Below are 72,089 nucleotides of genomic sequence, written 5' to 3'. Positions count from 1 at the left end.
TACGGAGAGTTATTGACCAAAGCAGAAATGGCTGCTTTCAACATGCCCTTTACTCTAACTTTGAAAATGATACAAAAAGTGTAGAACCTGGACATCATTGTTGTACATACTGTCACTTTGTCTGTAAGTGTAACTCTGCAGGTTGTGCAGTGCCACTACGCAACTATGAAGATTTACAAGAGATTTCTTCACCTGTTCAATATAGAAAAGTTACCTCAGAGGACCAAGAGCTAATTAGAGATCTTTTGCACAAATACAGGGAAAGTCTGATAATAGAAATCGCACATTGGTACAATACTGCCACAGCTTGCGCAGGATTTAGCACTGAGCTTATTGATTCAGTTGAACATTGCAGTGCAAAATTTGATCATAAATACATCATGAATAATCTACCTGTATTCAAAAAACAACACGCGCAAGAAATTCTAAGGATAATTTATGAAGTATTTGGATATATGTTCAATCATAATGAAAAAAGTATCATAGGTTCCCTTTCGAATGGGAACTCTTGCTGCATCCCCTAGAGGGCACTATGGAGGAATTCCTCAGGCATGACTGTTGTCTGAAACATGAGTCTAGACATTGGCAGGTGGCAGCCTAGGACGTCAAAGCAGGCAAGTATAAAAGGGCACCTGAGAAAGACGTCATCCTCTTCTTGTCTTTAAGAGATTGTTTGTTTGTACACGAGTTAGGAGCACACAAGTTTAGCTTCGTTTGCACCATCTCTATTCTCAAGGGATGTGGAACGCACGTGTTTGGGTGGAATGCTGTCTTCTCTTCGGGCAAAGCTGGATGCGCTTGGTATGATGCATTCACGAGACTGACTACAAGAGACAAGTAAAGAACTGTTCCTTTCTTCTCTCTCCTGAGGGATAGTAGTTGGTGTTCGCATGAGTGCGTGCAGCTCTCGAAGGAGTTTAAGACACTCAAATAGCAATGCATTCGCGTCTGTTCTCGTATGATTCTTTCAAAGTGATAGAATCTGATGTTTGAATGGGCCTGAGGTTACAATGTACGTGAAAAAAGCACATCTTTTTGAGATGTGGTTGCAGTAATTCTTTCTACCCGCGCCTGACTCTTGAGGGATGAGAATTGAGTGCCTACACCCCTGCACCTCTAGAGACCGTGATTACGGTAAAGCATGATGAAGTGCGGAGTTTGTAGGCAGAGCAGTCAAACAGGAAGCTTTCCTTTTTTTGTTGACTCAAATAACACTATTCTTCATGTGCCTAATTCTGAGATATTACAGACTATCTATTTTGGATGCATGAGACAGGTTTTGTGTAAAACAATTTTGATCTACTTACTGCCTACTCCTGTTAGTCTTCTGTTTTCCTTTGATCTCCATGCTGAGGCATGAAGAACATAAGGGATTCCATAATTGGAAATGTGTCAATGCCTTTCTATTGTTTTTCAGTGGTTAAGGCTTCCTCATTGAAGGATCTGACCTGGCCATTTGGGTTTCATGTTCTGTTGAAAGGCAGGTTCAGTAAGGAGCTCCACTCTGATAGTGCCATCAAGTCGTTAGGCTTTTGGTAAGCCTCCTTGATAAGTCGTTCTGTGTTTAGGATGTAGTTAGGCTTTTTCGCTTAAGAGACTTGTCAATGTAAGGCCTCTGTCCTCAGAGCTTCATCACACAGTGGTGCTGAGTTGTTAGGCTCTCTGTGAGCCTCCTTGTCTACTGCAAGCGTTGCTAGGCCTCCTCTTGCTGGAGAGTTATCTTACTGAGGCCTGTGCTCCCTGGAGCTCCACTAGGATAGCATTGCGGTTAGTAGGCTCTCTGTGGGCCTTCTTGCATGGTTTCCTGAGTGTGGAGTATCGTGAGACTCCTCTCTTTTTTATAGAGTCGTTATTCTAGGCTTTTGCTCCTAGAGCTCGGTTATTATACGCTGAGTTGCTAGGTTCTTTGTGAATCTCCTTGGCTACTGCGAGCATCGTCAGGATTCCTTTTGCTACAGAAAGTCTCTTTATTGAGGCCTCCACCCACCAGAGCTCCCCTAGGACATCATTTTGCAGGTTGTAGGCTCTCTGTGAGCCTCCTGGCACTATGTATCCTATGCATGGGGTATAGTTAGGCCTCCTCTCGCTTTAGAGAGTTGTCATGATGAGGCCTCTGCTCCAAGAGCTTGGCCATCTACTGCGAGCACCTCAGGCCTTCTTCCACTGCACTGAAAAAAGTGATTTTGGAGAGTGGTAAATATAATCTGTGGAAACCATATAAAATGTACATGATTATTGCAGCCAGCCAACGAATTCTAAAGTAATGGGTAAATTCTACATATGCTACCCATTCGTCAACAGTAAGAACCATCACATAGAAAAATGCAGTAAAATATACCCCCAAACCGTGAGTTTTTTTGCTTTAAATTGCGCATGCGTCAGCCCGCGTTTTTGAGTGAGTGTGGGCGACGCTGGATCCTCTCTCTGGCTGCCATCGAACAGCAGAAGTGAAGGTAAGCTATTTACATAGGAGTGCTGTATATATATATATATTTAATTATGAGATATTACACTTCACTTGTATTCGGCTTTCGTTTGTTTAACATGCCATTACTTGAAATTAAAGTTTGAATCTGTCGCTGGCGTCACCATGGCCCGGGACACATCAAGCCACGTCGGACCGTCGGTCAGGCAACTTGGTTTATTGTGTTCCACGCGTCGGTTTGATGTGTTCAAATAAACAAATTGACCCCGACGAAAGCAGACGTGCCGTTGCTAGGATGAGAATGCGTTGACAAGCAACGGCACGTCTGCTTTCGTCGCTGCTAGTTCTTTGCCATCGGTTTGTTGTGTCCCGGGCTTTCACCGTCTGCACAACTGCCGGTAAGTTGAAATGCCGTCGTGGTGTGCTTTTTACAAGATTAGTCAGCATGCATGACTGTGTCTGAACGCTGGTTTTAAGGTTAGAAACTAGTCAAAGCCAGCTTTTTCTAATATATTGAATGGGCGCAGGATTAAAAATAAAAACATAGTAACGTTACCACTGTATCCCACGAGTGTGTGTGAAAACACCAACTGTTGCTGCACCTAAGTTTTTTAAGGAATTGTGGGATCACGTACAACATTTTAGAATTGATTTTATATTATATTTGTTATTGTTAGAACATCAGTGCTTAATAAATGTTTTCATAATTTTGTAATATGTTCTATGAAACACATTACATCTATGAAGCATGAATATTAATATATGTAATTGCAATGCCTTTATTTAAGTCAGTACACAGTCTGTTATTTCTGCATGACCGGCCCTTGTCAGACAGACAGACTGCCCAGATCAGAGGAGCACTGATAAACTACCATATTTCCCCAATTAATCACCAGTCTGCAAATAGCCGCCTGGTTCTTTTAAATGTCTGGGGTTATAATCCATTTTGCATATTAAACACCCACCCGAATAACCAAAGGGGGTGATTATTTGCATTATATTGAGGTAAACCCAAAATCATCTGTACAAAATCTAACCCAGGTGCATGTCTGATAATTTGTTTTGTGTAATTTTTGTTTTTATTTCTGTTGCAGGCAGTCTGTGTATGTGGACACTCACTATTTGCCCTCTCTTCAGTTCCTCTTGTCTGTCCTCCACAAGCAGAGACTCACTGATAGACCACTGTTACCAGTTCTAGTGTTGACACATCCACCCACATCCCCACCACAAGTGTATCCTTTACAGGTATGCAAGTTTTCCAAATAAAATAAATCACATTGTCCTTAAAGGTATAGTTACCTTAACTAAAGTCCTCAGTTATGGGAAAATGAACTGGAAATGTAAGTTGTGCAAATTCACAACATCAAAAAGATTGGACCTGCTGAAACACAGCAGACTAATACATGAGCATTTAGGTCGAGTCCACTCCATACCCTGCCTCTATGCAGATTGTCCTTGCACAGTCAAGACATGGGGTGCATTAAGGACACATTTGTCAAGGCATCATTCTCAGTCAACCCAGCCAGGAAACATTTCGTTTACATGCATTGTCTGTAATTCATGCTCTTTTGACAATGAGAGGCATTTTTTGAACATCTTGGTGGCCATCTAAAAAAATTTGAAACTGTGACATGTGTTTTTGAGGGTTGTGATTACAAGACCAACAAATATACAACATTCCACAGCCACAAGAGTAGAAAACACAACCCACATTTGTTGGAAGATTTCAAGACTAATGTTCTTTATCAACACCAAAACAACCCGGATGAAGAAAGTGATTTTGTTGAGGATGAAAACGACTGTGGCTTAGTCCTTGAGGAGGATGAGGACTTGAACAAAATTATTACTAAAAGAGTGGGGTTGCTCCTCCTGAAAATGGAGAACATTTTTAATGTCTCAAATTCATGCATTAATGAACTAGTAGAGGAATTTCATTTCCTTACAGCGTCTGCATCTGGCCCCGTCATTAAAGAGATCATTCTGAGTACTTTGAGAAAACATGGCTGTACATTTGAAGACTCAGTGATATCAGAACTGGTCAAAGACCTTTGCCAGCTAAGCCCTGTCTGTGCTGCTTTACGAGTGGATGGGCCTTTCAGCAGTAAGTTCAGGAGAGAGCAATTTAGTAAGGAGCATCTCTCATCGATTGAACCAGTTGAGTACATACTTGATAGTACAGAGAAAAAATCATTTCAGTATATACCAATCCTCCCATTATTATCTCAACTTGTGAACAACAGCCACATTCAAAACACAATATTACAAAACAAAAAGCCATCTGATGCCTCTTCTGGATACAAATCGTTTAATGATGGATCTTTACTAAGAGAAAACAGCTTTTTATGTGAGGATGAACTTAAACTCCCACTCATATTATATATAGATGACTTTGAGATATGCAACCCTCTGGGAACATCCCGCAAGAAGCATAAAGTCACAGCAGTGTACTGGGTGTTCGCAGACATACATGCCACATTGAGATCTACACTGACTTCCATTTACTTAACCATTTTGTGCAAGGCAAATGATGTCAACCAGTATGGCTATGCAAAGGTTTTGGACCCACTGCTCAGAGATTTGAAGTCCTTTGAAGATGAAGGTATTTTTGTTTCAAGTCTGGGCAAAGTGGTCAAGGGCACTGTACTTGCTGTAGTCGCTGACAATCTTGGTGCTCACTCAATAGGTGGCTTTGTTGAAAGCTTTTCAGCTTCACATTTCTGTCGCTTTTGCATTGGAGAACGGTCACAGATCCAGGAGCATGAAGTAGGAGAAGGACTATTTCCTCCACGGACTAAGTCCAACTATGCCATGCATGTCAAAGCAGCACTGTCTGATCCAGCAGAAGGTCACCACTGCGGAGTTAAAAGACAGTGTCCCATCTCAGACAGACTCAGTAAATTTCATGCTATATCAGGTTATCCCCCTGATGCTTTGCATGATTTGCTCGAAGGAATTGTACCTGTGGAAATATCACTCTGTCTTGATGTGTTAATCAGAAAGAAATACATCTCTCTTCAGGAGCTCAACCATTCCATACATTGCTTTCCTTACAAATGGAGTGACAAAAGAAACTGTCCACAACCCATTGCCCCGCATTTCAACTTACGAAAAAGCGTAGGAGGTAACGCACACGAAAACTGGTGTTTGTTGAGAATGATGCCACTCATGATTGGTGACAAAGTCCCAGAAGATGAGCCTGCTTGGGAGGTTTTGATGAACCTTAAAGATGTTGTGGAGCTTGTCATGGCTCCTCTCCACACAGATGAGACAATAGGATACATGCAAAGTAAGATCTCAGAACACCGTTACAGATATTTTGAAGTGTTCCCAGAGGAGAAAGTTCGACCAAAACACCACTTTCTCGAGCATTATCCATGGCTTACAACTGTTTATGGGCCACTGGTACATTTCTGGACTATGCGGTTTGAAGCCAAACATCGATTCTTTAAAAGGATTGTGAGGCAGACTGGGTGTTTTAGAAACATTCTCATGACAATGGCAAGAAAACACCAATCAATGATTGCGTATCATACCAACAATTGCAACAACCAAAAGCCAGCACTGTCAGTGTCCCAGAGGACTCTTGTGGCAGTTGATGTTCTTAAAGATGGCATTAAGGAGTCCTTTGCAAGGAAGTTCCCTGGGGAAGAGTTTGTGAACATGACAAATAAAGCAACCATTTTAGGCACAGACTATAATATTGGCATGGTGCTGCCGTTTGGCTCAACAGGAGGCCTACCTGACTTTGGAGAAATCCAGCAAATAATCATTGTGCGTGAAACTCCTGTCTTTGTTCTGAAATTGCTTAGTGGTTGGTATTGTGAACACCTGAGGAGTTTCAAAGTAGAGCCAACAGGAGAGACAGAAATCCTTAAACATTCTGAATTAAAAGAAACATACCCCTTGGCTGCATACAATGCAGCAGATGGCCGTATGGTGACCCTTAAACACTTCATTTGCACATAAGAGTAAGTGTAATGGGTTGATTTTATTTATGTTGTCATATCAAATATGTGTGCACTTTTCAAGTAGATATTGAAACAATTACTTAAAGGGATACTCCACCGTTTTTTCATATTAAACTATGTTATTCCCTTAACTAAGACGAGTTGATACATACCTCTCTCATCTCAGTGCGTGCACTAAATCGCTCTGTCTTGCGGCGAAACTTTGTTAGCACTTAGCTTAGCCCAGTTCATTCAATAGGGGCCAAGCAGAGAAGCTACCAAACACCTCCACGTTTTCCCTATTTAAATACAGTTACTCGAGTAGTGTAACTCGACCTAGGACGGTGACACAAAACAAAACGTTGCGCTTTTCTAAGCGTGTAAAATGGATAACTATATTGTATGGCGGAATACCATAGCAAGTGCTCGGGAGCACTTTGACTTGGCGCAGTAATATCTTCACTCGTGAAAAGTCCTCTCACCGGCCCCCACTCCCTCTCCTCCTCCCTCTCATTTCCGTCAATAGAACCAACGTGACTTTTGCAGGAGAGGGAGCGGGGGAAGTGAAGATATTACTGCGCCAAGTCAAAGTGCTCCCGAGCACTTGCTATGGTATTCCGCCATACAATATAGTTATCCATTTTACACGCTTAGAAAAGCGCAACGTTTTGTTTTGTGTCACCGTCCTAGGTCGAGTTACACTACTCGAGTAACTGTATTTAAATAGGGAAAACGTGGAGGTGTTTGGTAGCTTCTCTGCTTGGCCCCTATTGAATGAACTGGGCTAAGCTAAGTGCTAACAAAGTTTCGCCGCAAGACAGAGCGATTTAGTGCACGCACTGAGACGAGAGAGGTATGTATCAACTCGTCTTAGTTAAGGGAATAACATAGTTTAATATGAAAAAACGGTGGAGTATCCCTTTAACAGCTGTATGGCCAGGAATCCTGTCTTATTTATTTATTGTAATGTTTATTTAACGGGGACGATTGCCACAGAAAATGGGAAAATGTGATGCATACTTACTCTCCTTTTTTCTCCTCCTTTCCTCATCTACCTCTTCTTAAAATAATAATGACAATCAAAGATTATTTATTGAAATTTCCACTGAACTAAATATCTGTTTATTGCTTTGGCAGAAGAATATTGAAGCAAACCTATGCAAGTAAGCTCATCAACTATTAATAACCTGTCTCAATTTCGTTTCTTTCTCTGTCTCTACAGCTGAGGAAACACACACCAAACAACAATGGCGGTCCATTTAAGAGTTGTTTTAGAAGAACACAACATTCAAAAGCTGAAACTTCCAACAGGAATTCCAAATACAGTGGAAGATCTTGTTTCCATAGTTACTGAAACTTTTCAATTGCATGGGGAAATTGGACTACTATACCAAGACAAACACTTTGACAATGAGTTTTTCAGTGTCACCTCAACTGCTGACTTGTATGACAAGGCCACTGTTAAAGTGATCCTAAAAGAGCCGACGATAACCCTTGACCTACACCCAGTACTTGAATCATCTACATTGAGTTCAGTGAGCACCTATCCTGCAAGTACTACTGAAACGGACATCTGCCCTGCAGATCATGATGCATCCTCAGAGGTGTCAAACTACGCATCGTCAAGTTCCAGTGACACCATTATTCTCCCTGATTCATGTCGCTCTGCTGCATGGCCAGTGCCATTCCAAGTACCGGAGTTTTCCCGAGACCTAGAACTCATCCTCGCAGAGGCAAACAACTCATATGATGCCACTGGAAGACACTTCATGGATGCCAGTGTTAAATCAGCAATAATGCAAGAGCTTGCAAAAGTAATTTTTTCTTACACTGCTTACCCAACCAATCAGCAAATCCTCTCAGTGGCTGAAGCCTTGGTTTCTAAGTTTCCGTGTCTTAGGGAGCCGGGATCATTTGCAGGCTTATATGGCTGGCAGCAGCGCATAAAAAACAAGATGCACAATTACCGTGCCAAGCTAAGATCTCGAAAATATTCTTACCCGGAAATTGAAATCAACACCTTAAAAAGGAAGCATCCGGGTGATGCAGTGCCTTCGAAAAATATAAAAAAGCCCAAAAAAGCAGAGGTTAATTACCTCCCTCCGCACCCTACTGGTGAAAGCCAAGAGACTCTGGAGAAAGAGAGGCTTGAATTAATTTTTGAAATTACAAAGAAAAACAATGCAAAGATAATTGCAGATAAAATGAATAAAACCTTCTCTAGCCGAAGAGTTGAAGTGGTCAGCCTCAGCCCCTCTGTGGGTGTGTTTAAAGAAAGGTGGCCAGCATTATTCACTGAGGCTCAGGTGAGAATGTCTTGTAATTTTTTCTTCCCACTAGGATACATTCATGTGATTACTATGAGAGCTGGTCTTTAATTTAAAATGTAATTTTTGGTCCTTTTACTTCCTAGATCAAGGAGGAGTTTAGACGCATCACAACAGTTTCCTTGGAGGAGACATTCATGCGGAAGCTCGATGAGTACACACCGGGTCTTTTGCGGCTAATGCGTGCCAAAGGAGGAGCAGCTGGTTGCAAGATGCGTCCTCTGCTGGACACTTTAAATGACGTATGTTATTTTATTTTTTCACAAATATGTCATTATTGATATGACTGAATTAAAAGTAAAGTAATTTGTAAACAATTGCTTTGTTGTGCGCAAAGTTGAGCTCCTTACTAACTTAAACCTTTTAACATCAATGTGTGAATTCGGTCTTATCCATCCATTTTCTTTACTGCTTTGTCCGTTCGGGTCACAAGATTTTTTAGCCAACCCAGCATTTATCAGGCGAAGGGGCAGGGTTCACTCTGGACAGTTCGCCAGTCTGTTGCAGGGCCAGAATTCAGTCTTAGTATATGTAAATCACTCCCCACACCGCTAACAGTCTTATCACTAAATTGTATCTCCCTACAGACACAGAACATTGAGAAAAAAAGAGATGCTGTTGTCTGCTGCCTCATTAACTACCTCGGTGAAAGACAAGAAGATCTTTTCCATGACTGCCAGGTATGTCATATTGATAACAGATTTTTGATTAACTCAAGGGATCCTCCTCTCCTCTCCTCTCCTCTCCTCTCCTCTCCTCTCCTCTCCTCTCCTCTCCTCTCCTCTCCTCTCCTCTCCTCTCCTCCCCTCCCACATAGGGCTGGGCGATATGTCGCATGCGATTGTCATGCGCATTTCGTCAGTAAAGCCGGTTCCCTGATTACCGCTAAATCGCCATCACCTGCTTTCAAATGGAGCGGCATTTAATAGACAGAGCCGTAGATCACTGAAAAGCCACGCAATATCGCGTTCATTATCGCAGATGAATTGCCTTCAATAATGAACGCGATATTGCGTGGCTTTTCAGTGATCTACGGCTCTGTCTATTAAATGCCGCTCCATTTGAAAGCAGGTGATGGCGATTTAGCGGTAATCAGGGAACCGGCTTTACTGACGAAATGCACGTGACAATCTCATGTGATATATCGCCCAGCCCTACTCCCACATGGAAAGAACCTATATAAACATATATGTTTCAATATAGGTTTTGATATAGGTTTTTAATATATGTGACATATATAAAATTGGCCGTTTTCCTATATTATATGTACATATATGTACATATATGTGTATATATATATGTATATATACAGTACAGTCCAAAAGTTTGGAACCACTAAGATTTTTAATGTTTTTAAAAGAAGTTTCGTCTGCTCACCAAGGCTACATTTATTTAATTAAAAATACAGTAAAAAACAGTAATATTGTGAAATATTATTACAATTTAAAATAACTGTTTTCTATTTGAATATATTTCACAAAGTAATTTATTCCTGTGATGCAAAGCTGAATTTTCAGCATCGTTACTCCAGTCTTCAGTGTCACATGATCCTTCAGAAATCATTCTAATATGCTGATCTGCTGCTCAATAAACATTTATGATTATTTTCAATGTTGAAAACAGTTGTGTACTTTTTTTTTCAGGATTCCTTGATGAATAGAAAGTTCAAAAGAACAGCATTTATCTGAAATACTAAGCTTCTGTAGCATTATACACTACCGTTCAAAAGTTTGGGGTCAGTAAGAATTTTTATTTTTATTTTTTTGAAAAGAAATTAAAGAAATGAATACTTTTATTCAGCAAGGATGCATTAAATCAATCAAAAGTGGCAGTAAAGACATTTATAATGTTACAAAAGATTAGATTTCAGATAAACACTGTTCTTTTGAACTTTCTATTCATCAAATAATCCTGAAAAAAAATATTGTACACAAATATTTTGTACAATTGTACACATTAAATGTTTCTTGAGCAGCAGATCAGCATATTAGAATGATTTCTGAAGGATCATGTGACACTGAAGACTGGAGTAATGATGCTGAAAATTCAGCTTTGCCATCACAGGAATAAATTACTTTGTGAAATATATTCAAATAGAAAACAGTTATTTTAAATTGTAATAATATTTCACAATATTACTGTTTTTACTGTATTTTTAATTAAATAAATGTAGCCTTGGTGAGCAGACGAAACTTCTTTTAAAAACATTAAAAATCTTAGTGGTTCCAAACTTTTGGACTGTACTGTATATGCAGCATATATGCAGTATATATGCAGCATATATATTATCATATATGTGCATATATGCTGCATATATGTGCATATACACTGCATATAGGTTTCATATATGCGCATATATCCACATATAGGTTCTTTCCATGTGGGCTCTCCTCTCCTCTCCTTTCCTCTCCTCTCCTCTCCTCTCCTCTCCTCTCCACCTTCTCCTTTTGCCTTCCACTCCCCCTCTGCTCTCCTTTTAGATAAACTGAAATATATTGAAACAGCATCTTAAATAAAATAAAAATGTGTATGCTTTTTGTTTCTTTCTTTTTAACATGTAGGAATGTGAGGACTACACAGACAAAACGATGAAGGTGATTGTGAAGCACAATGTCATGGCTGAGGAGGATCCATCAGATTTGTCTATTGTGATCGAGGGAAACCAAGTGATGGAAGGATGTGGAAGCCGAACAAAGGCATGCATACTGCTGATGGGACTCATTTATGCAATCAACATCGAATATCCAAAGGAGCTGAAGAACACGTTTGAAGCTTTTCAAAAACTTTTTTTGGAAATTGACGGGGCAAAACTACTGAAAAAGGTCCACAGCCTCAAAAATAAGCTCATACAGTAGACACACATTTCCCCTGTTGTTCGAAGAGGATCTTTTGTCTGGACATACTTTTAATGGAGTTGTAATGGAGTGTAGTTTTATATTTTTCTTCTTTTCCCTTATTTGCTCCACACACAGACACAGATCCATCCACTCTCTCTCAGCCCACTCCATTGCTCTGTGATTTCCCCCAGATTGACAGAAAAGGAATACCAATAGAAAGTGGCCTGAAGAATTTTGATCTCTCCTTCTACCCTCTGTCCCTCCCCATTTGTTTGTTTCTTTTATTCTCATCCTATCTTTTGAGAGTGAGAGCAAGCTCAAAAACTAAAGAATGTTGGTGTTCTGTTTTATCTTTATCCAGATATTTGATACTGTACATGCACAGAAACAACCATGTGGAGTTTGTGTGTGTGCTTTTGATTTTTAAAATAGAATAAGTGGCATGTGTTGTTTGCAGTAGCCAATTATCCAGAAACAACATTTGAAACTGTTATCTTAGTGAGTTATAAAAAGTCAATTCGTTCATTGTTGTGTGAAGCTGTTGTACTTTATTTAGCACTTTATTCTGTGTTTTTTGATAATTTGGTGCATCATTGCTGCATATAAACAAGGCTGTTCGGTTATTTGTTATATGAATACCTGGACCACAGATTTGGTCAGTCACTGTTGTGTAAATCTGAAGAGACACAAAGAGTTTAGTCTAAGAGTTTAGATACAAGAAAATCTTAATGTGATTGGACATCCAGCACTGCTCTGATCTCCTCACTTCTCCTTTCATTTTCTCTTCTCCCTTCTCTCCTCACTTCTCTTTTCCGCTCTGATCTGGATGTCCTAAAACAGGGATATGTTTTATTATCCAACATTATTGAAACAACATTTGATAGATCAGTGAGTTATAAAACAGGTTCATTACTTGACATGTTGTGTAAAGCTGTTGTGCTGCACTATATTTTGAGTGTTTCATAGGATTTTTTGGATTAAAAACATTGATCTGATGAACCATCTGAATGTCTTTATTGTGGGGGGTACATTTTACCTTCTCTGAATAAGTAATTGTTATTAACTGATATTAATTAACTTTGATTTGAAGAGATAATTTTTACCTAATTTTAATGAGTAAGTAGCTGTTGAATATATACATAAATGTGAGGTATTGTTACCCAATTTATGCAAACATTTAATAGCTTTTTACTTCAGATAGTTTATACTCAATATATGGGATTAAATCTACCCCACCAAAGTCGATGCAAATTGTTACCTCACATTTATTGGGTAAATTCTATAGATTAGTTTTTACAGTGTACAGAGAGTTTCCTTCATTGAGGCCTGCGCTCACCAGAGCTACGCTAGGACAGCATCTGTGAGTTGTAGGCTCTCTGTGAGCCTCCTGGCACAGTATCCTAGGCATGGGGTATAGTTAAGCCTCCTCTCATTTTAGAGAGTCATCATGATGAGGCCTCTGCTCCAAGAGCTTGGCCATCTACTGCAAGTGCCGTCAGGCCTTCTCTCACTACAGAGAGTTTCCTTCATTGAGGCCTGCGCTCACCAGAGCTCCGCTAGGACAGCATCTGTGAGTTGTAGGCTCTCTGTGAGCCTCCTGGCATGGTATCCTATGCGTAGGGCAAGGTTAGGTCTCCTTTTATTTTAGAAAGTTGTCATGCTGAGGCCTCCGCTCCTAGAGCTCGACCATCTACTGTGAGCGTCGTCAGGCCTCCTCTCACTACGGAGAGTTATCCTCATAGAGGCCTCTGCTCGCAAGAGCTCCGCTAGGACAACATCAGTGGGTTGTAGGCACTCTGAGCCTCATTACTAGATGTCCTGAGTGTGGGGCATAGTTAGGCATTCATATTGAGGCCTCTACTCCCAGAGCTCGGCTAGGCACTGGGCTAGTATGCTAGGTTGATAAGCTCTCTGGAGTCTCCTTGGCTACTGACCTTAGTGTGGTCTGTTGCTAGGCCACCTCTCATTTTGAGAGTGTTGTATGAGGCCTCCACTCTACAAAGCTTTGTAGGCCAGTTAGCTCTGAGTGTTTGTCTCTCTGTGAGCCTCCTTGGACACTGGCCTGAATAAGAAGTTGTTAGGCTTCTTCTTGAAGGCATCCTGTTGAGGTCTCCGTTATTAAGAAGCTCCGGTCTACGACATTGCTGGTGTAGGTGTGAGGACTCCTTTGAGTCTTTGACTTAGCTCAGCCAATAAGGTACTCATCCGTTCTGCATGGCGGCGTGGGTATAGGGTTCCCCATTGCACCCTCTAGGGGACGCAGCACGAATTTCCATTCAAAAGGGAACATCTCAGGTTACTTATGTAAACATAGTTCCCTGAGAAGGGGAACAAGACACTGCGTGCCTTTACCATGCTTCAGGTAATCCTGCACGTCTCCTTCAGACAAGAAGTAGAAGGGCACTTCTCAGGTGCCCTTTTATACTCTCATCCACACCTGCTTTTGACGTCATAGCCACACATTCCCCCATAGTGCCCTCTAGGGGACACAACGTCTCGTTCCTTCTTAGGGAACCATGGTTACATGCGTAACCTGAGACGTTTGCCTACATAGTATGAGATGATATACAGAAAAAAAGCTCAATGGGAAGATTAAATGTCTTTGAATAATTCATCATAATGCATCAAAAATTGAGGGATGAAACAAAAGGAAATTTAAGCCACTTTTGCTTGTGGATGAAAAATTTTCCATTTAAAATGTGATTTTAACAGTTTCGGTTGTCGCTTTGAATGAATGTTCGAGAGCAGATTCATTCATTCATGGACATTCCCCGGTGAGATATTCAATTTTATACATAATACAGTTGGACTTTCACACTGATATACACTCTTTTTTATATTTTTCTGGTTGTATTGTGGTGTGGTGTGGTGAAAGATTTTTCTAAATTGTATAATACACCTGGGTGTTTAATTTTTTTTTCCTGTCACTTTCTTTTTTCTTCTTTGTGGAATGAGCGTTACCCTCATTTTGGTGTACTCTCCATTCAAAGTGTTATATGTTCATTGAGGAAACCATGAATCCCAACATGTACTGTGACATATTGAAGCAAAGCATGATCTCCTTCCTTCAGAGACTGGGCCGCAGGGCAGTATTCCAACATAATGACCCCAAACACACCTCCAAGAAGACTACTGCCTTGCTAAAGAATGTCTCCAGACCTAAACCCTATTGAGCATCTGTGGGGCATCCTCAAACGTAAGCTGGAGGAGCGCAAGGTCTCTAGCTCTGTGATGTCGTCATGGAGTGGAAGAGGACTCTTGTGAAGCTCTGGTGAATTCCATGCCCAAGAGGGTTAAGGCAGTGCTGGAAAATAATGGTGGCCACACAAAATATTGACACTTTGTCCAATTTGGACATTTCCACTTAGGTGTTGTCACATGAAAAGATATAATAAAATATTTACAAAAAATGTGAGGGGTGTAATCACTTCTGTGAGATACTGTATATAAATATTTATTACCTAATACTTCAACACTACAACCCTTACCTCAATGCTGCAACACTTCATGTATATTGTTCTGTGGTGTGTATTTTCATTGTAACAGCTTTAACCTTATTATTTATTATTCTCAGGTTAGGTAAAGTAAGTTGTGTCTGGCCTAAATTCTAAGCATTTAAAATTACTTACAATTTGGTCAGAAGACTCCTCTGTGATACGTTCTTGTTCAAAGTATTAAAACACTCCAAGCCAAGGTAGGCAGCTTTTGTAATCAATTAAATTTATTTTAATTGGTTACTTTTCTTTTTATAATAAACAAATTTAAAGGCAAATAAAACTTCATCATTAAGGTATAAAATACAGTAATCACTCTTTTGAGTCAAAGGTGTAGTCAGCTCTGGGCTTCCCATCTTCAGCTTGGGGTTTCTTGTCCTCAGCTCTGGGCTTCTAGGCGTTGGGGGTACTGACGTATCTGTATCCGAAGAGGCAATCAACTCATCAATCTTCTCGTGTTGTTTATCACAGACATTAGGTTATCTTCTTGATTGACGTACGTTGAAACTTTCCCAAAGTTTCCAGATCCTTCTCAAGGCCATGCAGGTGCAAGCTGTCTGGCTTCTGTGTCCTTGAACTACAGTAAACTCAGCCAAGATGGCTGATGTCCTTATAAGGTTCTAGGAGCATAACCGCAGTTTCCTGTGTCCTTGAGCAAACACATAGACCCGCCCACACTACTGTGTGCTAGCAGTCCAGTTCTGCTCCTCCTTCTCATAGACAGGCACACACACACACACACACACACACACACACACACACACATCTAACAATAACTGTACATCTCTGGCCATGTGTATCATACATTTCTTAGAAACAAACAAAAATAAATAATAATATTGTAAGCAATGAATAATATTTAATACATTTGCCAAATGTGTAGCAACAGACATCCAAATCTAAACAAGGAGGCAGGGTAATTGCATTTTCTTGATATAATACAACAATATACTGCCTTATGCATTTGTATTATTTAACTCCTCTCTGTATACTTATTGTCTATATTCACTGTTGTCTTTTCTTAGTCCTTGTGTGTCACCATTGTTCCCTGAAGGAACTATTTAGTTTTTTTTACTATTGCCATGTAATGTGCTAAAAATGACAAAGTTAACTTGACTTTTACACAGTTGCTAAAATATGTTACTTTGCACTCTTCATATCACAGTCCTGCAAAGAGGACAGAAAATGATCAAGCTAATGTGGACAGAGCGTTTTGAAATGAAAACGCCATTTTAAAATGTATCTGGATTAATGTAGATGTCGCCTCGGACAAGTGGTGACACTAGTGGGAAAACGTAGTGGGCGTGGCCATGCCGTCACGTCAATCGATAGTGACCAATAGAAAAAGGACTTTTATTCTGGTGGGTAGAGACCACCATCTGAGAGGCAGCTTTACTCCCAAAAGATTTTAAGATGTTGTGATAAAGTGTTTGAAGCGCACAAAGAAAAATTCAAAGATTTACACACAATGAAAATAATGTTGTCGTCAACTTTTAAGAAGAAATTTGCAATCTTTTTTTTTAAAACTACAAAATAATTAGATTTACTCTCAAATACAGTACGTTGGATATACAGTATGTTGACAAAAAAGACAAAGGAAACTCCATATGTCACCCCTGTCTGAATTAGACCATACTGGAGTATGGCCACACACATTCATATGTACAGGACAAAATAAAAAAAGTGCAGGACACAACTAAAATAATTAAACGTGGACAAATCAGTCTTGTAGGAATGTCACCTGTTCAGATGAGTATTTGAAATTAAAAAGTTAGGCCTAAAATATTTTGTCCACATTCACCTGTGGTGTGAACGTATATTTGATTTCACACAGATTTTCTGGTGCCATTTTAAACTGCTGGGCCATTTAAAACTCTTTCTACAAATAGAACAAGAATATGGTCTTACATTTGTATGAATTTTCATGGATTTGAAATTGTTCTTAATTTTAAGCTTCTTACCACACTCAAAAGCTTGTAATTTCTTTCCAGAATGATTTTGCAAATGACATTTCAGGTCTCTATGATATGTGAAACTCTTTTCACACTGAAGACACTTGTAAGGCTTCTCTCCGGTGTGAAGCCTAATGTGAACATTAAGGTTTCCTTTGCGTGCGAAACTCTTCCCACACTGAGGGCAGGTGAAAGGTTTCTCTCCACTGTGAACTCTCGTGTGAATCTCAAGGCTTGCTTTGTCTTTGAAACTCTTTCCACACTGGGGACAGGTGAAAGGCTTCTCTCCAGTGTGAACTTTCATATGAATCCCAAGGTGGTCTTTTCGTGAGAAGCTCTTCCCACACAGATTGCAGGTGAATGGGGTCTCTCCGGTGTGAATTCTCATGTGGACATTAAAGTTTCCTTTTTGAGTGAAACTCTTTCCACACTGTTGACAGGTAAAAGGGTTTTCTCCAGTGTGAACTCTCATGTGGACTTCAAGCTTTGCTTTTCGTGCGAAACCTTTTCCACACTGTTGACAGGTGAAAGGCTTCTCTCCGGTGTGAACTCTCAAGTGCCCCTCAAGGTTGGCTTTGTTTTTGCATGTCTTTCCACACTGATGGCATATAAAACAGTTCTCTCTTGAGTGAATCCTCATGTGGTGATTAAGAGTTACGGTAAATCTGAAACTCTTTCCACACTGACCACATACAAATGGCTTCTCTCCAGTGTGAATTCTCATGTGGACGTCAAGGTTTCCTTTTTGAGTGAAACATTTTCCACACTGTTTGCAGGTAAATGGACTCTCTCCAGTGTGAACTCTCAAGTGGATTGCCAGGTTTGCTTTTCGATTGAACCTTTTTCCACATTGTTGGCAGATGAATGGCTTCTCTCCAGTGTGAACTCTCATGTGGGATTTAAGGCTTCCTTTTTGAGTGAAACTTCTTCCACACTGTTTGCAGGTAAATGGACTCTCTCCAGTGTGAACTCTCAAGTGGATTGCCAGGTTTGCTTTTCGATTGAACCTTTTTCCACACTGTTGGCAGATGAATGGCTTCTCTCCAGTGTGAACTCTCATGTGGGCTTTAAGGCTTCCTTTTTGAGTGAAACTTTTCCCACACAGTTGGCAAGTGAATGGCTTTTCTCCAGTGTGAACTCTCATGTGGACTTTAAGGTTTCTACTTTGATTGAAAGTCTTTCCACACTGTTGGCATGTGAAATTACCTTTAGAATTTTTAGCTCTTTCTTGTGATAAAGTCTTTTCAGTCTGTGAGCAACTGAAATGTTTTTCTTTATTCTGGTTGTTTTCTTCCATTTCATTCAGTTCTTCACTCTCTTCTTTCAGTGCCTCCAGGTCTAAGGTGAAAAAGGACAAAACCCCAGTTGAATGCCATAAAGCAACAAACATCAAAATATTTAAACATGTAAAGCATCAAAACCAATGAATATACTAGATCCAACACTCACTTAACTAGTATCACAACTTCTCAATATTGTTAACTCTTGGCTTTCTTTAGGACTTGTTTGAAATACTTTTATATCACAGAAACAGTGGTTATTGAAGTTACAAAAGTTATGCTTTTGGTATATGATCACGGCTACATCTCTTCTAGTGGTATACAATTTTTCAACAACAACAACAACAAGGGAGGGGCACTGTCAGTGCTCGAGGGCAACTGTCCTACAGAGTTTAGTTCAATCGCTAATCAAACACACCTATGGCTGTCAGTAATTTTCAAACAATCCGGAACAATTAAGTTAGATTTATGTGATTAGAGATGGAGATTAACTCTTCGGGACAGCGAGGTATTCCAGAAAGTAGATTGTGACATACCCAGATAAATTTACGTATAATTAAACAGATAAACTCAACTTCCAGTTCCAAAAACTGTTACTTTCAGGGTATATATACGGACAAGAAGTTTACTCGCCTCTCAGCCTCAGAGGTATTTCTACCCTTTCGATGAGGCTCCAGTGGGTATAACAGCACAGATTATGCAACATATAGCATTATAAACATATGCAATTCATAATTATAAAACATTATTATAACAATTAAATGTTTATTTTGTCACATATATTAAAACCAACATCTTCTCATCACACACATCACTGATCTTAAAAGGTTGCTACTGGACATTTTCTGTATAAATTCAGAATTCACAATACCTCTATACATGATGATATGCACTAAGACATGCATTAGCATGGTTTATGTCCCATCTATCAGACCACAACTACTTTGTTTGTGTGAATTAAGACACAAGTCATTAAACAAGTACAGAGTGCCACAGGGCTCAGTACTGGGTCCTTTACTTTTTAGGTTTTATGTCTTTTCTTTCTCTACCAATGACATATTTCCTCACATACTGAAGAAACTGCAGAACTCTCCAAATTATCAAAGTATATTACTTCTTTTCCCGCCATTAACAGAAATTTCAGTGTTTTCACTGTTAAACAGTATAGCTTGAAAAGTTGGGACATTTTTAAAATTTGAATAAAATGAAAACTTTCAAATCACATGAGCCAATATTTTATTCACAACAGAACATAGATAAAATGTTTAAACAGAGAAATTTTACACTTTAAAGGTGCCCAAGAATGCTTTTTCACAAGATGTAATATAAGTCTAAGGTGCCTCCTGAATGTGTCTGTGAAGTTTCAGCTCAAAATACCCCATAGATTTTTTTTAATTAATTTTTTTTACTGCCTATTTTGGGGCATCATTAACAATGCACTGATTTACACTCGGCGCCGCCCCCTTAAATCGCGAGCTCCCTGCCACATGAGCTGTCGACTATATTACAGGGCATTACAAAGTTCACACAGCAAATATAACCCTCAAATGGATCTTTACAAGATGTTCGTCATGCATGCTGTATGCATGCTTCGAATTATGTGAGTAAAGTATTTATTTGGATGTTAAAGTTTTATTCTGAGTGAATTTGAGGTTGTCCTCCGTGGCTAACGGCTAATGCTACACTGTTGGAGAGATTCATAAAGAATGAAGTTGTGTTTATGCATTATACAGACTGCAAGTGTTTAAAAATGAAAATAGCGACGGGTCTCTTGTCTCTGTGAATACAGTAATAACCAATGGTAACTTTAACCACATTTAACAGTACATTAGCAACATGCTAACGAAACATTTAGAAAGACAATTTTCAAATATCAGTAAAAATATCATGCTATCATGGATTATGTCAGTTATTATTGCTCCATCTGCCATTTTTCACTGTTGTTCTTGCTTACCTAGTCTGATGATTCGGCTGTGTGCAGCTCCAGACGTTAACTGGCTACCCTTGTCTAATGCCTTTCATAATGTTGGGGGCTGGCATTATGCAAATATTGGGGCGTACACCCCGACTGTTACGTAGCAGTCGGTGTTATGTTGAGATTCGCCTGTTCTTCAGAGGTCGTTTAAACAAATGAGATTTACATAAGAAGGAGGAAACAATGGAGTTTGAGACTCACTGTATGTCTTTTCCATGTACTGAACTCTTGTTATTTAACTATGCCAAGATAAATTAAATCTTTGAATCTAGGGCACCTTTAATCCACTAAATTAGCTCATTTTAAATTTGGTCTCAGGTCTCAAAAAAAAGTTGGCAGGGGGGCAACAAATGGCTGAAAAAGCAAGAGATTTTGAAGAGATTCAGCTGGGAGAACATCTAGCAACTAATTTAATTGATATCAGGTCTGTAACATGATTAACTTTTAGACATCTCTTCCAGTGTGTTATCAGTGTTCAGTTCAAAAGCCAGCATCTCTGATGGTATGGGCAGCTTGCATGTTTTGGAAGGCACAATTTACTTTATTTAACATTTAGTATTATTGTTTTAAAATATATCAAATATGTAATATGATATTAGTTGAATTTTAAAATTTCTTAAAATGTTTGAAATTTTGTAATAAACAAGAAAACACTTATGAATTATACAAGGCATATTTCCTATATGCAAATAGAAGATATGACACATAAAATGGGCTTTTTTTATCTGAATAGACAGAAATACAAATAATTCTGCCATTTCTATATATACAAATACTGGCTTTGCTGCATGCCACTTTATATATCTTAAGATTTTTGCATTTCCAATAGGTGACTTTTTTATGCTGCCAATGAAAAATGTATGATATGAACAGAATAACTTCAATGTAAGTAAAATTAAGTTAGCTTGTTTGTCACTTTTGACTGATAAATTTTATGTTTTGAATTTTAAAAGTCGTAAGCTTTATCAGAGTGGTACAAAACAATTTCTTGAAAACTTCGTCACTTGGTATAGTATTGTCCCACTAAAATGTCGTTCTCTGTGTTCAGGTTTGACTGTAGTGAAATTAATGCAAAAATGTTGTCTGGCTATCACCAGACCAAGCTCAATTTAAAATTGAACATTGGTCTGGGGAGTCTGTATGTATTGTTTACTGCACAAGAGGCATGATCAATGAGCATTATTCATGCAATTGGATAGTCCTTCAACCAATCAGATCAATGATCCGGGTGACGTACTTTGCAGAGCGACACTAAAACTCCAGACAGGTTTAGTTTGTATTGGTTTGTAGCATTGATCAGCGGTTTGCAGAAACAGCAATGGCATCGAGCGATTTTTGCAGGTTGTGCAAAAAAAACATGAAAGTGAGTGGTATTTACACCCAGTCGAGCGATTTGTTTGCTAAACTAAAGAAGTCATTCAGCATCGTCGGGAGGTTAAAAGAAATTGGATTGACGGTCGTGCGAGAGACGAGTAGATCAGATAGAGATTGCAATCGGTGTGTAACAATCATATCGCACTTGGAACACGATCTGCTTGCCGTCGCTTCTCTATCGTCATCGTGTTATACCCGCCAATAGCGAGAAAGGTGGATAAGCCAGTCTGTGATTGGTTCCCGCAAAAGTGTAACAGAAGCAGTAGAAATGAACGTATGGGTTTCCAGACTGAGTTGCCGGGCGAAATCAAATCGCCGGCAGATCAGGCTGGGTTTACCCAGTCTAGCGAAAATGGACACTTCAAATCAGCATTTCAAATAAAAAATATCTAAAGCTTAACAAAATGTAGTTTTTGAGTGTCTAAATATATATCCATATCCATAACCTAAGAAAAGAAAGTAATTTTGTCTAAAAACAACTATAGAATTCACAAGACTCTTTATACAGTGGGGCAAAAAAGTATTTAGTCAGCCACCAATTGTGCAAGTTCTCCCACTTAAAAAGATGAGAGAGGCCTGTAATTTTCATCATGGGTACATTTCAACTATGAGACACAAAATGAGAAAAAAAAATCCAGAAAATCACATTGTCTGATTTTTAAAGAATTTATTTGTAAATTATGGTGGAAAAGAAGTATTTGGTCAATAACAAAAGTTCATCTCAATACTTTGTTATATACCCTTTGTTGGCAATGACAGAGGTCAAACGTTTTCTGTAAGTCTCCACAAGGTTTTTACACACTGTTGCTGGTAGTTTGGCCCATTCCTCCATGCAGATCTCCTCTAGAGCAGTGATGTTTTGGGGCTGTCGCTGGGCAACACGGATTTTCAACTCCCTCCAAAGATTTTCTATGGGGTTGAGATCTGGAGACTGGCTAGGCCACTCCAGGACCTGGAAATGCTTCTTACGAAGCCACTCCTTCGTTGCCCGGGCGGTGTGTTTGGGATCATTGTCGTGCTGAAAGACCCAGCCACGTTTCATCTTCAATGCCCTTGCTGATGGAAGGAGGTTTTCACTCAAAATCTCACGATACATGGCCCCATTCATTCTTTCCTTTACACGGATCAGTCGTCCTGGTCCCTTTGCAGAAAAACAGCCCCAAAGCATGATGTTTCCACCCCCATGCTTCACAGTAGGTATAGTGTTCTTTGGATGCAACTCAGCATTCTTTCTCCTCCAAACACGACAAGTTGAGTTTTTACCAAAAAGTTCTATTTTGGTTTCATCTGACCATAAGACATTCTCCCAATCCTCTTCTGGATCATCCAAATGCTCTCTAGCAAACTTCAGACGGGCCCGGACATGTACTGGCTTAAGCAGGGGGACACGTCTGGCACTGCAGGATTTGAGTCCCTGGCGGCGTAGTGTGTTACTGATGGTAGCCTTTGTTACTTTGGTCCCAGCTCTCTGCAGGTCATTCACTAGGTCCCCCCGTGTGGTTCTGGGATTTTTGCTCACTGTTCTTGTGATCATTTTGACCCCACGGGGTGAGATCTTGCGTGGAGCCCCAGATCGAGGGAGATTATCAATGGTCTTGTAGGTCTTCCATTTTCGAATAATTGCTCCCACAGTTGATTTCTTCACACCAAGCTGCTTACCTATTGCAGATTCAGTCTTCCCAGCCTGGTGCAGGTCTACAATTTTGTTTCTGGTGTCCTTTGAGAGCTCTTTGGTCTTGGCCATAGTGGAGTTTGGAGTCTGACTGTTTGAGGTTGTGGACAGGTGTCTTTTGTACTGATAACGAGTTAAAACAGGTGCCATTAATACAGGTAACGAGTGGAGGACAGAGGAGCCTCTTAAAGAAGAAGTTACAGGTCTGTAAGAGCCAGAAATCTTGCTTTTTTTGTAGGTGACCAAATACTTATTTTCCACCATAATTTGCAAATAAATTCTTTAAAAATCAGACAATGTGATTTTCTGGATTTTTTTTTCTCATTTTGTCTCTCATAGTTGAAATGTACCTATGATGAAAATTACAGGCCTCTCTCATCTTTTTAAGTGGGAGAACTTGCACAATTGGTGGCTGACTAAATACTTTTTTGCCCCACTGTATATAGTGCTATACAGGGGAAAAAATATTAGATTTAATGCATAAATATTAATTAGTACCTTAAAAGATACAAAATTAAAATAAACTCCAAACATCAGTTGTGTGGATGCGAACTAATCGTTAACAACATGTTTTTAATGGATTTTTATTCTCGATATCTTTCAGTTTCTGTGAACGTCACATTATTTGTAGCACAGCCATTCATAATAGCAGTAAGATTTGTAATTAACAGTTACCTTTAATGCGTCACTTTTAACGTGTTTGATAACTTTAGTAAAGAAAAACTTTCAGCTTTCAAATTCTGTCAATTTTATCATGAAATACAAGCAATAAATGTCATTTTGGCGCTCTTTAATGTGGCCTGACAGATCGCTCAATCAGCATTTCAACTTCAAAATCGTAATATATGCATGTTTTATTTTTAAAATGTTTTGTCAGTGACGAGCTGAGTCAGACAATTATTTTCACTGCAATAAGTAAGGCCTATCGGTTTCCATTAAAATATCCTTAAATATATGTTTACCTTATAGGCAAAACTGCATAAATTTGATTTGTTTAAAGCAATTAAAAATACTATTTGGCCAGTGGAAAAGATGGAGAATAACACTTCTCTGAAATATATTTTATAAAATTTTGATTTATTCTTAAAAAGAGGCAAGAATACTGAAAGATTTTTAGCAATATAATGTGGCGGCACATAGTCTGTATCTCATATTGTATTGTACCAATAAACATGGCGTCATGTAGATGAGAACATGCATGGAAATGATATGCAGATGCTATGCATAGTAAAACAAGGATTATATACAAATTATATATAATATTTTTATTTATTTATTTAGTTTTTTGTCTGGAGCCCTAAATCCCCATGCTCTGTAGTTTATGCTGCTGTTTAAGCTGCCCTTGGGGAAAAAAATGTTTAGTGGGTCACAAACACCCATCAATTGTAATTTATTTTAATATGACATTCTAATTGTAATGGTAAAGTTCACACTAACTCAAAACCTTGTACATGAGCTGAGATCTGATCATAGCCACTGCAGAATATCCACACCTGTGCTGTAAGGATTAAATGAGTTCAGCTTTGACAATGAAACTAACCTGTTTGTTGCTCAGTATCTTCATGTTTCACACCCAATGCTTCTTCAATCTTTATTTCTTCACTCTCCTCTTTAATAAACGCCATCTTTATAATAGTGTGTCACCAGATCTCAGGTGGGTTTTTCCTGCACTTTGGACAAAGTCATATTTAAGATGAGCATAATTAAGAAAAATAAATCCAAACTTAATTGGTTTGTAGTCAGAGAACTGGAAAGGGAGTCAGAGTGATTGATAACGTCCTGGTTAGCCAAAAACAACTCAAAACTAGTGGTACAAATTAATTTATAACATTTGTTATTGGTTTGTTAAAGTAGTCATGTTTGTGTTCTCGTTACAGTTTCACTGTTTGACCAGCAGCATTGTGAATCATTTTCGGTTCAACTGTATGGGAGTTTGTTTCAAAAATATCCGTTTCTCTCATTATTACTCCAGAGACCGAATTCGTGTTTATAATGAACTGATTCACGATATGGAGCAAATCAGACACAACATGTCTACTCGCGTGACGCGCTTTACTCACAAAATACCGCTAGACAAAGCATTAAAAAGTACTGCTATAATTAAAACGATAAAAGCTTAATTATTCCACAGTAATTAATAGAAAGGTTTGTATTGAATTAAACACTTTAAACGTGTAAAAACACAAACCTTTTACAGCCAATTCATAACAGGCGCAAGAGCGCGGCGCAGATTTATGATGTCATATCGCCAGACCAAAATAAAAGTCCTGTTCACACTGCTGTGTCTTAAGTCACAAAAGAGCGTAGAAATTTTCATATAAATAGTAAAATAGATATCAGAGACATTCAGTGTAAATTCTGAACCAGCCCTATAAGCCTACACCTTGTCCAGGTTTCATCAAATCTAATTTAATGCTTTTTAATGCCTTTTAATTTTTTTAAATTTTAATGCCACATAATATATATATATATATATATATATATATATATATATATATATATATATATATATATATATATAGTCGCTAAATGTCGATAGATGCCGTCATGCAACAATTTGTTTGCCTCTCTGCGGCTACCCTTTTTGCTCACATAATATATTTTAATACAGCCAAATTCCCAATAAAATTGTTTTATCTATATATTTTTCTGTTTTTGTTGTCAGACTATATGAAATGAGGCCCATTAAAACTTCATACAGGGCTCAACATTAAGCCTTGTCATTCACTTGTACGAATAAAACAGTTGCTTGTCCGGAAAAAAAATTTGGATTTTTTTTTTTTTTTTTTTTTTTTTTGTGGTGTAAATATCAATTGAAAATTTCTGAAGCAATATCCTTTCAGAATATTGCAGCTTTGTCTTATAATTGGAAAAAGACACTAAGGGCTGTTACCAATCAAATTAAATACAGATGCATTACATAATGTTATGGGATTGTAAGAAATGTTCGGGGGGAAATGATACTTTCATTTTCCTGTGACCGTGCATTGATTACCGAGGGCTGAACAACACCACGGTAAAGAATACTTATCCTTTTTCCGCTGATGCCTTTGAGCGGTTGCAGGGAGCATCCATCTTCACCAAATTGGATTTGCATAACGTCTATCATTTGGTCCGCATGCATATGGAAGGAGGATGAGTGGAAAACCGCGTTTAATACCCCCAGAGGGGCACTTTGAACATCTTGTTATGCCCTTTGGACTGTCCAACTCCCCCGCTGTTTTCTAAGCACTCGTTAACGACGTGCTGAGAGACATGGTGGATCAGTTCATATATGTATACCTGGATGACATATTGATATTTTCCTCTTCTCTCCAGAAACATGTTCAGCACGTCAGGCGGGTGCTCCAGAGGCTGCTAGAGAATGGGCTTTTTGTCAAGGTGGAGAAGTGTGCGTTCCATGCACAGTCTGTTCCGTTTTTGGGGCACATCATCTCGTCCCGAGGGAGTGCGCATGGATCCCAACAAGGTTAAGGCTGTGGTGGATTGGCCAACCCCAGATTCCCATAAGGCCCTGCAGAGGTTTCTGGGGTTTGCCAATTTCTACCGTGTTTTATTTTGCAATTTCAGCCAACTACTCGCTCCTCTGATCGCCTTGACCTCCACCAGAACTACAGTCATGCATGCTGAAGCTGCATTTGCCAACCTCAAGAGACGCTTTGTTTCAGCTCCCATTCTCATAGCCCTTGATCCTACAAGTCAGTTTGTGGTGGAGGTCAATGTGTCAGAGGTGGGGGTAGGCGCAGGTTTTTCCCAGCGCTCTTCCTCTGATGACAAGATGCACCATTGTGCGTTTTTCTCTCATTGTCCTCCGCTGAACGTAATTAAGACATTGGTAACAGAGAGTTGCTGGCAGTCAAGTTAGCGTTGGAGGAGTGGCGTCATTGGTTAGAGGGTTTGGGGGTACCATTTATTGTCTGGACCAACCATAAGAACCTTGAGTATATTAGATCTGTCCAAACGACTCAACTCCAGGCATGCTCGGTGGGCACTTTTTTTCGGTCGTTTTGACTTTTCCCTTTCCTACCATTCAAGGTCTAATAACATCAAACCTGATGCGTTGTCTCGTATTTTTGACCGTTCTGAGTGCCCATCCGCTCTCGAGTGTATATCTGAGAGACTTGTGATCTCCACACTCACATGGGAGGTCGAGTCGAAGGTCCACACGGCCTTAGAAGGCATAATGCCTTCGCCCGGTTGCCCACAGGGTCGTTTATTTGTGCCGGAAGGATTATGGTCCGATGTTTTTCAGTGGGGGTCATTGTTCCAACATGGCTTGGCACCCAGGAGTGTAGTTAAACAGCAATTCTGGTGGCGAACCATGGCTTGTGACATCCAGGGATTTGTTTTGGCCTGTTCAGTTTGTGCTCGTGGTAAGACTTCCAATCGGCCCTCGGAAGGGTTACTTCAACCGCTTTCTGTCCCTTCGAGACCCTGGTGCCACATCAAGCTCGATTTTTTTCACCGCCCTCTCACCCTCCCAGGGCAATATGGTTGTCTCAAAGGCGGCCAATTTCATTCCCTTGCCTAAATTACCCTCTACTAAGGAGACAGCGGTTACTGTTGTTAATCACATCTTTCGCAATCATGGCCTCCCGATGGACATGGTCTCTGACAGGGGACCCCAATTTGTTTCCAAATTTTGGAAGGAGTTTTGTCGTTTACTCGGGGCGAGTGTTAGTCTGTCCTCTGGTTTTCATCCTCAGAGCAACAGCCAAACTGGGGTGCGTTTCCCAAAGCGAACTATGGTCGCAAGTTCCGTCGTTACCAATAGAGTTCAATGGGACTTACGACCATGGTTCACCAACGATGCTTTCGGGAAACTCACCCCTGAGCGGGCCAACCAGGACTTTTTAGAGAGTGTTGCGATGTTTGGTGTCACAGAATCCTTCCTCCTGGAGCCAGCAACTCTCATTTGAGTACACTCATAACTCATGGCCTCTGGCATTTACAGACATTCTAAACTCTATTGGAGTTAGACAACACATGTCAGGACCCACTCATTATCATACTTTAGATCTAATATTGTCACATGAAATCGATATTGATGCTGTTGAAATTCTGCAGAAGAGCGATGACATCTCAGATCATTATTTAGTCTTGTGTATACCACCCAGCCATAAATATGGTAGAACCATCACTTCTACCACTAAAGATTGCTTTATAAATAATCTTCCTGATCAGTTTCATCACCTGTCACGTTTCATCTTAATCTTGCTCTCTTCCTTGCTTGGACTTTTCTCAATAAATTGTTATATTTCACATTCGCTAATGAATCTTCCTTTGTGTTCATGACAGATTTTATGTCAGAGGAAGGATGTGCTCCTCCAGCTGAAACAGATCATCATATTCAAAACACAGTCATCGGTCGCCATCTACTGGTGTAATTATATAATAGATGTGTTTTAGATGACTTTATGAATTTACAATTTTCAGTATGAATGTACTTTATTTGTATGATATTGCCAAATCATCATTACACACAATAAAAGCAGTGACAGGAAGAAAACAGAGTGCCAGCAACAGCAATAAAATAATGATAAAAATATGATTATAGCTCAAGGATCAGTCATCACTGTCCAAGGCCCAGTGGCTCTTATGGATGATTAGGTGATCTGACTGAAATGTTTCTATGGTACACTGGAAGACAATGATAAGCATTTCATAGGTTTAAAAGGCTTTTATTGGCAAAAACATTCAATATATGCAGAGAGTGAATATTATCAGTGTTGAGTTTGGATGATTTACTGTTGGCTCGACACAGGACTCATGGTAGTGTTGTCCAAAAGTCTTGACCTCACTGTGTGTCAAATGCATCACATGACCTGCTGCCAACATTGAGTACCTTTCCACTGGTGGAGACTCGATTCTGTAGCTGATGTGTCCTGGTGCTGGGACGTCCTGAAGCCTTCTTCACTGAGGTTCAGTCTTTCTCCTTTAAGTTCTTCATGATCCGATAAATGGTTCTTTCAGGTGCAATAATCATTGCAGCAATTTCCTTGCATGTGAGGCTATTTTGATGGAAAGTGATGATGGCTACATGTCTTTCTTTGGAGGGAACCATTGCTAACACAAGAACACAATGATTCGAAACACTTCTTCACTCCTTTTCTTTCCTCCTCCTTCTTTCCCACCATAGCAATAACTATGGTCTTATAATCCAGTCAGAATGATGTAATTTTAACTGACTAGTACATGTTCACACTTTCCCCTGTGCTGATGAAATGATTAGTGAATTTATGTTAACTGTTCATTTTGATCAACATTTTTTGTTATAAATTAGATATTGCAATTATTTAAAATGTGTCTGATCTCTCTGCACAATAATCTAGAAACATTGTGAATCAACACCACAACTGAAGCAGAAAACTTTGTGAAAAAATTTATCTGGAGAAAATTTATGTCACACATCTGAAACTCCACCTTCTTACAACACTTACCAGGAAGAGACTGACTGGTTATTTCTCCTTCCTGTCATACTAATTTTGTCTCGACAAAAGCATAAAAGAATCGGTTATCAATGATAAACAAAGAGAAAAACTTTCAAGAAGGATTTTTGAGAAGTTTGTTTCTGAACAGACAGCAGATTTTTGTGGTTATTCGTTTTTGAAACCATCATTCAGAAAGTGAAAGTAAAGTTTGGACTGCAGGAGCTCAAACAGTGAAAATGGCTTCACTATCTGATGATGATTTTTCTTGTCCCGTGTGTCATGAAATCTTCAGTGTTCCTGTTATTTTATCATGTAGTCACAGTTTCTGTAAAGAGTGTCTTCAACAGTTCTGGAGGATCAGGAAAACTCAGGAGTGTCCTGTCTGCAGGAAAAGATCAGCAAGAAAACTTCCTCCAGTTAATCTCGCGTTAAAGAACTTGTGTGAGTCGTTCCTGAAGGAGAGAAATGAGAGGCGTTCATCAGGATCTGAGGAGATCTGCAGTTTACACAGTGAGAAACTCAAACTCTTCTGTCTGGAGGACAAACAGCCTGTGTGTTTAGTGTGCAGAGATTCAAAACAACACAACAATCATAAATTCAGACCCATCGGTGAAGTGGTTTCATCATATAAGGTAAGACGGATAAACACTTGTTTCAGCTTATGTATTACATATATGAACATATTACAGAAATCTCTGGTGTTTTATAGATGTTCACTTTAAATTCTAGGAGGATCTCAATACAGCACTGAAGTCCTTACAAGAGAAACTTAAATACAATGAAAACATTAAAAGAAAGTTTAAGAAAACAGTTCAACACATCAAGGTAAGGATTGATTCTTTTGACATATTCAAGAGTTTGATTAGAAGAGCTGAACTGAATCAGAATCAGTTGGTCTTTGAGATGACTGAAGTGAATGTGATCTGATTTCAGTCTCAAGCTGAGCACACAGAGCGTCAGATTAAACAGCAGTTTGAGAAGCTTCATCAGTTTCTCAGAGATGAAGAAGAAGCTACAATCACTGCACTGAGGGAGGAAGAGGAGCAGAAGAAGCAGATGATGAAGGAGAAGCTGAAGGAGATGAACAGACACATCTCAGCTCTTTCACACACAATCAAAGACATGGAGGAGATGATGAAAGCCAGTGACGTCTGCTTTCTGAAGGTCTGATTTCAGATCATTGGTTGATCATTGGTTCATTGATTGAGTTCTTGATGATAAATGGTGTGTTTGTTCTGCAGGAGTTTCCAGTCTCGATGGAAAGGTGAGTGATCTGCTCCTGTCTCTGGTCTCTCTGGTTCTGATCCAAAGCCACTGCAGTTCTGACTCCTGAATGTTCTTCCAGAGTCCAGAGCTCACAGCCGGATCCACAGATGGCTTCTGGAGCTTTGATTCATGTGCCACGTTACTTGGGCAACCTGCCGTTCAGAGCCTGGAAGAAGATGCAGGACATCGTCCAAAACAGTGAGTCTGACTGCAGAAGATCTGATCTGGAAATGATGGAGGGGTGGAGAGTTAGAGGTGCTTCATGATAGATAGATAGATAGATAGATAGATATAATGGCAGTTTAATTGAGTATAATGGGATTTTGTCAGTTTAGATCTGGATTTTTGTCAGTTGGAGTTTGATCAGTTTTGTCTCATTTGAACTTTCTGTCAATGACAGTCTGTGGGATTTTTTTCAGAGTTTTGATCGTCATTTTTAGGAAAATCGTAAGTCTGATCAGATATAAAAGATAAAGTAACCCGAGTCAGAACAGTCTGAGGGTTTGAGTTTGGTGGTTGTTAGGAAGAGTTATAATTAAAAAATTTAATTTCAGAATCATAATAATTTCTCAAGCCAACATAATTAGTTAGTCGAACACAACAGACAGTAAGAATAAATTATTTTAAACCAATAAAGACTATAAGAGGCAATAAAATGAAGATGATCAGATGCTGCTGAAGATCAGACACACACTTACAGTTTTTCATCTACAGCATAAATCTCATCAGATCTCATTGATTTATTGTGATTTTAATTGATGGACACAAATGTCTGAATCACACATTTAATGTTTGTAGTTGATGATAAAATGAGTGTGAAACTAATAACAGCACTGACAGTGATCAGAGGAAAGTGTGTTTGATCAACAGTGTCATAATTCATAATAATCTGTGTTGGTTCACTCTTGATCATTATATGAACATCAGAATAAAAGCATCTGTTGATTGTGTCTCATCAGCTCCTGTGATTCTGGATCCAAACACGGCTTATCCACGTCTCGTCCTGTCTGATGATCTGACCAGTGTGAGATACAGTGAGATCAAACAACCTCTTCCTGATAATCCAGAGAGATTTGACAGGTGTGCCTGTGTTCTGGGTTCAGAGGGATTTAACTCAGGAACACACTGCTGGGATGTGGAGGTTAAAGAGAGTTCAGAGTTCTGGACTCTTGGAGTAACTACAGCATCAAAACAGAGGAAGGGATGTGATTTCTATAAGACTGATGTCTGGAGAGTGTGGCACAGTCAGTTTAAACAGAAGCTTGATCGTGTGAGAGTGAATCTGGACTATGACAGAGGAACGGTGTCATTCTCTGATCCTGTAACTAAAACACATCTACGCACACACACAACCACCTTCACTCACACACTCTTTCCATTCTTCAATTTTACTGGCTCTTTGAGGATCTTACCGGTCAATAGTCAGTAATCGTCACTGCTGTAGGTCTGGATCTTCTGCTTTCATCATGTTTCCTGTATTTAATCCAGATCACATGAGTAAGAGTGCTGTTGATCTGAATATCAGTACGGTGGCTGTGACTGGTCCGCAGCTGATCACATGACTGATATCCAGCACTACAGCAACACTCACACTCTCATACTGACTTTAATACATCTTTCCTTGAAAAGTTCAGTAAACAATTACTTTAATTTTCCCTACAAGTGGGAAGACCAGAAGAACAAGCATCATGCAATTTCTTGCATGTTTTAATGGCGAAAGACAATTGGTGGAAATGTCCACGAAAACTGAACAAACATGAACAAACATGAGTTTGTTCAGATTTATTCCATGAATGGACTTTTTGATGTTTTGAAACTAAACACAACTTTTTTAAGCAGATTGTATGAAACAAACGTTGTCTGAGCCAGAGAATGATGATCAAGACCCGTTTGGATCCACTTCTCCACAGAAAGTTTATTCAGGTGTGTTTGTGCACCACGTGTGTGTGTGTGTGTGTGTGTGTGTGTGTGTGTGTGATACACACGTTTATGTGTGCATATGTGTATGACTGCATAACATATGCAAAATAAACTATTTTGCTTTTGCAAAGTTGAACGTTTCCATATTGTAATTAACATTGATGATTTTAATATTATTGTGTACAGGTAATGTTTGACCACTATAAATACTGAGAATATAGTGGTGGGACTGTGACGTCACTTTGTAGGCCAATCAGCAGTTAAGGTCATTGCACACTGAGTCCGAAATTCGCATGCGAAACTTTCGCACGTTAAAAAATAAATTCGACCTCACGTTATGTCATTCGCGTTTGCACAATGCCTCCGAAACTTTCGTCCGTCAAAAAAATATTCGGATCAGGTTCGATTTTCTGCGTTTTTCGTATCCGTGGCACACATTTTGAGAGACGTTTTGACAATTCAGAGCCACCGTACGCGAACGCAAAAATCCAGAATGCCATCTGACAAGTTGATCCACATCGTCTACAGCACAAAACAGCAGCACTGAATGACAAACAACGTGAGGAATACAAAGAGACCGAATATAAAGACAGATTGTGCCAGTAGTAAAGCATCAAACTGAGCCACTGACATCCTGAAGTAAACTTTGAAACGCTCGGATAATCCCGCAGCTCCTTGATGAGGTGAATTCTCCTTTCTCTCTATGCAGTCTCGGGATTGGATAGACCCAATATTTCCTCTTTCTTTTTCTCTTTTTAAGAAGAGAGGAGACAACTAATCGTGCTCACTGCTTGAAGACTTCATTTTGTATTGTTTTGCGATTTTTTTCGCAACGCATTCATTAATACGCATCGGACTCAGTGTGCAAGGTCTCTGTGCGTGACGAATTTTTAGGATTGCGAATACGAAAAAATGCATGCGAAAATTTCGGACTCAGTGTGCAAAGGCCTTTAGAATAACGCTGGTTCCCTCAACAAAAACCCAATTATCACAACAAATAAGCTAAGTTGAACGCACATGAACACCACCACAAGCTCAAATATGAGTGGGAAGCTCAGGATATCCCTTTAAGCCCTGAGCTTTATGAGTTGGGGGCGTATTAGTGAGAAACGTGGCAAAATATCATAATAATTAAGGTTGGCTATTCAGCTGTGACATTGTCATGATTTTTTAACAACCTTATTCCCTGCACATAATATAAAAGTGTTGTAATATAATGATAATTTGTAATTTGTAAGTGGCTTCATAAATTAAAAACATTAAAAAGCAAAACACACCTGATACACATTCCTTTGTTCTTAATTTTCTAGAAGTATAAAGTTGCTGTATTTTTGTGTAGTAAATTAAGTGCATGGTATTACAGTTCATTTCCTCCATTACTAAACTACAACAAACCCAGAGACAGCCATAACAAACAAACAGCCCAGATTAGAAAAAATAATGCAAAAGTAACATAACACATTACTTTCCATAACGTGTGTTTTAGGTAGTAACACAATATTGCAATGCTTTACTTTTACAAGTAACTTTCCCCAGCACTGCCAGTAGGTGCATTTTTGTGTATTTTGAATGAGTTTGAATCAAAACATGATTCATTAAAATAACATATTTAAAATATGACTGATTTTTAACTGATGAACACCAGAAAAAAGAAAAGACATTGACATCGGAGATTGTTGGTACACTGGAAATCTCTGAACATGTCTAGTGTGTGTAATTAGAAATATCCTGTATCTGGAAATCTCTGTCTCTAATATAAATTTGGGTTCAGAATCTTGATTATATGAACATCAGAATAAAAACACCTACTAATTGTTTTTTTCCCCATCAGCTCCTGTAATTCAGTGATTAAACCACTAGAGTAGCCAGAAAAGAGACTCTGGGTGTGCATCAGAAAAACTGGGTGTGCCACATTTATTGTTTGACTAATGTGCAGAAAAACATGACTCTGCATATAACTAACATTACAGAATAGATACACTCTAAAAAATGCTGGGTTAAAAACAACCCAAGTTGGGTTGAAAATGGACAAACCCAGCGATTGGGTTGTTTTAACCCAGCGGTTGGGTTAAATGTTTGCCCAACCTGCTGGGTTGTTTTATTTAAACCAACTATTGTTTAAAAATTGCTATATGGCTAGCTTAAAATGAACCCAAAATAGTTGGGAAATTAAAATCCAGATGCAATTAGAGGCAACAATAATAGACAAAAGGTGAATGTTTATTAATAAGCTTTAATATTTTATTAATATAAATTTAATAGTTTAATAGTTTATTAATATAAATTTATTAATAAGCAATTTAATAAATGTTTATTGTTTAATAATTATTCATTGAACATTAATAAATGTTCATTTCCAACATACTTTGGGTTAATTTTAATTAAGCAATACAGTCATTTTTAAACAATAGTTGAGTTAAATAAAACAACCCAGCAGGTTGGGCAAACATTTAACCCTACCACTGGGTTAAAACAACCCAATTGCTGGGTTTGTCCATTTTCAACCCAACTTGGGTTGTTTTTAACCCAGCATTTTTTAGAGTGTAGAATGATAGTTTTACATATCAGGCTCACCACATAACCATAAAACTATATAAAATATAACATACATTACACTCAGGATCGCCAACAACATAGTCATAATAACACAGTACCTTTAATAGTGCCTGTTAGCTGCTTAAGGCAAGATGGCATGGCCTGGCCTTGAATGCCTCAACTGTCATCTGAGTCCAGTGTCTCTGGGAATTTCTCATTCAATTATCAGCAACAAGAGGCTGTTCAGTCTTTCTGTGAGCATGGTTGCTCTGTTGCTGGATTTAATTCGGGTCACTGCTGAAAACAAGCACTCCACAGCTTGTAACAGGCAATGTGATCAAAACACTGTTCATGTTGGGGAAAACATCTTCATCACATGAGTCTAAGACTTCTGTGAGGGATGGATACAGGTGACCCCCATCCACCTTTTGTTTGAGCAGTTGCACAAATACTTTAAGTTCAGGACCTTCCACTCCAAGTCCATAGTGCTTGCTCAATACCTGTAATATTTCCATCTGGCCAAACGCATCTGATCCGGGCAGCAAGGAGGCAGCAGCCTTCATTATTCCGTAGTAGTCACTTTGAAAACGGTTGTTAAATTCTGTCAACTGTCTGTCAATCCACAAGGATTGCAAATTCAAGTCACTCCTAATGGGCGCACACCTGCCCAATGTAGAGGTCACATATGAATCGGAAAGCCTGGCAGGTAATTTTCGTGTGCCCAACTTGTCCCAGTTGTGCACAGCGTTTTTTTCATGACATCCCCAGTAAGCCCGATGATTCTCTCAAATTCCCTGTCTGGGTTATTCCTCAACATAGCAAAAGTTTCTTTTAGGCCCTCAATCTTGTGGACACAGTCAGTAACAGAAACACATGGGGACTGGAGGCCTTTTGTCACAAAATCACTTGCACTGATCAGCCTAGAAAATGCAACAAGGAGAAAGATGAACCTCTTGGTCTGTATTTGTTGCAAAAGAGACTCCGTATCTATTTTGGTCTGATCTGAGCCTTCTGCAAACTCACTCAGATCCAACATGATGTCGTACAAAGTTAAAACTCGACTCACGGGCTCAGATTGTGAACTCCATCTAATATCCATTGAGCGCACAAGCTCCAGACAGGGTTTGTCAGGGTGTAGCTCTTCTTGGATCTGTAGAAACCATGTGAGTCTGTTGGCTCCAGTCATGAAATGGTGCAGTGAATTTATAATATCAAAAAAAGTTACCATAGGAGACACTATTGAGGCTGTTGAAAGAATAAAATTCAGGCGGTACGAGTAACAGTGTACAAACACTGCATGGGGGAAAGTTTTTTTGAGGAGCACCTGCACCCCGGCTCTCCCACCTGACACGACTGCCGCTCCATCAACCGAAACACACATAATTCAGGATCCAGCTGCAGCGGTTTCAGTACTTCCAAAATTTTGTTAGCGATGCCAGAGGATGTCATTTCATCTGTTGCCACAAATCCGACAGCCATTAAATATATCCCTCACACAGACAGAAATTAGTTCCTTCTTCGAGAGGTCCTTGGGTGCTTCTCAATATCCCTCCTCGTTTCCCTCTCGCTCCTCCGTCCTCCATCCTATGACCCGGAAACCGATAGAGCTCAGCCATCTTGAAGGACATCTCAATTCTCTAATTGCACCTCGAGGAGTGAGGAGGCTTTCTGCAGAGTCATGAGTGAGGATACAGAGGTGTTTTATCAACTAAACGTGACGCACATATAAATTCTCCTCCCCCTTCACATCTGCATCAACAGCTGACCATAGCAGATACAAACAAACATAAATGTGAGTATTAAGCATGAAATTATTGTAAATGTGGTTTATGTTTGACAGTGCCTTTAATTTCGATGTATAATGTGTAATTTTCAGCACAGTTTTAATTACGTTTATTTAAATCTCTTAATTTTAATGGCTTATTGATTTTAATTTTTAAATTAATCTCTCTTATATTGGTTAATAGAGAATGACTTTAATGTAGGTCTCTGTATTTAATTTGTTTTGATGTGTTGATTTAAAGTGTATTTGTAGTTTATGCCTGCAGGGGTTAATATGAAACACTTTAACATTTCAAACTGTTTCAGTGTAAAACTCTTTCTTCCAGGGACTGATGAGGAGACAGATAAATTAATTAAAGCATGTATGGAGCTTGATTCTGACTTCACTGGGAAGAAAGAGGGACACTGCCAAAAAAGCCTGGATGTGAGTTATGTTCCTGAATGCATGGAAAGATATGCTTTTGTCTTCACTTTGTTTGATAAATGCAGCGAGGTTTTAGATAATATTTATAATAATATTGTTACACTATCTTTGTCTTTGTGTGTGTTTGAATAAATCATTTGTTACTTTTTATAGTATAGTAATGTTCTTCAGAGGTTTGGTTTAGATGGATAAGTTACACCAAGTCAAATTTCCAAAAAATGGGACAATCTAAAAAGAAGATATAAGATATGTAAAAAATAATGCATGCATTAATTTCATTTGGTATGGATTTGTCAGTTTAATAGAGAATAGATTACTTTTATTTTAGGAGCTCCACTGTCCTCTTATGGGAGCTTGAACAGATAGTGGGGAGGCCACAGCAGTCACATGGTTGTGGTTTTCTGACATGCATGAGGCTATTGGGGCGAGGCGTCCATTGAGAGTGTTAGACTTTCTTGAGAAGGAGACTGAAAAAGAGGAGGAACGTTTTCATGCCACTCACGAATTAATGAAATCTACTACCAATAGGTTCCTTGACCTCTTTGAACAGTTGATTAAAAAAAGTTAAACAATCTCTGTTTGTCCTTTTTGCTTTTAGAATTTTTGTGCCATTATATGCCTTAACAGTGTTTGTTTAAAATCTCTTAACCTGTGGGAGGACGCCAGCGCACAGAAGCGTTCTTTGTTCACATTAGTTCAGAGTTACTGCTAGTTTTAATGTAAAATAATGCAATTCACTTCATAAACTATAACTTACATCATTAAAGAGATCTATGACTCAAGTTTCATATCGATCTCGACTTCGTTTTTCATTTACATAACTCCTGGCATAAATTAATAAATGACTGTCAATGTAAAATAAAAAAAAATGAAGCTTGAGTCTTTTTGGTTTAGTTTTGCCACGAGTTTAATGCATAAACAAACCCGTGTGACCATAGCAACCTGAGATTATCAGAGATTGATAAAATATTTTTTATCCATCCCACAGTCCGTTGATCGTGTCTTTTTATGTAATATATGTGCATATTAGGATATTATTATTTTTATCATTATATATAATATATTATATTAAAGTGGATATAATATATTATATATAATGATATATATGACCCTCACATGATTGTAAAGCGCTTTGGGTGTACAACAATACACAATAAAGCGCTATATAAATGTATCATTCATTTATTCATTCATTCATATAGGCTAACTGTATATAATAATTGACAATATTATATTAATTAGGGCTATATTTTTATATTTATTGTTATGCTTATTTCCCCTTTCAATTCGTGTATTGCTTACCTAATTAACGTTCTGTGATAAATGAGTGTTTTCATTTACAAATGAAACTAGCGAATTATTAATTTATAATTCTAGTATTTATTATTATAGGGTTAGGGTATTTATAGAATTATTGTTAAATTCATCCTCTAAAGTGCACTTCCAGTAAAAATTCCTGTCACATAGCTTAATCAAAGCTTTATTGGCATATCGGGCTTTTACAGTATAGGCTATTATTTACAAAACACTCCAGGGCTGCGTTTTAAAAAAGCATCGTTAAAACTAGCAGTAACTCTTAACTAATGTAAACAAAGAACGCTTCTGTGCACTGGCGTCCTCCCACAGGTTAAGAGATTTTAAACAAACACTGTTAATACACATGCAGTTAACCAAATGAAACGATACACATTTTAATGCTATAAAAGTGTACACATCGAGAGAAATAAACACCAGATGTTCATGGTTACAACTTCTTTAACTTGAGCAAACACTGCTAATACATATACATTTGTTAATAAGGTTAATAAAATGAAAACATGCATGTTTTAACCTCCTACGACCTGGCGTCCACATATGTGGACATCACATTTTTGGTTGTATGCACCATAATACTTAATTCTGTGTAACTGAAACCTGTTGTACACAAACGTGGACACTTGCACTGCCATCTAGTGGTGTCAGAAGAGAAAAACACTTTTCATAGAAATTTCAAGATGGTGGAGAAAACATCTGAAAAGTCAGGAAGCCACACCAGACCAAAACGTCCACAAGGTAAAAAATCTAATAAAATTTAATTGTTGATTCTTGTTAAGTTATGCATAATAGTGTTGTATGAATAATATGGCATGCAAATTTGACACATTTTTGTAACAGTAAAAATTTACTATTTAGTAGTTGTAGTTTGGGAAGAATTTGTTAGAAAACATAAATTTACAGTAGTTTACAACAGTATAAATTTACTTTGCATGTGTGATAAATAACTTTACATTGATTTTTATTTTATTTTTCTCATGATATCATTTCCAGAACATCTTCCTCTGTCAAAGGCACTTGAATTAGTACTGGAGTAAATTGGTGGGGACAACTCAGATGTAGAGGACTTTGAGACTCAGAGTTTTGACATTGATGACCCCGTAGAGGATGTTGATTACTATCCTCCTCAACAGGAGCCAAGCAGCAGTGAGGAGGAGCGTAGTGGGGATGAAGACCCCACTCCACAGTCCACTGAAGCCAGCCGGGGACATAAACGTCTCCGTGGTAAAACTTATGGTTACTGTTCAGACCGTAGCATTGCCACAGCAGCAGTCCCAGATGTCGGACTCAGCAGGTTGAGTCTGATGGCTCAAAGGATGACCCTGAAGAGCCAACACCAGGACCAAGCTTTCAAGGACAACCCAAGCAAGGACGAGGAGTGCGCTGGAGGGCTGCTCAATAGACCCCAAACCTAACCCAGTTTGAGCTTGAGGAGCAAACTGAGCAGGACAAAGAGGGCTGGACCACACTGGACTATGTAAACCAGATTGATAAAGATTTAATCTAACCGATTGCATACTGCTCCAATGCTACAGCACTAGCTAGGAGTGGGCACCCACTCAGCACATCAGTTGACGAGATGTATAATTTATTTGGTGCCTCAATTTTGATGTCCTGTGTCCCATACCCACAAACCAGGATGTACTGGTCCACCGCGTTAAGATTCCCAGCCATCACAGAAAGATTCACACACGATAGATTTAACAAACCAAGACAATCAATAAAGGTGGCCATTGATGATGAAATTCCAGAAGACCTGGGTGAATGTGACAAATTCTGGAAAGTGAGGCCATTTCTTGGCCAACATTCTGAAATGCTGCAGGTCTCAGGCAAGACCCAAGAGCGTTTCCATTGATGAGCAAATGATACCAAATGATACCATTTATCATTTGGTACCATTTACAGGAGCCTGTCTTTGTCGACAATATCTGCCAATGAAGCCCAATCCAGTTGGCATGAAAAACTTTGTTTGTGCTTGACTTTGAATTATAAATGCAACAGTAACAATGAAAAATGTTCAGGCACAGTGCTTAGGGTGTAAATAAACGAGATTTGCACTTTGTTACACAATGGGGTCTTGATTGTTTTTTGTGTATACAGACTGAGTGTCCACATATGTGGACATATTTTTTTTCAAAAAGAGCTTCATGTTCAAAGATAATATCTGGTTATTATATTTATTGGTTCCTCCTAACCCCAAATAGCTAGAAGAAATCTCAAATGCAAGCCAAACCAAGTCTCGGGTCTTAGGAGGTTAATGCTAGTGAATAAAAAGAAATCATCCATTCACAAGCCTCTGCTCATCATGACAGTACCTGGATCAGTGAGCTGCGTCTCGGGCCGATGACGTCACTTCCAGGGAGGCATCTTGTACACGCCCCTGTCCCATGACTCCACCCCCCACGTCAAAACAGTGCCACAAAGCGAGACGCGCAGAAAAATGAAGCGCAAAGGGAAAACGGCATTGCAAGCTCAAACTAGACTGACACGCAAAATACAAGCAGCGTTGCAAATAAATTAATAGATATGACCATGGAAAATATGTATTGCAAAATCATTGCTTTTCGCGCCATTTCATTTATGTTTTGCATTTCTTTATTTTTGTTTGCAAAAAGCACATTTATTTTCCTCAATACTTTAATTTTCTTTTGCAAAACTTTATTTTTTTTGCATATATATGCGGCATTATATTGACTCCATAACAGTCAAGAACAGGCTGTTTTCGTGCATGTGCCTTTAAATGCAAATGAGCTGCTGTGCCCCGCCCCCTCTCCACGATCACAGTTCCTGCCTCAGTCGGATTCTCTGCCTAATATTAACAAGACATCGGCTTTGTTTTGATAATCATCTATATTGCGAACACTCTCACGGATAGCATAGTTAATTATCATTAATTAAAGTGTATTATTTCCACGCGTTTTAAAGTTATATCAGTTTAAACTTCTAATGGATAATTTTCTGAAGCACACACACGCACACAAAGCTGTCATATGTCAAGTCTCGTGAGTAAGTTAACTTCTCTTTCACATTTTGTTATATTTAAACTGTTAAATACAAGGTTCTGTCAAAAACACACACTACTTGACATAAACACAGTCAGTTATGTCTGTGAACGTAAATAGCAGGTAAAGTTACAGAAATCGTATGTGTAGGTTTTATTAGATCTGTGGCTCATTCCCTTCAAAAATAAAACTAATCCACTGCGTTCAGCGGCTGAGATTACAGTAAATGAAGACTATTTTTTTATTTTAAAATTAAGTTCACTCTTACCTCAAACAACAATACATCTCAATTAGCCTACTTACCAGTTGTTGCTGCAGTTGCTCGACCACGAAGAAAATGGAGGACAGCGTGCATGGTGGAAACCATATGACAAAGAATACACTAACAAGAAGCGACACTCAATAGGTTGTTTGCACATGACGTCACAGCAGCAGCGCGAATGAGTCTGGAGGACAGGGAGTGATGTTTCTATATAATCCTATCAAAAACTCAAAATTCACATGTTTTGCGCCGTTTATGGTTGCTCAAATCTATAAAATCGAGAACCCAGAAGGTGTTATATCGTTTACATAACTTATACCGTTTTTTATAACTTATTTCGTTTTTTAATTTTAAAAGTTGTCGCCTTTTATAGCGTTTTGCGTCTGCTGATACTTAACGTAAATGAATATGGATACTTGCTTACCTTTTTGACTTGGTTAAATATTTACATTCATGCTATCGTTTGCAGGGAGGAGAAGATATTTTATCCTATTTAATTATAATTTGGTATTTTCACTTCAGTTTTGTAGTATTCTGTTCACAATGTTGATCTGGTTACCATGAGAACAGTGTCACGCGCTGCTGCTTCAGCCATCATATGGTAGAAAATGTCCAAATAAAATAAATGTGTTCAACAAGCTGACTTTAGTCGATCCATTTATTTGTTGGAAGCATGTAAATGTAACTAGTTTAAATGTTGTTTTTGTAAATATTCACTTTCCCATATGACCACGGAGGAGAATCGGAGGGTCACGTTCAGGACACAGACACGCTGTATTTTTGTATTTATTTCAACAAATGACAACCAAAATCAAACCCATAGAAGCTTGTGAACAGTTTTGAAGTGGTTGTGTGCAAGTTATAATCATTCACAAGCCAAGTGAGCATACTCTAAAACATAATGTTAATTATTACACAAAAATCAAATACAAAACTCAGCAAAGTATGTGATTATTTTGAGTGAAATGCAGTGGGTTTATTTAGTGACATTATTACATTTGCTAGTCGTCTTCCCTCACCTTCTCAACCAAGGCGAAATTGTATTACCGTCCTTTTTTTCCACGAACGATATCGTGAGTTCCTATTACAAGTCCCGATTCAGCATAAATGACCTACAATGGCGACATTTTTCGCAATCACGACAGAAAATCAAAATACTCCTCTAACTTCACTAGCAGAAAGGCAGCGCAATATAAACAAACACAGACTAGAACTGAACGCGGCATGACGACAGCTTCACATCCTCTATATCTGCCTCCTCGATGGCAGGAAAGTCTTTCAATTCAGTGGAAAAGTCGCTCCTCTTCATAACATAAGGATCGCGTCCAACATATGTTGTGATTTTCTGTTTATACCTTTCTAAACCAGCAAAGAAAGGACTTTTCCCCATCTCTTCTATTCTAATTTTCACTGCTTGCTCTCCACCGGAATTTCGCGCGTCACCAGAACCACGTGATTGCAAACAACCTATAGAACATTGCAACACCGGTGCCCAGCAGCACCCCTGCGTTTCCGCCATTTTATGGTGAAAGCGAGTTGTTGGTCCCCTAGTTTCTTTGGCAATATCAGCTGCTTTGATTAAAAAAAAAACGTACATTAATGCTGAAATCCAACCTGAATGATGACAACACAGAATAAAATACTATCACTAGTGATCATCAAATCCTTTTTACAGTTTATTTTACACACTTTGTGTTTAAGTCTTCCACTTTTTCCACAAAACCTTTGTTCTCTAGAAACCCAGTCAGTTTGGGTTAAAATTCTTTGAAGTTCTAGTATTATAAACACTGAATTAATACCAACATATGAAATTAAATGAAGGACATGCATCAGAAAAATTGGGAATGTTGGACAATAAATATGAATATAATGAATATAACAGTTTGATTTTGCAGTGTTGTCTAATGTCCGTTAAAGCAAAAGTGTGAATTATGCGATAATGGACACAGCAATGCAGCATGTATTTTAAGATCATTATGTTTGTAGCGTGATCCATTAAAAATGATATATATATATATATATATATATATATATATATATATATATATATATATATATATATATAGATATAATATATATTATATTTCAATTCAGACCTAGATATTATTATTAGTATTACTCCACTAGGTCTGAAATATATTGTTCGCTGCAAACATGATCTTAAATGTATTAATTATTAATTTAATAATAAATGTGTAAAGTTGCATAAAATGGAAATACTCAATAAAGTAGGCTAACTACGTTACCTCAGATGGTTGAATGGTTGGATTCCACAACTGGTAAAATAAAACATATATAATATATATGTTTTTATTGTTTGGTTTTAAAGTCTCGTGTGAATATTGTAAATACACTACTTGTATTTAAACGTACCTCTGTTTTATGTCTCATTCTTTATTTTTTTTTTTATGTTTGCACATTGGGACTTTCCTGATTAAGAACTTTATAATTATATAAGCAATAAAGTTAATGTTTGCAAATTCTAAGCAGTAACGTCATATTGACAACCAACAATTGTCAACCTACTACATTTATCACAATTGATCAAAATGGGCAAATATTATTTTAATGACATTAAAACAATATTTGTTTCTTCAACAGCAAACCTTCCAGTTCAATAGCTTTGGGAAAGAGGCTCACATCGCTCCAAAACAATTTGCAAAATATTTCTCTGACCTAAAATAACATACTCTAAGTCTTTAATGTACAATTATTTGCTTTATATGTTATATTTTCAGTGCTTTATTATGTTTATTTCTACCTTAATTAATTTTACCTTAATTTCACTGTCTTGTATGGTGTTCTTCAATGGCACACCTTTCAGTCAATAGCTTTTGAAAAGAGGGTCACACCACTCCAAAGAAAGTTGTAAAATATTTGTGACCCCAAAGAATATACTCCAAGTCTTTAATGCAGTAATATTTACTGTAGATGTTTAATTTCTACCATGACTGTCTTTGGAAAAGTTCTTTGTGTTTGGAAAAATGCAATGTGTGTTAATGGTGGTCTTAAGCAACACCAACTACACTCATTTACCATTATTAGTGTTTCAGAGCTAAACATGCTAAATAACTTTTTAAAACAAAATATCATGCACACATTTTTTGCATGTCTGTTTGGCTTTTTGCATTTAATTTATACCACTTTGAGAGTCAAGCATGAAAATGGTGTCAGTGTGAGCATGTAGAAACTAAATTAGAGAAAAAGAAACAAAGAAATTATAAATTAAATGTCACGGAAAACATCAAAACGGGCATATCCATGTTTATATGTACTCACTTAACATTTTTATTTGAAGTCTTTTTATTTACCACAAACCTCCAGTGTATTTAGTTGATATTTACAAAAGTGATGAGCCCATCATATAATCAGAAATGTAAATTATCATGTCTGTGTACTGTACATGTCAAAATTATAATCACACGTGGTTCCTCTCACTTTTCTCAATCCTTGCTGTGCCATCTGCTCCCTTGTCCTTCACCTCTGTCTTCACTTTCACACATTCAAAATGTGATTGGTGGTACTGAATGATCACTGGAGAACATTTCACTATTGGGACGAGGTGGTACATCTCGAGACTTTCCTGGAAGAGTGACCGGATAATACAACACGCTTCGGCTGTTCTAGTATTTTTGACACAACTCCTCTAGTGGCATCAAGATAGAGGAACACAGGAGACCCACTTCACAAATGATGCACAAGATGCCAAACACTGTACAAATTAACACTGAATGGATTCATACTGAAAAGCTGCATGTAACCTGGTATTTTGAAGTATTTTGTGTCACATTCTTTGTGCATTGTCTGCATTAAGTATATTCCCATCATGATGTTAGAGTGAATGGATCCCTTTTTTCCTAATTTCTGATCCTATTACTTTCAACACTTTTTATAGAGATATTCAGTCATGTTCCCAGCCAGGAGTTGCTCATTTGGTGTTGATTGAAGTGTGCTGTAAAAATACTGACTGGGTCCATGCATTAGGGCCTTTGCTATTTTTCCTCTTTTTAGGTTGGTTGTTGGCCTAGCCTTTTTCTCTGAAAGTTTGTGTTGTATATCTGGGTTTGTTGGACTAACATTTTCACATCTTAGCCCACTGCTGTTTATGATTTTTTATTATTTAAAATATTCAATAACTTCACTATTATTAAATATATATTCAATAACTTCACTGTAATACACTGTACTGTCACCAAATTCAGTTCACACATCACTGCTGTCTTGATATTTATACTACAACACTTATTCTGGACAAATGTTTTTTTGCATAATTTTTATGATTTTTTTTTTTATTATGAAAAATATTCAATAAATCATCAATCATAAAAATGAAAACATTCCAATGATATAGTAATGATTACATTACAATTTAATTGTGATATTGTCACAATCCCTGCCTGTGTTCTCTGTGTCTCCTCTGTTTGTGCACCTCATGTTTCCCTGCTTCTGTTCCCCTTGTTTGTTACCATGGACACTCATTGGACCACGCCCCCTTGTTAACTCATTATCTTGTTAAGCTTGTTTGTGCCTGTGTCTACTATGGACAATGAATCGTTTGCAGGTAGTTGTAATTGAAACATGCAATTTGTAGATGGTTCCTCAGATTAACTATGAAGTCATGTGTTTGGCCACGTTCACACAGCAGCAGAATACGGTTGTCAGTCCTGTATTTGAGTCCTTAATAGGTTACGTTCACACACAGTACGGTTGTTTATGGGAGTGACAACCACACTCTAACCGCACTGAACTCACATCCGTAAATCTTCAGGACTCACAACCGCATTCTCTGAATATTTGCGCTGTGTGAACGGAACCGCACATATTATATGCGAAATATTTCTGAATGGAAAAATGCTGTCATTGTAACAGATACATGTTTGAAGTTTATGTTAAGACTATAGGGTTGCGTTTGTGTGTGTATTGCTTTCTGTCCCTCTGGGCTTGCGGTAGGCAAGTTGGTTGGGCACACACATGTTAACGAGAGCGCCCGTGTGTGCCATGTGAGTTTGGTGGAGATAAGAAGAATAAAAATACATTGTTTATTTAATGCCTGAGTTTTGCCTTCTTTATTTTAGGTTGATATAGTGTATGCTCGGTCACATTGGTGGCAGCGGTTTTGTTTTGAGTGAGTTTAGTTAGTGTTGTAATGTGTTCTGGCAGGTGTTAAATTAGTTAGCATAGATTCAAATGTTTACAGTTAGTTAGCATGCACGATCTACGCGTCATCATGAGATACAAGGAGGAAGACAGTTTTAGTGTTTTGCAAAACAGAGGCGTGAGAATTGAATTGCCGCCTCTGTTCTCTGTGGAGGTGAGACAAAGTTTTGTGTGCTGGGCGAGACTGAAGGAGATGGAACTGCTTCATACAACTATGAACTGACTAGGATTTTACTCTCACGTTTAAACAATGCAGCTTTCTCCCTATGGGACAGTCTCCTTGATCCCATTAAATCAGACTATGACAAAGTAAAAGAGAAGCTGAAAAGAAGTTCATGGAGCGATTCAGGGCCAGCTTATCTGCCCGCCCTCGCACAGCACGGGAGAGTCTAGAGGTGTTTGCAGCAGAAATAAGCTGGCTAGTGAATGAGTCGTACTCTGAAAGAAAACCGTTTATGGAGTTTAGTTGTAAGGACCACAACTCGACTCGTAGTCCTATGAGGTGTGCTAATAGCCCCTCCCCCAGCCCCAGCATGTGGAGACGAGGCAGTTATGAGGAGGAAACTAGGAGACACCACCCCTGGTGGTGAGGAGAGGAATTATGAGCTGGGAAATGGGCTATAGCTGATGTTGCGGCCCAAACACCAGCTGTATTACACAGGGGCCCAAAAACTGATGATATAACATTGTAGGACACGAGTTGGGTATAACTGGGTTACTGTAGTCTAATTACTTTTTCTGATAACGCAGTAATGTAACGCATTACATTTTAAATTTATGTACTTTGATTACAGTTACTGATGTCAATAAAATTGCGTTACTTGCGTTAAAAGAAACACACATTAGGTAAAGTGCATTTCTAAAAGAAATCACGTTTGGCGCAGATGCGTCATTATGAATCACCGGAGAACGCGTGGAGGAGGAAACCCGCGCCCAAGACGAGAGCGGTCCAACCTCCCCTAAACAATCTAGATTGGATTTTTGTTCACGAGGAGGGAAGGTAACTGAACAATACTGTTTTCAAATGTTATTATAATGTTTTCAGTAATTTTTTCCTGTCTTTAATGCAGTTACATACAAACATACACACAGTTCAGCTACCACACACATACATGCTACACACAGCAAGGAATGTTTAAGCTGTGTCCAAAACCGGTCACTCGTTCACTGACTCACTAATGAGTGAACGACATGAAGTGAGTGAATTCGGACGCTGACGTATCTGTGCGTCGGAGAGCTGGAGCTGTCACTGAAACGGCTCAACACGTGATAAAACTACTTTTATCCTACATCTTACTTCATAAAATAATATTAATAACAATCTTAATGACTTTATTTTATAATCATACATACCATGCGTGCCAGCTTTGTAGTTTCATCGATTGTATAATTGGTTTGTCAAGCTTAATGTGTTCATAATCAAAAAAATAAACACATTAACAAGTGTACAATATTTAATATATTTATTAGTTATAATAAAGTTATTTTTAGTTTGTTAGAATCACAGATGACGTGGTCGTTGAGCGCCCTCAGGCGACCGTTATGATTACATTAGAATGAATAAGATATCTACAGATGATTAACAAATATTTTTTAAGTCAAGTTGCTGTTTTCATACTTATGTAATATTTTTCAGTCAATATTAAATTACGGAAAGAACTATGAGTTTCAGTTTGTCGTGTATTTTTGTAGGTTTTATAGGTTTTCAAAGTAACTTGAATGTAAAGTAATTAGTAATCTGATTACTTTTTACATGCAGTAATCAGTAATGTAATCAAATGACAATTTTAATGTAGTAATTTGTAGTGGATTACTTTTTTTGAGTAACTTACTCAACACTGTTGGACACATACAAGGGCCTCTGGTATCATATGTGAAAGGCACAGTTGAGGGCATCACGCTTCCTATCCTAATTTACTCTGGTTCTAGTGTATCACTGATGAGCTCAGTGTGTCAATCCCTGCACTTCGCAGTCAACCTCTAAAGAAAGACTATAATGCGGCTTGTGCTGTAAACGGACAGATGTTGGACGCTGAGCACACTTACTGTGACACTACAGCTGGGTACTGAAATTTGGCAAACATGTATTTAATGTAGTGAGAGAAACTACACAGTGTGTGTTGCTGGGATGGGACTTTTTAGTAAAAACAATCATGCCCTGCTGAACATTAGTCATGCTAAGTTACAGTTAAGGAACTTTTCCGTTCCACTTCTTACCAGTGCAGATTTTGTCCCAACTTTTGTTTCTAGATTTTGTTTCTTCATTGCTCCTACTGTTTCCCACTTCTGTCATCTTAACCGTTTATGTGTGACTTGCGTGTATGTATGTTTGTGTTTGTTAGTTAGCTATGTGTTTGTGATTTAGTTAATAAAACTTGTGCACAATACATATTTGGTTGTGATGCTCTGTCTGCAATAGATTGCCTCTTAAATGATCAGATCTGATCACCAGCTCTGTAAATGCTTATTACAAAGTACTGTAGATACTAAGAAAGAATTATTTTTCTGTGACCGTGAAAAATACCATTCTCTTAGAATTAATTAATAATCAATACTGAGTGTTCACAGGATGAACTGAGTTATTGATTGTGATTTTAATGTAGCTACTTCAACTTAATCTGATTAACTGATTCAAATATTCATAATTAATCTTAGTTAGTTATGAATAATTATTAATATTTCCCCTTTGAGCTAATATCGCTACAATCTGTGCCATCAAGGCACCCTATGACCTGTGAAACCCCATTTACTATAGAACCCATCTACAACCTCTTGTGCCTCTTCTACTGAAGAGGGGAAATGAAGGTACAGTGCACAGAGATGACGGCAAACAGCGATGCAGAACTGCTTCATTATTGCATGTACAGTCGATCTTCTGACACCAAATAGGTGTGCTATGGTGCGGTATTCTACGAGCGTTTCTAAATGCCACAGCGCAATGGCAACTCTTCTGTACAGATACTGCTTGACGCATCCGAGTGTTGTATTTTTTAATGTGGGGCTCCAGCAATTCACAGAGACGGAGATAAGAGGTGTGAGTCATACAAAACCACTTTCTTTCCACTGGAGTTGCTCCCACCAGTTTTGCGGTCTGGGAGCAATCCAGATGTTGCGCTCAACAGTAAGTGCTGTGTTTTGAAATAAAATATTTGTAAGAAAGAAAAACATTCTAAGCCGCTGTCGGTGTTGGTTTATTTTGTTGTTGTACAATGTTATATCCACTGCAAAAATAATGTTTTTTGTTGACATGGGCGGCGCCATCTTTTATGTTTTGCGTCCGTCACTATGGGTGCCGGTGTCATGTAGGAACAGAATATGGGCTTGACTCTCGTTGCACGTTCATACAGAGTTTTCGAGATGCTACTGTAAGTTGCTGTGTGAACGAGACATTGAGACTCACACCTGTAAGTAAATGTGGTTGTCAATCCCAAAAACTGACAGTGTGAACATGGCCTATGTTAGCTCCTGAAAGACGTCGAGTTCTGCAGAAAAACGTTTTGTAGTTTGTGCTCATAATAGTCGGTAATGATAATTTACCAAAATTAGTCTTTTTTAATGCAGAATGACAAAGTTATTGAACGCAGAAGTCGGAATGTGTGAATATAAAACCAACTTTACCCAAGTAGGATCTGGAGAGATTGTGTATGAAGGAATGATCTCTGATCTCCTGTCAGGTGTTCTCCAAACTCATCAGGCATTATAGGAGACGACTCAGAGCTGTTATCTTGGCAAAAGGAGATTGCAAAAAGTATTGAATAAAAGGGTGCCAATAATTGTGGCCAATGTGTTTTGGAGAAAAACATTTATTTTCATAATGAGATATTATGAATGCTAATTTTATGAATTAAAGATCAAATAGATAAACAATGCAGATTTATTTTTACTGTCATCTTTGATCATATTTACCAAGGGTGTCAATAATTCTGACCACAACTGTATGTGTCTGCATCAGGTCAGTAACTAGTTGGCATATTAAATTAATGAGAGTATAAACCCTTTAGTTTAAACATGCTCATGGGAATGGCCTCATACAGTAATTCTGTTGTGTTGGTTTTGTTTGTTTTCCTACACAACATGCAACATTATAAAACAAAAAAACACCCTAAAACATTCAGAGACAATAAACTGTTACATTAAGGCAATTCTAAGATGGCATTCTATGTGTTTGTTGTGTGTAGTATTAAAGTCTGTCAATCATCATTAGAGCGTCCCCAGTCTGAATAACGCAAGACATTAAAATTCTCATTAAAATTGTGTTTAGCAATTATATGAAGCTTTAAATAGCTTCATACTTTTTATGGCCTGGAGCTGCTACTGATTTTTATGTGTGCCAGCTGTCACTGTGGGTGGCACCGGCACACCCTGAAACACCCGTGGCTACACCTATGATTTAAACACTGCAGTTTGAGCTCTTATCCTGACCAGTCTGAGTCCAGTCCATAATTCATATATGGCTTTGCAGACTTATGGAAATGGTGGCAAGTATTCAGTGTGTAGTGTACAGTATTCAGTATAGTGAACTTGTGTTTCACTGTAAACAGCCATGAATACTAGAGAAAAGCAGATTCCAGATGACCATTGAATGTTCACTGAATGCATAACTTGCCATTTTTATGTCATAGAGCCATGTATTATTGTCATTTGGACACTGATTTGATGTCAGAGGAAGGATGTGCTCCTCCAGCTGAATCAGATCATCATATTCAAAAGACAGTCATTGGTCGCCATCTACTGGTGTAATTATATAATTTACAGGTTTTAGATGACTTTAAAGGTGCCCTAGAACTTTTTTAAAAAAGATGTTGTAGCATATGCACATGTATCAGGATAATCAATAAACTTTGGAGTTTTCAGAACGCTTTTAACCTGATGAACTGTGTTCTTAATCACTAAATCGGCTCCGAACAGTCTGCTAAAGATGAGCCCACTTGACACCTTTGTTGCCCTCCGAGGTAACACAGGAGGCCCAATTTCCTTGCTCTTAGGACATCAAAGGGGCCCCTCACGTGGACTACGGGCCAGATCCACATTCCAACACCCACACACACAGGCACACACAAAAACACACACACAGACACATACAGAAACACACAAACATACATTTTTTGACTGTGTATTGTGGCGAACTGAAAAGAAAACAGGAAAAAAAATGCATACAAATTACTTTTCCAAAATGGGCGGAAATGATCAATCAGGAAGTAAAGAGGAAATGGTATAAAAGGAAGGGGAAACGGAAGGAAGACAGGTAAAAAGAGAAAAAAAAAAGAGAGAAAGAAACGTGTTGGTTACTGAAGTGGGACACATGCTACCTGAACCGAAGGCCTGCCATTGTTGTTGCTGGATTTTCTGTGCGCTGACCGGGTGCAATCCTAAAGTGACGTCAGGAACTGAGCTCTGCACTGTTTGCCTTCCTGGTGCAACATACCTCCAGCTACCTCCCAGTTTGACTCGCCTACTACAGGTATTCGCATGGGTTGACTCCGACATCTTCTAACCTCACGGGAAATCGCCTAACCTGTTCCTTGGCAACCAGACGCGATCGCAGAGTGACGGCGGAATTGATCTCCGGAATGGTTCATCTGCCGGGTGCATCGTAACCCAAGTTTGTCTCGCCTGCCCAGGTATTCGCATTGAAATCCCCAAACTACTTCCAGGGCTCTCCGTCCAGTAGTGTGGCCGTTACGCAGCCAGCAACCATAGCAACACACACACACACACACGCACGCAAACACGCTCGCTTCCTCACTACAAATACACTGAACGAGATGATCGCTGGTCTGTTTTTGTTTTTGTTTTTTTTGTTTTATATTGTGGTTGTTTGAAATTTAGTAATTTTCTGTGAAAACTGGTTAAAAGGAAAGAAAAATCGATTGTGAATTATGCAATGTGAATCACAGAATGTTTTTTGGTATTTTGGTTGTTACTGACAAAAGAAATATACAAATTCTGTTGAAAAATGAATTGAGTAACTGTCTTGTTCCCCCCCCCCCCCCTTTAAATAACATTTATCTTGATCTGAAAGCCTTCATTCAGTGACTGTCATTTAAGCCATTTTGAATGGCGTTTTTTTTTTTTGTATCGGTGGTTTATGAGCTGTACCGGGAAACTAAAATTATTATTTTTTTCTTGACAAGTTTTGACTTGTCTGGCGCCCGAACAATTGAAACTTTAATGCTTTAAGTTAAATCGGGGCGGTCACCGTTACAGTATGTAAGATACAATTATGCCAACATATACCCATCCTGTATTTTGAAGCGTATGCATGTTTCCTAGTGTTTAAATTAGTGTATTTGTGCTAGTGTGCATTTTAATGATAGAATTCTGTCTGTAAACCATAACTTCTTTTATATGCATTTCTGATGTATCGAGTTTGATCTCTCCGTAAAGCTCCGGACTCGAGCTATTCACTGAGGTATGTCACACAGCTGACATATGCATTTTTCTATGTGTTTAATGATACTGCGAAGAAAGCACTCGATCTCGAAATCCGATCTGATAGTCATTAAGTATGTAAATTCGTCTAGGAGACCAAACAAAGGAACTTTGCCCGCCAAATAGTGCTGCGCATCTATTGGCCGCTACAAGTCAGGAGGTGTGTTAGCTTGGGTTTCCATAAAAACAACGACACACACCTTCTCCTTGGTTCTCCCGGTTGTCTCCCGATCGTCTCGTGCACCCCCCCCCCCTTTAAATAACATTTATCTTGATCTGAAAGCCTTCATTCAGTGACTGTCATTTAAGCCATTTTGAATGGCGTTTTTTTTTTTGTATCGGTGGTTTATGAGCTGTACCGGGAAACTAAAATTATTATTATTTTTTTCTTGACAAGTTTTGACTTGTCTGGCGCCCGAACAATTGAAACTTTAATGCTTTAAGTTAAATCGGGGCGGTCACCGTTACAGAAGTGGCGCCCGAACAGGGACTTGAACTCTTTGAAAAAAAAAATTGTGTGAACTGAACCCAAACTTTGGGTAAATACCAAAGACTTTGAACTTGATTTTTGAATTTTGAATTTGTGCTCTTTGAATATTTGCTGCTGGGGAACTCTGAGAACTCTTTTGCATTATCTGGTTGGACATTGAACATTATTTTTGTGTGTGTGATTTAATTGAATTGGATATTGAGTATTTTTGTGCTTTATGAACTTTGGTGAACTGTTGGGTCAATTTTGTGTATAAAAAAAAAAAAAAAAAAAAAAATTGTAAACCTCTGTGAATTGGTAAATTCTGTGTATATATATATATATATATATATATATATATATATATATATATATATATATATATATATATATATATAATTTTTTTTTGGATTATGAAAGTGTAATCCCTCTGTAGTTTGTTATTTTGGTGCCCCATTTCCCCCAAAGAATCTACATAGGCCCATCAGGATTTCCTTTAATTTTTATTTTTTTACATTTTACAATTTGACATTGCCATTTTACACACACGTCAACCATGGCCCATACCCCCCCATCACCATCCACTTTTGTGGCAATTGATCCTCCAGATATTGCAACACCCAATTGGGCCCCGGTGCAACAAACTCCACAACAACCACGACAACCACTTCATGTTCCCACCTTCTACTCCACACCCACCCACTTTCCTAGTCCTCCTCCAAGAGCCCAGGTGCGCTTTGCTATTCCACCACCAGGGGAAAATGCTCCTCCACTAACCGATGCTATGCAGTTGTGCACCTCCACAGAAACTACGCAAACGTCGCCTCCTTCAGGAATACAGCAGGACTTGCCTGGATATCTCCCAACTCCTGGCAGAGGAATTTATCAATTGTCAGCGCAAGTACAAGGGAACTGGGATATCCTGTTTAATCACCTCAAACAGCAGGACGAAGCTCTGAAAGTACTCACCAAGGAACTGGCAACTGCAACTTCACAGTATGATGCCAAGATTGAAACCTTGACTGCTAAAATTAAATCCAACCACCAACAGCTTCAGAACACGATCACTGCTCAGAGACAAAATGAAGAAGAGGACACTGATCAACTGACAAAAGCCCTGAAAGTGATGGTAACAGGAGAATTAAAGAAAAGTGAACGCACCATAGTCTCTGAAGTTCAGTTCATGGTACAACAATTGCAGCTAGAGGTGCAAAAAGACATTCAGAGCATGCAGCAAAGTGTTCAAAAGGACTGTGACCAACTTACCCATGAGATTAGTCAATGTAATGTCCAACTGAATACCTTCAGCGACTCCCTGAAAGAGCTAAAAGAAGAAATGGTTAGTTATTTCAAGACACCTGGAAAAACTCTGACTGATTTTCAAAGCTTACCTAAATCACCCATTTACACCTCCGCTGCAGAAGGTGAAACAGCCCCCCACACAACCCCGTCTATATTTCCACTTTCTCCGCACCCAACATCTATGGTCAAGAGTGATCATTTGAAGCTTACCTTCCCCACATTTGGCAGACCATCGGATGATAGTGACCCTCTGTTATATTTAACCAGGTGTCAAGACTTTATGGCATTACACCCTTTGGATGATGCAGACATTCTGGCAACCTTTCGCACTGTCCTTTATGGAACCGCACGGGACTGGTGGGAAGTGGCAAGGTCCTCTGTTAGCACCTGGATTGAGTTTGAGACAGCATTTCTTTCAGCATTTCTCTCTGAGGACTATGAAGACGAGCTAGCTGAGCGTGTACGCACCAGATATCAAGGAGAAAAGGAGCCCATTAGAGATTTCGCTTTCACGTACAGAGCTCTATGTAAGCGCTGGAAACCTTCACTGACAGAGAATGAGTTAGTTAAAATGATACTAAAGAATATTAAACCATACCTCGCCAGTCAACTTCGCAGCAGAGTAAGTACAGTGGATGAACTGGTAAAACTTGGTCATCAGCTGGAAAAAGACTATGCTCAACAGTTGCATTATGATGGGCGGACAGTAACTTCACCTAAATCTACCTCCAACCGGCAAGCTGAAAGACCAGTCGTCCAGTGCTGGAGATGTAAAGGTCAGCATCCACCTGGTAACTGTCCACAGTACTCCGCTTTGCCTTCCCCATCACCTCAAAGTCCACATCAAACTGCAGGAAATAAGCAAACTTTTCCTTCTCAGAAGACAGGCGGAAGGCCATCCAATAATGCTCTGACTGTCACACCCATCTGCCAAAACTGAAACTTTTACTTCTAAATGTGAGTCCATACCTCAACAGTTAGTTGTGCCTGTAACTATTGGCCACTGGACAGGAAAGGCTATCATTGACACAGGGGCAAGCTATACTCTCTTACATGAGAGCTTGTGGACCGAGCTCGCCTCCGCTGACACACTCTGCCTTTGGTCCCTTGGACCCCTCTACTTGGCAAATGGCGAGACTGCAGTACCTGTAGGGTGGACAAAAACAGATATAACCCTCCACAACCAAGTCTTTTCCATACCTGTAGCCATCCTTTCCTCCAAAGCTCTAGTGTACTCTGTGGTCTTAGGATTGGATTTTATATTCACCAGTGGGCTGCAGATCAATGTTGCAGATGGGAAATATTCTTTCAAGTCCACTCCCAACAAGGAATATCCTTTCCAGCCTGGACAAGCTAGCATTCCTGCTAGAAGAATTCTGCATCTGGAAAAGAAAGCACACAGAAAAAGGTCAGACCAAACTCTCTCACTGTTCAGCTCTATTCCTCCACCGCAAATCACAAGGGTATCCCAGCCTCCAGATAATCTGGATGACCAAACTTTAATAAGGACTCTAGTAGACAAAGCACACTTACCTTCTGAAAGAAAGTTTCAACTACTTCATCTCCTAGAGAACAATCCTCAAGTCTGTACTCTCCAGCTCGGAAGAACAACTGTACTCCAGCATTGTCTTTATACTGTCCACCCTGTACCCATCAAACAGCGTCCATATCGATTAACCCCAGAGAAACAAGATGTGGTACAAGAACAAGTTAAAGAAATGTTAAAAAATGGTCTCATCGAACCTTCACACTCTGCTTGGGCTTCACCCATTGTCCTGGTCCCAAAGAAGGATGGCAGCTTGAGATTCTGTGTGGATTACAGGAGGGTCAATGCTATCACTGAGAGAGATGCCTATCCTCTACCTAATATTACTGAGATCTTGGAATCCCTCTCCGGCTCAGTTATTTTCTCCAGCATTGACCTCAACAGTGGGTACTGGCAGGTAACAATGGAACAAGAGAGCAAGTCCAAGACTGCCTTCATCGCTCCATCTGGGTTATACCAGTTCAATGTGATGCCCTTCGGGCTGAAGAATGCTCCAGCAACATTTCAGCGATTAATGGAGACTGTGCTAGGTGAACTACGAGGAAGAATATGTTTTGTGTATATTGATGATGTTATCATTTACTCACCCTCTGTCACCCAACACTTCCAGGATCTGCAAACTGTCTTCTCCCGGTTGCACAAAGCTGGTTTAACCATCAACCTGAAAAAGAGTAAATTCTGCCTTCAGGAACTGACATTTCTAGGACATGTGGTAAACACACAAGGCATTTCTGCTGACCCCAGCAAAGTGGAGGCCATCCGTTCTTATCCTGTACCAAAGAACCTTAAAGAAGTTCAACGATTTCTCGGACTGGCAGGGTGGTACCATCGGTTCGTACCCAATTTCTCTCGGATTGCAGAGCCTATAAATGCCTTGAAGAAAAAGGGACGTACTTTCCATTGGTCACCACAATGTCAACAGGCCTTTGAGAAATTGAAGTCTTGTCTCACCTCACCTCCTATCCTGGGACATCCGGATCTCCAGCTTCCTTTTGTCGTCTACACTGATGCCAGTGACTCAGGATTGGGTGCGGTGTTGACACAACAAAAAATGCAAGGCTTGGAGGAAGTCATGGCCTATGGCAGCCGCACTTTAACGAAGGCGGAGATGAATTATTCAGCTACTGAAAAAGAGTGTCTGGCAATAGTGTGGGCACTAGAAAAATGGCAACATTACTTGGAACCAAAACTCTTCACCATAGTCACAGATCATTCAGCTCTTCAGTGGGTCATGAATTCCACAAAAACCACGGGACGTCTAATCCGTTGGGCACTCCGCCTGCAGAAATTCGACTTTGTAGTTGAGTACCGAAAGGGAAAACTCAACGAAGCCCCAGATGCTTTATCTCGTATCCACTCTGCACCTGGATGCCACCTGTACTCCACTCAGAAGGAGGAACCTGGATTTCCAATTTCAGCAGTAGACCTCTGGGAAGAACAACACAAAGATCCAGAAATTAGTAAGATATTTCAGTCACTAGCAGAAAATGATTCTTCTGTGCAAGACCAATACGAAGTAATTGAAGACCAATTATATCACCGAACTCATCTGACAAATGGACAAGTGCACTATAGAATCTATGTTCCTGCCACCCTTATCCAAACCATTCTACAACATTATCATGCCCATCCCTTAAGTGGTCATTTGGGAATTTACAAAACTTACCAGAGAGTACACCAGGTTGCCTTCTGGCCAGCCATGTGGACATCTGTCAAACAGCATGTGAAAAGGTGTATAAAATGTCAAACCTTGAAAAGTGAAAACCGCAAACCTGCTGGCAAAATTCAACAGACCACCACCACTCACCCAAATGAGATGTTGGGAGTAGATATCATGGGTCCTCTGCCTCGCAGCCCCCAAAGGTATGAATATCTACTAGTGTTCGTGGATTATTATTCCCGATGGGTTGAGTTATTCCCCTTGAGAAAGGCCACTGCTCAAACTGTTGCTGCCCATCTCAGAGAAGACATCCTCACTCGTTGGGGGGTACCTGATTTCATCCTGTCTGATCGGGGTACGCAGTTTATGTCTGCCGTCTTTCAAGACATCTGTGCAAAATGGAAAGTCACCCAGAAAATGACTACCACGTACCATCCACAGACAAACTTAACAGAACGAGTAAACAGAACGTTAAAACAGATGATTTCAGCATACGTGGATGATAACCATAAAAGGTGGGACCAACACTTACCTGAGCTACGGTTTGCCATCAATTCAGCGGTACAAGAAACCATTGGTATGTCTCCAGCCGAGCTTCACCTAGGGAGGAAGTTACAGGGACCAATGGACAAGCTGCTCCATGGGCAAAATCTTTCTCCTACTGCTCCATCTTACGATGTCACAGAACATCTGGCTAAGTTGCAAGCTAGAGCCAAAGAATGCATCAAGAAAGCCTCTGTAAGACAACTCCGTAGCTACAACAAAACCCGAAGAGATGTCACCTATAACGAAAGAGATCGGGTATGGCTGAGACATTTTCCACAGTCAAGTGCACTTCACCATTTTAGTGCTAAACTTGCCAACAAATGGAAAGGTCCCTATCGAATAATAAAACAGCTGGGACCAGTAAACTATCGTGTGGCATTGGAAGACACTGGTGAGGATGTGCGTACCGCTCATGTGTGTAATCTGAAGCCATGTTTTCCCACCGCTGAGGAGTTAAATCATCTGGAAAAATCCAAACTTTTGGAAATTTTCCATGAATCTACTGACGAGGATGAGGAGTTTCTTGGCTTCTGACAATACTCCCTTTTTAACCAACGGGGATTGTCTTTTCCAGGGGGGGAGAGTGTGGCGAACTGAAAAGAAAACAGGAAAAAAAATGCATACAAATTACTTTTCCAAAATGGGCGGAAATGATCAATCAGGAAGTAAAGAGGAAATGGTATAAAAGGAAGGGGAAACGGAAGGAAGACAGGTAAAAAGAGAAAAAAAAAAGAGAGAAAGAAACGTGTTGGTTACTGAAGTGGGACACATGCTACCTGAACCGAAGGCCTGCCATTGTTGTTGCTGGATTTTCTGTGCGCTGACCGGGTGCAATCCTAAAGTGACGTCAGGAACTGAGCTCTGCACTGTTTGCCTTCCTGGTGCAACATACCTCCAGCTACCTCCCAGTTTGACTCGCCTACTACAGGTATTCGCATGGGTTGACTCCGACATCTTCTAACCTCACGGGAAATCGCCTAACCTGTTCCTTGGCAACCGGACGCGATCGCAGAGTGACGGCGGAATTGATCTCCGGAATGGTTCATCTGCCGGGTGCATCGTAACCCAAGTTTGTCTCGCCTGCCCAGGTATTCGCATTGAAATCCCCAAACTACTTCCAGGGCTCTCCGTCCAGTAGTGTGGCCGTTACGCAGCCAGCAACCATAGCAACACACACACACACACACGCACGCAAACACGCTCGCTTCCTCACTACAAATACACTGAACGAGATGATCGCTGGTCTGTTTTTGTTTTTGTTTTTTTTGTTTTATATTGTGGTTGTTTGAAATTTAGTAATTTTCTGTGAAAACTGGTTAAAAGGAAAGAAAAATCGATTGTGAATTATGCAATGTGAATCACAGAATGTTTTTTGGTATTTTGGTTGTTACTGACAAAAGAAATATACAAATTCTGTTGAAAAATGAATTGAGTAACTGTCTTGTTCCCCCCCCCCTTTAAATAACATTTATCTTGATCTGAAAGCCTTCATTCAGTGACTGTCATTTAAGCCATTTTGAATGGCGTTTTTTTTTTTTTGTATCGGTGGTTTATGAGCTGTACCGGGAAACTAAAATTATTATTTTTTTCTTGACAAATTTTGACTTGTCTGGCGCCCGAACAATTGAAACTTTAATGCTTTAAGTTAAATCGGGGCGGTCACCGTTACAGTATGTAAGATACAATTATGCCAACATATACCCATCCTGTATTTTGAAGCGTATGCATGTTTCCTAGTGTTTAAATTAGTGTATTTGTGCTAGTGTGCATTTTAATGATAGAATTCTGTCTGTAAACCATAACTTCTTTTATATGCATTTCTGATGTATCGAGTTTGATCTCTCCGTAAAGCTCCGGACTCGAGCTATTCACTGAGGTATGTCACACAGCTGACATATGCATTTTTCTATGTGTTTAATGATACTGCGAAGAAAGCACTCGATCTCGAAATCCGATCTGATAGTCATTAAGTATGTAAATTCGTCTAGGAGACCAAACAAAGGAACTTTGCCCGCCAAATAGTGCTGCGCATCTATTGGCCGCTACAAGTCAGGAGGTGTGTTAGCTTGGGTTTCCATAAAAACAACGACACACACCTTCTCCTTGGTTCTCCCGGTTGTCTCCCGATCGTCTCGTGCACCTCTCTCCGGACGCCTCAGGTGACCGCGCTTCCCAACCACGCGCGCAGCTCAGGAGGACCACTTCCTTAGACTCTCTCTCTCTTCTCTCTCTTCGGCTAAGTTACTCTTCAGTTTAAACCTTGTTTTGAAAACCTCCACGGAGAAACCCTCTCGGAAAGGACCAACCCAGCCAGGCGCATTGAAACTGCTACACCCGGACTTGAACCAATAAGCAAGTATTAGAATTTACCTGAAATTTGTTTAAACTGATTTCTGTGCTGGCTTTCTCAAAAAGGTTTGACTGTGTAATTTGCCATTCTTTGATCATCTTTCTTTTCCTGTCTTTTCTTCATTTTCACCCTTGTGTATATATATGTGTATACCTTCTGTATATATTTTAGACGTATAATCTCTGTAGTCATAGCTGCATATATTAAACACTTAATTCATGCTCGATTGTTCTGTTTGTTCTTTCAACTGAAGACCAAGTCACTTTAACGTTTTTCGATTGCTTTATGCTTTGTTGCTATAATAGCAAGTTATTTTCATGGCCAGAGAATAACTCCGTTTATAATATTCTGTGAGGGACTTAGTTTGCTGGACAAACGAACAGTTTCTCTAAATAATTATTAAACCAGAACTAATCATATATGTAATTGATTATAATTCGTTGTAATTAATTAACCATATATGTTTAATTCCCCCTTGGGTCAATATGTGCATAATAATTCATAAAACCTTATGAATTATTATATTCATATTCCACCCATAAATTGATTAATAACCGCTACATCGTTACATGTAATATAAGTCTAAGGTGTCCCCTGAATGTGTCTGTGAAGTTTCAGCTCAAAATACCCCATAGATTTTTTTAAATTCATTTTTTTAACTGCCTATTTTGGGGCATCATTATAAATGAGCCGATTCAGGGCTACTGGCCCTTTAATTCTCGTGCTCCATGCCCACGGAGCTCGCGCTTGCCTTGAACAGTGCATAAACAAAGTTCACACAGCTAATATAACCCTCAAATGGATCTTTACAAAGTGTTCGTCATGCATGCGGCATGCATGCGTCGGATTATGTGAGTATTGTATACTGTTATATTGTTTACATTTGATTCTGAATGAATTTGAGGCTGTGCTCCGTGGCTAACGGCTAATGCTACACTGTTGGAGAGATTTATAAAGAATGAAGTTGTGTTTATGAATTATACAGACTGCAAGTGTTTAAAAATGAAAATAGCGACGGCTCTTGTCTCCGTGAATACAGTAATAAACGATGGTAACTTTAACCACATACAACTTTAACCAAGTACATTAGCAACATGCTAACAAAACATTTAGAAAGACAATTTACAAATATCACAACAAATATCATGTTATCATGGATCATGTCAGTTATTATTGCTCCATCTGCCATTTTTCGCCATTGTTCTTGCTTGCTTACCTAGTCTGATGATTCAGCTGTGCACAGATCCAGACGTTAATACTGGCTGCCCTTGTGTAATGCCTTTCATAATGTCGGGAACATGGGCTGGCATATGCAAATATTGGGGGCGTACATATTAATGATCCCGACTGTTACGTAACAGTCGGTATTATGTTGAGATTTGCCTGTTCTTCGGAGGTCTTTTAAACAAATGAGATTTACACAAGAAGGAGGAAACAATGGAGTTTGAGACTCACTGTATGTCATTTCCATGTACTGAACTCTTGTTATTTGACTATGCCAAGATAATTCTGATGATTCAATTTTTCATTCGAGGGCACCTTTAATACTGAAAATGTAAATAAATAATGTAATTTATTGGTATGATATTACCAAACCATCAATACACACAATAAAAGCAGTTTTTCCTTTTTTTTAAAAAGACAGGAAGAAAAAAAGAGTGCCAGCAATGGTAATAAAATAATGATAAAAATATGATTATAGGTCAAGGATCAATTATCACTGTCTTGTGGACTGAAATATATTTTCAAATATTTGTAGATAATTTCTTCACGTTTCTATGGTACACTGGAAAACAATGATAAGCATTTAATTGATATTAAAGGCTTTTATTGGCAAAAACATTCAATATATATAAAGAGTGAATATTTACAGTGTTGACTCTGGATGATTTACTGTTGGCTCGACACAGGACTCATGGTACTGTTGTCCAAAAGTCTTGACCTCACTGTGTGTCAAATGCATCACATGACCTGCTGCCAACATTGAGTACCTTTCCACTGGTGGAGACTCGATTCTGTAGCTGATGGTCCTGGTGCTGGGACGTCCTGAAGCCTTCTTCACTGAGGTTCAGTCTCTTTCCTGGAAGTTCTTCATGATCCGGATAAATGGTTCTTTCAGGTGCAGTAATCATTGCAGCAATTTCCTTGCATGTGAGGCTATTTTGATGGGAAGTGATGATGGCTACATGTCTTTCTTTGGAGGAACCATTGCTAACACAAGAACACAATGATTGAAAGCACTTCTTCACTCCTGTTATAGCAATCACTATTCTCTAATAATCCATTCAGAATGATAGAGTGATTTTAACTGAATACTGTTCATTCACGTGCTGACAACATAAGTGAAATTTTCTTTTTTTTGTGATATAGTTGATTTTTAAAGCTTTTTGCAATTACTTAAAATGTGTCTGATCTCTCCGAACAATAATCTAGAAACAATGTGAATCAACACAACTGAAGCAGAAAAAAAAAAAAAAAACATTTATCTGGAGCTAAATGTCACTGTCAATACTTTTATCACATTTATTATGTCTGTACTGTGATAAATGGCTAAAATGATATTTATGTTGATGTTTATCTACTTACAAACAGATGGCATTGTAAGGTTTTTTTTAATTACAGCAATATTTTGACACAGTCTCTCACACTTGGACATTATAGGGAGAAAACATTCATACTGTTAAACATGCTTCACTGATTCACCTTCATTATTATCTTTCTTGATCTGAATCAAATCTGAGGTAACTAGTGACTTGTTACTTGATCAGTCATTGGATACTTTTTTTTACTCTTACTCAAGCAATTATTAACATTTTTACTTTCACTTCTGGGTGAAAAAATATTTATTTAAATACTTTTTTACTTGAGTACAGTTTTCAGGTTTCTCTGCTCACATCTCCAAACACTGACAATCAGCAACATGATCAGACGTGTGTTTATCACTGGAACTTCAGGTTTTACAGCATTATACTTGATATTTTCAATGCATTTTGTTTAAATTTAACCTGAAAAAATGAGTATGAGGTCTCTGCAGAACAAAAGTGGGCGTTTCTGTATTTGTGGGTGTTTTCAAAACTGGTGGGTGTTTATATGTCATGCAGTGAAAACAAACCCATTCACCCGACCCCACCCCTAAACCCTACCCACACTCTGACGTGGGCAAATCAGGTAACGCTCTCAAAAATTACCTTTTGCCCATCAATCATTAATGTCCTGCAGAGACCTGTACTTGGAAAAAATCCTTTTATTGTACTTTGCCCTGTTTAAACATACCCACATGATCAGAATCTCCACCCTCTCACAACACTTACCAGGAAGAGACTGACTTGTTATTTCTCCTTTCTGTCATACTGACTTTATCTCGACAAAAGCATAAAATAATCGGCTATCAATGAAGAACAAAGAGAAAAACTTTCAAGAAGGATTTGAGAAGTTTGTTTCTGAACAGACAGCAGATCTTTGTGGTTATTCATTTTTGAAACCATCATTCAGAAAGTGAAAGTAAAGTTTAGACTGCAGGAGCTCAAAATGGCTTCACTAGCTGAAGATGATTATATTTGTCCCGTGTGTCATGAAATCTTCAGTGTTCCTGTTCTTCTGTCATGTAGTCACAGTTTCTGTAAAGAGTGTCTTCAACAGTTCTGGAAAATCAAGAAAATTCAGGAGTGTCCTGTCTGCAGGAGAAGATCATCAAAACTTGAACCTCCAGTTAATCTCGCATTAAAGAACTTGTGTGAGTCGTTCCTGAAGGAGAGAAATGAGAGGCGTTCATCAGGATCTGAGGAGATCTGCAGTTTACACAGTGAGAAACTCAAACTCTTCTGTCTGGAGGACAAACAGCCTGTGTGTTTAGTGTGCAGAGATTCAAAACAACACGACAATCATAAATTCAGACCCATCGGTGAAGTGGTTTCATCATATAAGGTAAGACGGATAAACACTTGTTTCAGCTTATGTATTACATATATGAACATATTACAGAAATCTCTGGTGTCTTATAGATTTTCACTTTAAATTCTAGGAGGATCTCAATACAGCACTGAAGTCCTTACAAGAGAAACTTAAACACAATGAAAACATTAAAGGAGAGTTTGAGAAAACAGTTCAACACATCAAGGTGAGGACTGATTCTTTTGACATATTCAAGAGTTTGTTTAGAAGAGCTGAACTGATTTGTGTGATATAATTACATGTTCCTTTATTGACTGGAACATTTTGACAATTTATTTAAATCCACTTAAAAGAAATAATCCACAGGGACATAAATAGTATAGGTGCAGTCAAATACATGTACAAGAAATCATGGACCAGTGGCATACAGCAGATCATCACAATATTAAGCATAACTCAGTTTTTATGGGTATAAGTAACAACGCCTCCGCCAAATATGGCGGCTGCCTATAATAGCAGACAGAGCACAGTACCTTGCTAACCGCTTAGCCCTTTTTTTGGGCATCCCAAGCTGTTGAAGCCCCTTGACTACCAGCCTGTGTGTATGTCCTAAGCTGCCAAATATAAAAACAAATAATCGGGCCCGATAACCTACCTCTGAAATGATGTTTAGAAGTGGTTGGTACTTAACTACTTTAGTTATAAAAGCTTCCTCCATACTGGAGTCAAAAGTGCAAGCAACCTCCAAAACAAACACTTCTCTAGACTCCTCATTAATCACAACAACATCAGGTGTATTAGCCAACAGATGTGAAAAGGTTTCAAAGTTACTATTACAACACTGAAACATGTATGGTTTTACACAAGAATGTTTATACATTTTTACTGAAGATGAGAAATGATTTGATATTTCTTTCGTTATAAGATCCACAATTCTGTCGATCTTATAACGAAAGAAATATCAAATCATTTCTCATCTTCAGTAAAAATGTATAAACATTCTTGTGTAAAACACACACACACACACACACAACTAACCCACATTTACTCACTCACTCTTCATGCTGCTCCAGAATCAGTTGGTCTTTGAGATGATTGAAGTGAATGTGATCTGATTTCAGTCTCAAGCTGAGCACACAGAGCGTCAGATTAAACAGCAGTTTGAGAAGCTTCATCAGTTTCTCAGAGATGAAGAAGAAGCTACAATCACTGCACTGAGGGAGGAAGGGGAGCAGAAGAAGCAGATGATGAAGGAGAAGCTGGAGGAGATGAACAGACACATCTCAGCTCTTTCACACACAATCAAAGACATGGAGGAGATGATGAAAGCCAGTGACGTCTGCTTTCTGAAGGTCTGATTTCAGATCATTGGTTGATCATTGGTTCATTGATTGAGTTATTGATGATAAATGGTGTGTTTGTTCTGCAGGAGTTTCCAGTCTCAAAGGAAAGGTGAGTGATCTGCTCCTGTCTCTGGTCTCTCTGGTTCTGATCCAAAGCCACTGCAGTTCTGACTCCTGAATGTTCTTCCAGAGTCCAGAGATCACGGCCGGATCCACAGATGGCTTCTGGAGCTTTGATTCATGTGCCACGTTACTTGGGCAACCTGCCGTTCAGAGTCTGGAAGAAGATGCAGGACATCGTCCAAAACAGTGAGTCTGACTGCAGAAGATCTGAGCTGGAAATGATGGAGGGGTGGAGAGTTAGAGGTGCTTCATGATAGATAGATAGATAGATAGAATGGCAGTCTAAATGAGTCTAATGGGATTCTGTTAGTTTAGATTTGTATTTTTGTCAGTTGGAGTTTGAACAGTTTTGTCTCATTTGAACTTTCTGTCAATGACAGTCTGTGGGATTTTTAGGAAAACCGTAAGTCTGATCAGATATAAAAGATAAAGTATCCCGAGTCAGTCTGAGGGTTTGAGTTTGGTGGTTGTTAGGAAGAGTTATAATTAAAAATTTTTATTTCAGAATCATAATAATTTCTCAAGCCAACATAATTAGTTAGTTGAAAACAACAGACAGTAAGAATAAATTATTTTAAACCAATAAAGACTGTAAGAGGCAATAAAAGAAGATGATCAGATGCTGCTGAAGATCAGACAGATGTAACCTTTGGCTAAAAGTATTGAAAGAAAAACCCGACTACGCCACCTAGGATATTTCTTCACCCTGGAAAATAAGATAAAACCCCAAAATAATTAAACTAAAAGAAATTACAATAATATGAAGGACCCTGCTGGTTTGGATGGGATTAAAGACAGAGACGTGACTTTACAAAATAGTACAAATTTATTTTTAAATCATTTACTCTAAAATGTTCTTAAAAAAAAAAAAAAAAAAAAAAAACCATTTACCAGTTATTTATCCACAATTAATAGATTAATAGAGACTATATTAAATCCATTTTAACAGAAGGGACAAACCACACAGCAAATCAGTGCATAATTCTTAAAGCAAGTGATAAACCAAAAACAAAAGACAAAACCAAAAAAAAAAAAAAAAGACAAATATATATCAAATATATCTCCCCCTTCTATTAAGCCTCAAAATAGCTCATCAGATAGTCACATGTGGATATATATGGTAACAGGCACTTGTACAAACAAAAATAAAAAGAAAGAGAAAAAAAAAAAAAAAAACAGCCAAAACGCAATAGGTATTTAACGATTAATATTTGAAAATCGTCCAAACTGCTTCACTGAACAAGAATACAAAGCATGTTATTTTAATATACTTGCACCAAAGACAAATGTCCAAGTGCTTACTCAAATATATCGTACAGTTGGGCAGAATAATCTTAAAAACACTCTGTAAATCTGCGGTTCACAACCGCAACATCCACACAGTCGTTCCACAAGACGGTGAACCAGCAATATGAAACAGGTTTATAAAACAGATCTGTGCTCGTCACTTCATACACACATCCCAGGAGAATGCGTCAGGAAAATATAAGCCGAAAGACCTTTTCTGCCCACACAACATGCACACAGGAGAAGAATCAAAGCGCCCCACTTGGATATGCTTTTTATAAATGTAGCGCCCTCTATTGTCCTAGGTGTATCAACCCTTTTAGAATTATTGGCGCTAGAAACCGGATTCTTTTACTTGTGTCTCTCGACGTGATCTCTTGATCTTTTATCCTTGATTTATACAACTGCTCTTTACTAAACGAAAGTTATCTCTCTATAAAGTATTTGTCACTAGGTACAACTATTTATCTATGCAAGTGATCACTCTATATTGCTGAAATAAACAATGGATTTATTAAAACAATAAAAATGAGTTAACAAAATTGACCCAACTGAATATGAATACAATCAGCTCAATCAACTTCTAAATAAATCAGTATTTTCAAATACAGTTCTTGATTGGCTTTCTTGTGCACATCAACTGACACTTAAGTAGGGCTGCACGATTAATCGCATGCTATTCTCACGCGCATTTCGTCAGTAAAGCCGGTTCCCTGATTACCGCTAAATCGCCATCACCTGCTTTCAAATGAAGCGGCATTTAATAGACAGAGCCGTAGATCACTGAAAAGCCACGCAATATCGCGTTCATATCGCAGATGAATCGCCTGCGATAATGAACGCGATATTGCGTGGCTTGTCCGTGAACTACGGCTCCGTCTATTAAAAGGCGCTCCGTTTAAAAACAGGTGATGGCGATTTAGCGGTAATCAGGGAACCGGCTTTACTGACGAAATGCGCGTGAGAATAGCATGCGATTAATCGTGCAGCCCTACACTTAAGGGTTAAAACTCCTGTCAAAATAAGGTTTTTCAATGAATCACGCTTTAGATTAACCTTCACTTCTTCTACACCAGAGGCACTAACTTGTGTTTCACTTAGTGTAACCCAATATACCAGTGTTATATATTCAAATACTTTGTACAAAAATAAAGAAATGTAAACAAACTTCAATCAGAAATACAAACTGTAATCCTGTAATATCCAATGACTCAAAGCAATCAATGTTAAACCATCAAATCGTTCAACAGGAAAAAAAAAACACTTATTGTGGGCCCACCACATGCGCGCGCACACACACAAACGAACAAACCCCCTTAGTTGCAGGCCTGAAACGTCGCTTGTGTGCGTTGAGGCCGAGTAAAATGCAAACTGGCCGCTTCGCTCGATGAGAGCACAAATAAAATAAACGAAATGTACCTGAGTGAGCTTGGCAAAAGTTAGCGATTTCCGTCACCCGTCAGATCCATCCATGTGAAGCTGTCGTCAGCCAGGAAAATGCGTGATGCTCCCGCGTTGCCAGAGGAACTCCTAACCACTCGGCGATTAGGAGCGCTATCTGGATTCCTCCTCAGCGACTGTCAGTCGATGCAATAAAAGTTCTTAGCAATCGTTTAGACCACCTTGGTGCTCATATATTCGCCAATATACGTGATGAACTTGATTAAAGTCTCTCACCGGGACCCTGAATAATTCAATTCACTGCAATGACGTTCAAGCATTAAACCAACAGATCTTCCGAATTAAGTTGATTTGACTTTAGTGTGTTGTCGTGTTGACTTCACAACAGAATACTGTGCGGCTTAACACTCAAATAATGCAGTTCAGATTATTTTTTAAACAAATAAATCGGCGCGCTCTCTGTTATCATGCCGACAACATCAACTACGCACTTCTTCTCCAACTCCCCTCTCTCTCCTACCCTCCTTGATTGACATGAGCACTGACCAATTACAGTTGCAATAACTGACGTGAGGCGGAATCAAGCTGTTTTTTCAACCAATGACGTTAAACTGAACATCTTACAGGCCTGGATATGTCTGAACATGTACACTTTCGTTTAATAATAAAACAAGCGCACAATTCTGCATTTCCCCATTTTCCCCAAAATAAAATAAATTAAAATAATAAATTTACATAACCTTGAATAAAGTAACCCGGGGTTACATAAAGCCACTAACACAGCTCAGGAATTGTGCGGCACAGGTGTGCTTAATGTAAACACACAGCTCCACGCCAGTGGGTGTGTCTTCCCATTTGAAATAGACAACCATTGAAATGGAAACAAATAATTAAAACCAAAATAAATATTAAAGACACTTAACCTGACACACACACTTACAGTTTTTCATCTACAGCATAAATCTCATCAGATCTCATTGATTTATTGTGATTTTAATTGATGGACACAAATGTCTGAATCACACATTTAATGTTTGCAGTTGGTGATAAAATGAGTGTGAAACTAATAACAGCACTGACAGTGATCAGAGGAAAGTGTGTTTGATCAACAGTGTCATAATTCATAATAATCTGTGTTGGTTCACTCTTGATCATTATATGAACATCAGAATAAAAGCATCTGTTGATTGTGTCTCATCAGCTCCTGTCATTCTGGACCCAAACACGGCTTATCCAGGTCTCATCCTGTCTGATGATCTGACCAGTGTGGGATTCAGCGGGAACGATCAATCTCTTCCTGATAATCCAGAGAGATTTGACTATTATCAATGTGTTCTGGGTTCAGAGGGATTTAACTCAGGAACACACTGCTGGGATGTGGAGGTTAAAGAGAGTTCAGAGTGGAGTCTTGGAGTAACTACAGCATCAAACCAGAGGAAGGGACGTGTTTTCTTTAACACTGATGTCTGGGGTGTGGGGCGCAGTCGGTTTAAACAGAAGCTTGATCGAGTGAGAGTGAATCTGGACTATGACAGAGGAACGGTGTCATTCTCTGATCCTGTAACTAACACACATCTACGCACATTCAAAACCACCTTCACTCACACACTCTTTCCATTCTTCAATTTTTCTGACTCTCTGAGGATCTTACCGGTCAATAGTCAGTAATTGTCACTCCTGTAGGTCTGGATCTTCTGCTTTCATCATGTTTCCAGTATTTAGTCCAGATCACATGAGTAAGAGTGCTGTTGATCTGAATATCAGTACAGTGGCTGTGATTGGTCACACTCTCATACTGACTTTAATACATCGTTCCTTGAAAAGTTCAGTAAACAATTACTTTAATTTTCCCTACAAGTGGGAAGACCAGAAGAACAAGCATCATGCAATTTCTTGCATGTTTTAATGGCGAAAGACAATCGGTGGAAATGTCCATGAAAACTGAACAAACATGAACAAACATGAACATGAACAAACATGAAAGAGTTTGTTCAGATTTATTCTATGTAGGGACTTTTTGACGTTTTGAAATGAAGTACAGCTTTTTTAAGCAGATTGTACGACACAAACGTTGTCTAAGCCAGAGAATGATGATCAAGACCCGTTTGGATCCACTTCTCCACAGAAAGTTTATTCAGGTGTGTTTGTGCACTGTACATCACGTGTGTGTGTGTGTGTGTGTGTGTGTGTGTGTGTGTGTGTGTGTGTGTGTGTGCAGAGGCGTAGCAATAGGGCAGGCAATTGCCTGGGGCCCCGCATTTTGAGGGGGCCCCCGAGGGCTGATCATTTAAACAATCAGAAATGTTAATGTCAATATTGCACGCAATGACATCTCTGCATCCCCCCTCTCGTTACGTTGTTTA

At 38.9% G+C, this 72,089-nt stretch overlaps 3 protein-coding genes across 4 annotated transcripts in view; 2 read left to right on the top strand and 1 right to left on the bottom strand.

Moving 5' to 3' along the window:
- Window positions 1–15,275: 15,275 nt before the first annotated feature.
- On the bottom strand, window positions 15,276–25,505 carry LOC137036091 (oocyte zinc finger protein XlCOF6-like). Of its 2 annotated transcripts, XM_067410058.1 has the most exons (3): window positions 25,472–25,505; window positions 24,824–24,953; window positions 15,276–18,320 (listed from the first exon to the last, which is right to left on the bottom strand). In XM_067410058.1, exons 2-3 carry the CDS (start codon window positions 24,906–24,908, stop codon window positions 16,828–16,830), a joined length of 1,578 nt encoding a protein of 525 aa, XP_067266159.1. In that variant the 5' UTR covers window positions 24,909–24,953; window positions 25,472–25,505; the 3' UTR covers window positions 15,276–16,827. The 2 variants fall into 2 exon arrangements, with proteins under 2 accessions (XP_067266159.1, XP_067266158.1); XM_067410057.1 differs by having other exon boundaries at window positions 24,824–25,505.
- Window positions 25,506–29,759: 4,254 nt separating this feature from the next.
- On the top strand, window positions 29,760–34,013 carry LOC137036095 (zinc-binding protein A33-like). Its single transcript, XM_067410065.1, has 6 exons — window positions 29,760–30,346; window positions 30,444–30,539; window positions 30,648–30,878; window positions 30,956–30,978; window positions 31,060–31,178; window positions 31,940–34,013. The coding sequence occupies exons 1-6, from the start codon at window positions 29,951–29,953 to the stop codon at window positions 32,407–32,409; spliced, it is 1,335 nt and encodes a 444-aa protein (XP_067266166.1). The 5' UTR covers window positions 29,760–29,950; the 3' UTR covers window positions 32,410–34,013.
- Window positions 34,014–64,959: 30,946 nt separating this feature from the next.
- LOC137036096 (nuclear factor 7, ovary-like) overlaps window positions 64,960–72,089 on the top strand; it is a 10,043-nt gene continuing 2,913 nt past the window's right edge. The window contains exons 1-6 of the mRNA XM_067410066.1: window positions 64,960–65,605; window positions 65,703–65,798; window positions 66,694–66,924; window positions 67,002–67,024; window positions 67,106–67,224; window positions 70,928–72,089. The exon at window positions 70,928–72,089 is cut by the window's right edge and continues 2,913 nt beyond it. Coding sequence (XP_067266167.1) covers window positions 65,210–65,605; window positions 65,703–65,798; window positions 66,694–66,924; window positions 67,002–67,024; window positions 67,106–67,224; window positions 70,928–71,394 — 1,332 coding nt within the window. The 5' untranslated portion in view covers window positions 64,960–65,209 and the 3' untranslated portion in view covers window positions 71,395–72,089. The remainder of the gene's footprint in view (window positions 65,606–65,702; window positions 65,799–66,693; window positions 66,925–67,001; window positions 67,025–67,105; window positions 67,225–70,927) is intronic.

Source organism: Chanodichthys erythropterus, chromosome 14 (assembly GCF_024489055.1).
Source record: "Chanodichthys erythropterus isolate Z2021 chromosome 14, ASM2448905v1, whole genome shotgun sequence".
Classification (NCBI taxonomy): domain Eukaryota; kingdom Metazoa; phylum Chordata; class Actinopteri; order Cypriniformes; family Xenocyprididae; genus Chanodichthys; species Chanodichthys erythropterus.
The sequence above is the reverse complement of the archived record's forward strand: the minus strand, read 5'-3'. Positions and strand labels throughout refer to the sequence as shown.

What these genes read in the sequence shown, in the direction of transcription:
- LOC137036091 (XM_067410057.1), bottom strand. Translation starts at nt 24,908, where the DNA reads ATGGCGTTTATTAAAGAGGAGAGTGAAGAAATAAAGATTGAAGAAGCA. An exon ending in AGATACTGAGCAACAAACAG is followed by an intron (nt 18,321 to 24,823) that starts GTTAGTTTCATT and finishes TTTTCACCTTAG; the next exon opens with ACCTGGAGGCACTGAAAGAA.
- LOC137036095 (XM_067410065.1), top strand. Translation starts at nt 29,951, where the DNA reads ATGGCTTCACTATCTGATGATGATTTTTCTTGTCCCGTGTGTCATGAA. An exon ending in GTGACGTCTGCTTTCTGAAG is followed by an intron (nt 30,879 to 30,955) that starts GTCTGATTTCAG and finishes TTTGTTCTGCAG; the next exon opens with GAGTTTCCAGTCTCGATGGA. An exon ending in TTTCCAGTCTCGATGGAAAG is followed by an intron (nt 30,979 to 31,059) that starts GTGAGTGATCTG and finishes ATGTTCTTCCAG; the next exon opens with AGTCCAGAGCTCACAGCCGG.